Genomic DNA, 71,786 nt, shown 5'->3' with positions numbered 1-71,786 from the left:
TCCCAGGAGGAGGGGTGTAAGGGCTTGAGGTATAGTACAGGAAGGAATTCCTAAGTCCGCCTTCCTGGGTTCTCCAAGGGGTTTTGCACTTGGGTGGTGGCAGCATCTACCAATCCAAGGTCAGAGAAAAACTGTAACCTTGGGAGTATAATACAAGCCTGGAGTGGCCAGTATTAATTTTTAGAGTCCTTGCGGGCCCCCACTTTCTGCACTCGAAGTGCCAGAGTGGGGACTCAGCCTTGACCGTCAGTATGTACAGCTTTCCTCTGGGTATCCACGCCGTTACTTATCACCTTATTATCTTCTAGGTGTCTGCAAATTGATTCCTTAATTATTTGCTCCATTGTCTTTCATGACTCCTGCAGATAACCTTGGTGTAGTGTTGATTTTCTATAAGGGCAGAACTGAGGCAGGCAGAACTGAAGCAGTCAGTTGTGTTTGCAACATACTTTGACCAAGGAATGGTCGTTTCTGTTGGCCAGTAGATGAACACATGTGGGCAAAGAGTCAGAAGAAGGTGAATTTCACTGAGTTTTACTGGTGCAAAGAAATCCAAAATCTCAGGGTGAAACTGATCTAGTTTTGCCCCATTGCCCGAAATCTTGTCAGCTCATCTCCAGCACTGCAAAGTGAGTGCAAAGTTGGTGTCAAGGAGCAGAGCTGGTTGAATGTACACCTCTCACAAGGTTGACATAAAAAACTGCTTCTGAGACGGATGCTACATGCTACGTGTCACTGGAGGTCCCATCAGAGGAGAAGAGAAGAATTTCCTGGAAAAAGGAGAATTATTCGAAAAAAGGGGCTGCTGACTCCATAATGATGTTTCAGCAGAGTCTCTGTTGGAGAGTTTATGATTCAAAATGCTCTCAAATGACATGTCAGAGATATATTGGGTTAACCATTCAGCCTTACGCCTGGTCTACACTACGAGTTTAGGTCGACTTTAGCAGCATTAAATCGAATTAAGCTTGGACACGTTCACACGACGAAGCCCTTTCTTTCGACTTAAAGGGCCCTTTAAACTGGTTTCTTTACACCACCTTCGACAAGGGGATTAGCGATAAAATTGGCCTTTGCGGGTCGGAATTGGGGTAGTGTGGACGGAATTCGACGTTATTGGCCTCCGGGAGCTATCCCACAGTGCTTCATTGTGACCGCTCTGGACAGCACTCTCAACTCAGATGCACTGACCAGGTAGACAGGAAAAGACCCGCGAACGTTTGAATTTCATTTCCTGTTTGCCCAGCGTGGAGAGCACAGGTAACCACGCATAGCTCATCAGCACAGGTAACCGTGATGGAGTCCCAGGATCGCAAAAGAGCTCCAGCATGGACCAAACAGGAGGTACGGGATCTGCTCGCCATATGGGGAGATGAATCAGTGCTAGCTGAACTCCGTAGCAGTAAAAGAAATGGCAAAGTATTAGAAAAGGTCTCGAAGGCCATGAAGGACCGAGGCCATAACAGGGACACACAGCAGTGCCGCGTGAAAATTAAGGAGCTACGGCAAGCCTACCACAAAGCCAGAGAAGCAAATGGAAGGTCCGGGGCAGAGCCACAAACTTGCCGCTTCTACGTGGAGCTGCATGCCATTCTAGGGGGTGCAGCCACCACTACCCCAACCGTGTGCTATGACTCCCTCACTGGAGAAACACACAGGGAAGAGGGTTCGGGGAACGAGGAAAATCAGGATGGAGGTAGCTCACAGCAGCAAGGAAGCGGAGAAACCGGTTTCCCCAACAGCCAGGATATGTTTGTCACCCTGGACCTGGAACCAGTAACCCCCGAACTCACCCAAGACCCTGAGGGCACACAGGGGACCTCTGGTGAGTGTACCTTTGTAAATATTACACATGGTTTAAAAGCAAGCGTGTTTAATGATTAATGATTAATTTGCCCTGGCAATCACGGCCAGTACAGCTACTGGAAAAGCCTGTTAACGTGTATGGGGATGGAGCGGAAATCCTCCAGGGACATCTCCAGAAAGCTCTCCCTCATGTACTCCCAAAGCACGTAGTCTGGAATCATTGCATAACAAAGCATGGCAGCGTATGGTCCCAGTGTTTGCTGGCATGGAGACAACATCCATTCCTTATCTCTCTTTGTTATCCTCAGGAGAGTGATATCATTCACGGTCACCTGGTTGAAATGGGGTGATTTTATTAAGGGGACATTCAGAGGTGCCCGTTCCTGATCTTCTGAACGGAAATGTTTCCCGCTGTTAGCCATGCGGTGGGGGGAGGGGTGAAGTGATCATCCCAGAGAATTGGGTGTGTGTGTGGGGGGGTGGTTTAGTTGGGTTTGTGCTGCATGTTAACCCTGAAACCGCAGCCTCTCCTTTTACATTGAAAACCCATTTTAAATGGCCAACCCAATTCATCCTTGATATGGGAAATGAGGGCGCTGCTGTTTGAAACCATTCCCACATGTTAAGAAGGTTAAAAAAGCCAAAAGACTGTGGCTTACCATGGCTGCCTGCAAGCCGAAATCTGTTGCCTGGCACTGCGTGAGTGATCTCTCATACCAAACCGGCAGGCCCTCACTATAAGAGGAAAAATGCGACCTTGTAACGAAAGAGTGTACCCATTGTTCTCTAAAATGTGTCTTTTTTAACCACCTCTCCCTTCTCCTCCACCAGCTGCAAATGTTTCTCCTTCACAGAGGCTAATGAACATTAGAAAGAGAAAACGGAGGACACGGGATGATATGTTCACGGAACTCCAGATGTCCTCCCACGCTGATAGAGCACAGCAGAATGCGTGGAGGCAGTCAATGTCAGACATGAGAAAAGCACAATATGAACGAGAGGAGAGGTGGCGGGCTGAATCGCGGGATGAACAGAGCAAGTGGCGGGCTGAAGATGATAGGTGGCGTCAGCTTGCAGACAGAAGGCAAGAGTCAATGCTCCGTCTGCTGGAGCATCAAACTGATATGCTCCAGCGTATGGTTGAGCTGCAGGAAAGGCAGCAGGAGCAGAGACCGCCACTACAGCCCCTGTGTAACCAACAGCCCTCCTTCCCAAGTTCCATAGCCTCCTCACCCAGACGCCCAAGAACACGGTGGGGGGGCCTCCGGCCACCCAGTCACTCCACCCCAGATGATTGCCCAAGCATCAGAAGGCTGGCCTTCAATAAGAGTTAAAGTTTTAAAATGCAGTGTGTCCTTTTCCATCCCTCCTCCCCCACCCATCCCAGGCTACCTTGGCAATTATCCCCCTACTTGTGTGAGGAATTAATAAAGAATACATGAATGTGAAATAACAATGACTTTATTGCCTCTGCAAGCGGTGCTCGAAATGGGGAGGGGAGAGTGGGGTGGTTGGTTTACAGGGAAGTAGAGTGAACCGGGTGGGGGGGGGCGGAGGGTTCATCAAGGAGAAACAAACAGAAGTTTCACACCGTAGCCTGGCCAGTCACAAAACTCGTTTTCAAAGCTTCTCTGATGCGCACCGCGCCCTGCTGTGCTCCTCTAACCGCCCTGGTGTCTGGCTGCGCATAATCAGCAGCCAGGAGAGTTGCCTCAACCTCCCACCGTGCCATAAATGTCTCCCCCTTACTCTCACAGATATTGTGGAGCTCACAGCAAGCAGCAATAACAATGGGGATATTCTTTTCGCTGAGGTCTGAGCGAGTCAGTAAGCTGCGCCAGCGCGCTTTTAAACATTCAAATGCACATTCCACCACCATTCAGCACTTGCTCAGCCTGTAGTTGAACAGGTCCTGACTCCTGTCCAGGCTGCCTGTGTATGGCTTCATGAGCCATGGCATTAAGGGGTAGGCTGGGTCCCCAAGGATCACGATAGGCATTTCAACATCCCCAACGGTTACTTTCTGGTCCGGGAAGAAAGTCCCTTCCTCCAGCTTTCGAAACAGAGCAGAGTGCCTGAAGACGCGAGCACCATGTACCTTTCCTAGCCATCCCACGTTGATGTTGGTGAAACGTCCCTTGTGATCCACCAGGGCTTGCAGCAGCATTGAAAAGTACCCCTTGCGGTTTATGTACTCGGTGGCTTGGTGCTCCGGTGCCAAGATAGGGATATGGGTTCCGTCTATAGCTCCACCACAGTTTGGGAATCCCATCTCAGCAAAACCATCCACTATTGCCTGCACGTTGCCCAGAGTCACTACCCTTGATATCACAAGGTCTTTCATTGCCCTGGCAAATTGGATCACAGCAGCCCCCACAGTAGATTTGCCCACTCCAAATTGATTCACGACTGACCGGTAGCTGTCTGGCGTTGCAAGCTTCCACAGGGCTATCGCCACTCGCTTCTCAACTGTGAGGGCTGCTCTCATCTTGGTATTCTGGCTCTTCAGGGCAGGGGAAAGCAAGTCACAAAGTTCCATGAATGTGCCCTTACGCATGCGAAAGTTTCGCAGCCACTGGGAATCGTCCCACACCTGCAGCACGATGCGGTCCCACCAGTCTGTGCTTGTTTCCTGGGCCCAGAATTGGCATTCCACGGCATGAACCTGCCCCAGTGACACCATGATTTCCACATTGCTGGGGCCTGTGCCTTTTAAGAGGTCTATGTCCGTGTCAATTTCCTCATCACTCTCGACGCCGCGCTGCAATCGCCTCCTCAGCTGGTCCGGGTTTCGCCTTGGCATGTCCTGGCTCTGCATATACTCCAGGACAATGCGTGTGGTGTTCATAGTGCTCATAATTGCCGTGGTGATCTGAGCGGGCTCCATGATCCCAGTGCTAGCTATGGCGCCTGGTCTGAAAAAAGGCACAAAACTAGTATCTGACGGACCAGGAGAAGGAGGGAGGGCCGAGTGACGACATGACGTACAGGTACAGGGAATTAAAATCAAGAAAGGTGGCTGTGCATCAGGGAGAAACACAAACAACTGTCACACAGAATGGTCCCCCCCAAAGATTAAACTGAAAACCCTGGGTTTAGCAGGCCGTTGATTTCACGGAGGGAGGGGAAGCAAATGACTACAGAACAAATCTATTTTTTACATCTTAAGACGACGGTGCAGCATGACTGATAGCCCTCGGCATCTTCTGGGTGCTTGGCAGTTAGTGTACTAAGACTGATAGCCACATTTTTCCTGTATGATGATGATGGCCTTCAGGCCTATTGCACGATCTGCTGCTCAGGGAAGACTCTGCTAATGTGCGATGATCCAACTTGTAATTGGACGGTTACCGGTCGTAATACACCATCTACTGCCAAAAGGCAAGGGGCTGGTGCAATGCAGCCCTACGGCTGCCAGCCCCACAGCTGCCTGCACCCAGATCGCCGATGAAGGCTACCAGTCATGCTGCACCGTCTACCGCCAAAAGGCAGTTAGCTGCTGCTGCTGTGTAGCAATGCAGTCCCACGTCTGCCGGCACCCAGATGACATATGGTGACAATGAGCTGAGCGGGCTCCATGCTTGCCGTGGTATGTTGTCTGCACAGGTAACCCAGGTAAAAAGGCGTGAATCTATTGTCTGCTGTTGCTCTGACGGAGGGGGAGGGGCCTGACGACATGTACCCAGAACCTCCCGCGACACTGTTTTGCATCATTCGGGCATTGGGATCTCAACCCAGAATTCCAATGGGCGGCGGAGACTGCGGGAACTGTGGGATAGCTACCCATAGTGCAATGCTCCGGAAGTCGACGCTAGCCTCGGTACTGTGGACGTGGTCCGTTGACTAGAGCACTTAGAGCATTTTATGTGGGGACACGCACAATCGGCTGTATACAACCAATTTCTATAAAACCGGCTTGTATTAATTCGACCTAATTTCGTAGTGTAGACATACCCTTAGTCTCTGGAGGAGCAGTAGTAATGGAAATGAGATTTGATTTGGTCTCAGGGCTCCAGATAAAGCACCCATAACAAATCGTCAGGTGAGTAAAGTTTTCCCAGCATTCGTCTGTATGAGTAATCCCTGCAGAAACACCCAAACCCTGGGGAAGGCAAGATCCATAGAACGGGGAGGGTGATTTGAGACGTGCCCGTTGGAAAGGACTTTCTAGAGAAGAGCCAAGCTTTCAAAGTGCTCTAGAAGCAAAGGCATCTTGTCCTGAAAGTTTCTCTGCCATTCAAGCAATTCGGACTAGAGTTAAGTTTACTTTTTTAAAACAGGTAATGCAACGTGGAACTGCACCCCAGTGTGGAAGCCCCTCATAATGCTGTAAACTACTTCAAGGGCTGAATTCTCCTGTCACTCCAGGGCTTCAAAAAGTCAATCTTGAGAAGTGCCTGATGCTGTTAGCTCTTCAGGGACGAATTTTGTCCAGGGCAATGTTTAAAGAAGGAGGGAGCAACAAGGAGAACCAGAAGACAGCTATTATGATGCATCAGAGTTTTTAATGCGAGTGACATTTGCAGTACACAGTTACAGGAAAAATACTAGAGCAGAACGAACATATTTTCAGTTTTTGAGGAAGGGCTACGACCGATCACCCACCTCAATGTGATGTATTTCATACACAATGTTTTTGTTTTTTGTTGCAGATGTAGAGGTTGACAAGTCCCCTCTGCAACCATTTTAAGCGACTTTTATTACCCCAGTCGGTGAGAAGTGAGACAAAGCAAAACAGAAGCAGAGGACTACGCAGCTTCTCAATCAAAAATCTGCCACAGAGAAGGTCAAAGCGAGACGCTAAAGATAGGTATTGATGGGAAGGATAGAACAGATAGGGTCCAATTCTTCTTCACAGGACGATTTCTTTTTCCCACTCTCAAGGGACATAAAATAATACTAAATGTAGCGGATGCCTGTCTTAAGGCAACATATTTCCTTTAAACTGTGGAGTTAGTCTAAACAGCCTGCGTGTAATTCAGAATGGGTCCATATGTGAATAAAAGAATCAGCACTTGGCTGGTAAAGCCTTGGCAGAAAGAATCACAAAGTGTAACAGTAGAAATGCAGCATGGCTATCAGACCAAGGTGCTGCGCACACACAGCTCCCACTGAGTTCAACTGGAGCCATGTTTGCACAGCACTTCTGAAAGTCATGCCCAAAAGATCAGGCGTGAATCTGTATCTTGCTGTTCATTTCCTGGTTCTTCCTGGTTCAACAAATATTCCTGATACGTTTAACATGGCCCACAGTTTCCACTGAGGTACCTATGGCAAGATAGCCCGGAACCACACAATCCCCCATAACCATAACCGCCCAGGTAACCACCTAATCCCCCATAACCGTAATGGCCGCCATAACCACCGTATCCCCCTAAACCGTACAATCCTCCGTAAAGGCCTCCATAGCCGAATCCCCCATGACCGAATGAGCCCCCGAAACTGGGTCCGACCACAGGTGCTCCTAGGGCTCCCACGCCACTGTGCTGAGGGAAATTGCTCATAATTGGTCCTGGGAGGGTTACGACAACCGGTGAGGGTCTGATCACCACTTCGGAGTCCTGGCACTGCCTAACGCACGGCTCGTTGCAGGTGCCAGTGACTGGACTGGGTCGGGCCACCCCACATTCTGGATAGCACAGGCTGGAGAAAGTCATCTTTCTGGGATGGAGGTAAACCTGAAAGACACAACAGGAACCAGAGTAAAGAGAAGGTACAAGGGCTGGTGGAAGGAAGGTTTCAAAACTCGGTGCGGCCCAAGAGAGAAAGGAAGAGTGGACTTAGTTCATGTCCATGTCTTTCTTTCTATAGGCTCTTTCTACACCTCTTGTCCACTTGCATTAAACTTCGTTTTCAACCGGCGCCCTTGAGCCCCTCTCAATGGCTTTGTCTGAAAAACAGCAACTGGAATACGTGTAAGTATTTCTATGCTGAACATCTGGGATTCTGTGTCCATTTTAAACATTTCTCAAAGAGAACATGACTGGCATCATGGTAATCACTTCCTTTCATTTGAGGATTTAACCTCTGCATGCAAATCAGTTGAGTCTGGTATTACAGTAAAAAGCCACAGAGAGTCCTGTGGCACCTTTAAGACTAACAGATGTATTGGAGCATAAGCTTTCGTGAGTAAAAAAAGTTTGCGTCTGACGAAGTGGGTATTCACCCACAAAAGCTTATGCTCCGATACATCTGTTAGTCTTAAAGGTGCCACAGGACTCTGTTGCTTTTTACAGATCCAGACTAACACGGCTACCCCTCTGATACTTGATATTACAGTGTAGTTCTTTGATTTTCCAAAGCTTGTGAGTCAACAATACCTGCTGATGAATACACAGAAAACTGTACTTGTCGCCAAAGAAATCACTAAGGACAAGCTTTTCAGCTGGGGTTCAGGTGCACTGACTTCCATGGAGCGACACTAAATTCCATCATTTGAGGAAATGCACCTTCAATGGGTAATTCTGCTGAAAAGAGCATAAGAATTGCTAGACTGGACCTCAGCACTTGTCAGCTTAATCCAGTCTCCTGTCTCCAATAGTGAGTAGTAAGAACTGCATCAGAAGAAAGTAAAAGACCACCGAATTGGTCCTTTCTGGACTAACCTTTCTTCCTAATACGGCTAAGTGAAAATGGCTAAATGACTTTCTAAAGTTTTGACTTTCTAAAGTTACTGAAAAGATTTCAATACCCTAAATCTATTTCCAATTAATAGGAAATATTTTTCTCAATTGCATATGTTGCTCCTAAAATAAATCATGAAGCCACAAGCTCCTGTAACTGAATAACTACACAAGATAATTATGGAAGAACACCCTGATCCCTAATAAATATCACAGTGAGTACATATAAGACTTAGTCTTCCATGAAAATAACCCCTACTGTCACATTTCTAGAGTTCGAAAGCGATTGATTTGAATTGGACTTACCAAGTTCAATGAGGAGATGAAGTCCGGAGAAGTATTTAGAAGAGGCCTGAGTGGTGAGTGCTTTTATACGGTCCGTAGGACTGCCTGGAGGATCTGTGATGCTGTTTATGGAGGCGGTTGTAATTAGGTACCAAACAAACTTGATTGTCTTGCAAAATCCTCCTTTGATTCAGCTGTTTTCCTCAGGGGTTGTGATTATTAGGTTAAGCGGCATCAAGTGAGTGCGATGAAAGGAATCCAGTATGGTCCTTTCCATTCATGCTGGCCATGGTTCAGGGCATTGGGCAGTTCATTCTAACCCTGCAAGGAAGGAGGCAGCCATTTTTCTGCATTCTCAATGGGTCAGACCCAATTCACTTTGAAGTTAATGGGAATCATTCCATTGCCCACCAGCCTATTTCTTGTCAAGGCCTTAAGTCTGAAATTCACCCTTTGGCGGGGGGTGGTACAATGCCTATGAACAACTTTAGTCCAATTTTAAACTTTCACACTGAGTCTTAACATGCTCTCAAGTGCAGTATGGGCTTTTGTGATGGCCCAGGGGTGAATCTTACCCTATGGTAATACTTGTCCTAACATTGGACCTCCACTTGGGTCACCAATGCCGTCTCAAAGGGCTGCCTAGAGCAGATTTGCTCATGGGTCAATGGGAGGGACGGTGGAGAGTGAAAGGAAGCAGTGCTCTTTTATGTCAGGATCTCTCCATCCACGAGCAGCCAAGAAAAGGACGTCTTGTGAGACAAGGCAGCTGACTGAGCCCAGCAACAAGCCGAGGAGAGATGAAAATCACCTTCTTGAGGAAGGAGGAGATGGCTGTGGGATGAGATTTGACATAAACTGTGACCAGCCATAGGGCATGTTGCAAAAAACATTCCTGCCAGAACCAGCATGTTCTGTAAAGTGTAACGGATACCCGCAAGGGTGGGTTCCATGTCTGGGGAATGAGGCAGAGGAGTCTTCCTTTGATTATGAGGCCCTGAACCTCTGTGAAGTTGAAGCAACTTTGTTGATTTACACCGAAGGGGCACCTTCATTTTCCAGTTAAAATATTTTAAAAAATACCAAATGCAAAACTACATTCAAATGAAAATGAAACAGCCCAAGATTGTGTGGCTTTAAATTATGACGTGCTTAACAGAAGGACATGGGAGCTTGGCCTCCATTCTGTTTAAAGTGACTCTGTTACTCAGCACAGAGATGTCTAATCCCAACAACAATCTATTCACATTCCAAGACTAGAACCCTTTGCACGTGTGAAACACCAGTGAGCGTTTGTGAGGGGCTTTGAAATCTGGAGTTCTGAGGACCCTGAAGAACTTCCAGCCCCAACCCCCTGACTCTCTAGGATTGAGAGTAGTAGAAACTGAGGGATATAGAGATGACCTGGGGGTCAGTGGCACGAACAGAAGTAGAACCGAATACTTCTGACTCCTCCTACCACAGGCAGGGCTGTCACTAGGGAGGGATGAGCAGGTCAGTCGCTGAGGGCGTAGAGCTACTGGGGCACAAAAATGAGGCAGGTCAAGTGTAGTGGCCTTCCCTGTCCCGCAGGATCGGGCCCAGGAGTGTCCAGATGGAGCCCAGGGTGCTCAGAGCCCTCCTGCCCACAAGGATCACGGGCCCAGGGGCCCAGGCAATGGCAGGTCCCGGGCACTAGAACGCTAATTGGGGGTCAGGCAGGCAGGGTGCTGAGCGCTGCTTGGCTCCTAGTGAGCGTGCTCATTGCTCAGTAACATCTGCTGAAGCTGCTGCGCTTGCTGGCAATTAAAAAAGTGAAAGGGGCAAATTGGGGGGGATGGGCACTGTCTGAGAAGGGGGCGGTAAGTGACTGCATGGGGGCAGGGGGATCAAACAGCTGGAGGCAGGGGCAGAAGGGGGCCAAGGAGCAAAATTGGAGCGGGGGGGCAGGTAGGAGCCAGGATTCAGCCCAGGGGTGAGGGGCTGCCAGAGGGTGGCAGAGGGCAAAGCCCAGGCACAGGGCAGGGCAGAGGGGGTCACAGATACCCCCATGGGATGAGCCGCCTGCCATGTTAGGGGGTGCGGGCCGTCGGCCTTCCAGGCTTAGCAGGTAGTGTTCAGACAGGAGAAATGAAGCAGTCCTGGCCGTCTTAGTCAGCACTCAGCGGGGGTACAGCACGCCCTGCTCCCCGCTTTAGCTCTGTGTTCCTGTTACTGGGACCTCCTCTTACTTGTTGCTGCTCCAGCCTGATTGAATCCTTATGACAGAGAACAGACTAAGGAGCCTCCCTCCGACCCACTGGGATAACGCTCCATTAACTGGCCAGCGAGGTGCACTGACACATCAGGGAACTGACACCTTCAGCACAGCCTGGCCCGTGATGCTGGACACACCCAGGCTTTTCTTGTAAAAGCCCTCTAATTCTGGGCTAGGGACAATTTTCAGTTGTGCCAAGTCAGCTAAAAATACAGGCCATTGACTGTCCAGGTGAAGAGACCATTGGGGAAATCTGCATTGGGTGTCGAGCTGGATTGGGGCTGCCGGTGGGGTGTACACCGGCAAAGACGCATGTCCACTGTGACCTTTGCTTGTAGCATTCAGGGCTGGGACCAGCCCGTCTGTTCCTGACACCCTTCGCTATGTCCATCTAGCCAACATAATTAGGACATTACCGGAGTTGCACACTGAAGCACAGCATAATCCCATTTCGCAATCACCACAGTCAGGTACCTTCTTCTGTCTGCACACTTTGGTGTGAGAGGCCTCACCTGGCCAGAGGTCAAATGTCATCGAACCAGGGGGTTGTAAGGCACCGCAAGGGCATCTAGTCTAGCCCCCTGCCAAGATGCAGGATGCCTCTTATCGCCTGTCACAACATAGCTTCCGCCAGGCTGCTAGAATCCGTCACCTTGAAAGGGGCATAATCGCAATGTGCTTGGCAGGATTCAGCAGGGGAAATGATCGGGTAGAAGCCAACCATAATATTGTACCAGGGAGCAAACAGTAATCCCTACTCTTCTTAGAACCATGAAATCACAATGCAAAAGGCAAAGCCCAGAAATCTTACAACCTACCCCCGCAAAATGCCTGTGTCCCTCTTATAAAGGCCACAGAAAGAATGGCTTCTGCTTATACAGACTCAGATGCTATGCTGGTAATTTAATTGCTAGATAATCCACCTCTGCAGTAAATTCAGTCTGCGTTTACTCCCGAGTCCCTTTTCTGTTGTGATGTGTCATTGAGAGAGGTGGCTGTTTATTCTCGCCAGAGTTTCCCTGAGGGGCAACGTAAAACCAACCATCAGAATTAGTTTTTTATAAACAGAAATGCAATTTTATGCCTTTCTGAATATGTTCCATGCCATAAAGTCATTGCGCTATCCATATTTCTAAGATGATTATTTTCAGTCTATGGGTTTTTTCAGTACCTATGAATGAGTTTACTTAAAGGTTATAGAGGAGGACACTATAGGGATGTTAAAGGATTGTGCAAAAGTTAATGTGGCATCTAAAAGAATCAGACAGTAGTTTTTATTGTCTAGCTATTGGACCAATACACCAAAACATATACATTATCATTCAGGCTAAGATTATGTCACAGAGACCATGGAATCCATGAGTTCCAGAGACCTCCATGATACTTTCCGCTTCAGGCCAAGCGTGGGGATCAGAGCTCTCAGCTACCGTGGGTAGTGAAGGGACCTCGCAGCTCCCAGCCGTGGGACCTCTGGCTCCTACAGTGGGCAGCAGGGAGCCCTCCACAGCTCTAAGCCACTGAATGTTGGGTTGGGACCCTGGAACTCCTTGTCACCGCAGGTGGCGGGGTACCCCAGATCTCCCATCCACTGTGGGAATCTGGAGGATACCGGAGACATAGCAGCAGTGGGTGCTGGAACTCCCAGCCATTTGCCCATTTTTTCAGTTATTTTTAGTAAAAGTCAGGCACTGGTCACGGGTTTCCGTGAGTCTTTGTTCATTGCCCGTGACCTGTCCCTGACTTTTACTAAAATTAACTGTGACCAAACCTTTATTATCATTAGTCAGTAATACCCTATCTCAAATCATCTGAAAAAAACTGGTAGGGGGCACAAATATGTTTGTTCAGCCAGAGTCCTAAAATGCCCAGTTATAGCTCTGACCACAGGCTGAGTTGTAAAGTTGTTCCCTGTCACACCATGTTACAAGACAAGGCTAGTACCACGTCTGGTTACCAAATGTTTGCATCCTTGGATCTAAGCATCAAAAATAAAAAGCTGGCTAATACTGTGATCGACTTTCACTGTCCTTATATGTGAGGATAATGTTTCTCCAAAGGAATTACTAGTCTGTCTATTTCTGTCTTTTCCAAGAGTGCGATAGCATTGGAAATCTCAGGATATAATTCAAGTCACCAAGTGCCCCGTGTGTATTCTTTTGTCTTTCTTTGGAAACACCTCTCTCTAATGGGTCAGAGTAACCCAATGACAATGAATTCCTTCAGGTTTGTAAAACAAGGTACAGGGTAGGTTCTCTCTTTAACATGGCCTTCTTTATACACAAGGATAATCATGGTCCAAAGGAATGACCCATGTGTACATTTCAAGCTTGTTCATCTGGAGAATAGGAATAAAAATCTCAATACGGAATTCAAACTGGACAGTTTTTGGTACCAGACAATTTAAATCTGTTCCAGTGTAAATACCTGCCATTGAGCCAACTCCTTCCTACAAAGAGAGTTAAAATGCTTTACAAGACTCTTGTCAAAGAGGTATAATTATTACTTTCATGGTGGATTCTCTGAGGTTTCCACTGATCTAAGCACTTTAAAGCACTTTACAATCATTCATCAAGTTTAATATGGCCAAAGAGGTGTATTATTATAGTAGTAATAACTTTTTCCTGGGATTTGATGCTCCAATATTGAAGATTAGATTCACTTTAAAAATGCATGTCAAGGTCTCACGTGTGAGTCCAGTGCTCAGTTCATGATTCCTAGCCTCTGAATTTCTTTGCATTTTCCTTTTATATATATTAGGGCTGTCAAGCGATTAAAAATTAATCATGCTGCTAATAACAGAAAACTATTTATTTACATTGTTTGGATGTTTTCTATATTTTCAAATATATTCATTTCAGTTACAGAATACAAAATGTACAGTGCTCATTTTATATTTATTTTTTATTACAAATATTTGTAGTGTAAAAAAAACAAAAAGAATTATTATTTTTCAATTTCCCCATTGTAAGTACTGTAGTGAAATCTCTTTATCGTGAAAGTTGAACTTACAAATATAGAATTATGTGCAAAAAATAACTGCATTGAGAAATAAAACAATGTAAATCTTTAGAGCTTACAAGTCCACTCAGTCCTACTTCTTGTTCAGTCAATCGCTCAGACAAACAAGTTTGTTTACATTTGCAGCAGATAATGTTGCTTGCTTCTTGTTTACAATGTCACTGGAATGTAAGAACGGGCGTTCACATGGAACTCTTGTAGCCAGCGTCACAAGATATTTATGTGCCAAAGTAAAATTAATATATCTGAAAATATAGAAAAACATCCAAAATATTTAATAAATTTCACTTGGTATGAAATTGCCTAATAGTGCGATTAAAACTGTGATTAATCATGATTAATTTTTTTAATTGCGATTTATTTTTTTTAAGTTAAACATGTGAGTTAACTGCAATTAATTGACAGCCCAAGGATATATTTGAAAGTTGACGGGTAGATGCTGTACCAGTGCAAAAGAGGACAGTTCCATCAACTTCAAATTGAAGGAAGGCACTTTACCCAACCTGGCTGAGAGAGTATCACTGAAGTCTATGGAACTGTATTGATGTACACAAGCTCACCATCCTTTTGTCAATGGAGGTGGCTGTGGCATTCAGTCACTGGGGCGCGCCCCTGGGTAATTTTTCTGCTCCCACCCGGCTAGGGCTGTGGGAGGCAGAGACAGAGAGACAAGCTTGTTAGAGGGTACCAAAAATATTATTGTGAGAACCCTTGAATCTTAATCCAAAATATGGGTGCATCTAATCCCAGAAAAAAAATCTGCTATCAAAATAATACAGCCCTGTGCACACACCCAACTCTAATGAGCTGGGAGGGGTTGCAAGCACTTCAGAGGATAGGATTAAAATTCAAAATGATCTGGACAAATTGGAGAAATGGTCTGAAGTAAATAGGATGAAATTCAATAAGGACATATGCAGAGTACACCACTTAGGAATTATATATATATTAAAGGAGATATCCTAACTCCTGGAACTGGAAGGGTCCTTGAAAGGTCATTGAGTCCAGCCCCCTGCCTTCACTAGCAGGATCAAGTACTAATTTTGCCCCAGATCCCCTTAAGGATTGAACTCATAACCCTGGGTTTAGCAGGCCAATGCTCAAACCACTGAGCTACCCCACCCCCTTCCCCCAGGAAGAAACAATCAGTTGCACAAATACAAAATGGGAAATGACTGCTTACGAAGGAGTACTGCGGAAAGGGATCTGGGAGTCATAGTGGACCACAAGCTAAATATGAGTCAACAGTGTAACGCTGTTGCAAAAAAATCGAACATCATTCTGGGATGTATTAGCAAGAGTGTTGTAAGGAAGACACAAGAAGTAATTCTTCTGCTCTGTTCAACTCCGATTAGACCTCAACTGCAGTATTGTGTCCAGTTCTGGGCAGCACATTTCAGGAAAGATGGGGAGAAATTGGAGAAAGTCCAGAGAAGAGCAACAAAAAGGATTAAAAGTCTAGAACACATGACCTATGAGGGAAGATTAAAAAAATTGGGTTTGTTTAGTCTGGAAAAGAGTAGATTGAGAGGGGACATGAGAATAATTGTTAAGTATGTAAAAGGTTGTTACAAGGAGGAGGAAGAAAAATTATTCTCCTTAACCTTTGAGGATAGGAGAAGTGGCAATGGCCTTAAATTAGAGCAAGGGAGGTTTAGGTTGGACATTAGGAAAAACTCCCTAACCATCAGGGTGTTTAAGCACTGGAATAAATTGCCTCGGGAGGTAAAGGAAAGGAAACACTTGATCTGTTTCCGGTCTGTGGACGACTCTACTGGAAAAGGACTAGCAGAATTGTCTATGAATGTTTTGAATGAGAATAAAACAAAGCTTCAGCTGAATTTAAGAGCTTTCTTATTGCCTTGTGGCTGCCATTTGCTCAACCTGGTTGTGTCAGATGCAGCATCATCTGGCTATTTCAGATGCAGCATCATATCTCTTGGGCGTACTGCAAAGGATATATTTCCTCTTTTCAGCATCAGCTATCAGGTGGAAGATCCTCACGGACAATGTTACAAATCTGACCGTGAAGCCGCTAAGTGACACTTGCTGGGAGAGCTGCATTCATTGCGTAAGGACAGTGAGGTACCAAGTCACTGAGTTTTATGACACCTGATGGAATTGGCGCAGTTGAGTAAAGCCAAGGCCGGAATCCGATATGAGGTGCAAAGCCTGGCAAACTAGATAACTGACTTCAAATTTCTGGTCTCAGTTGTGGTTTGGCACAATATCCTCTTCCAAGTAAATGCTGTAAGCTAGGCATTATAAACTCAGTCGATGGATATCATGACCGCTACTACTTGGATGAGAAGCTGGTTTGATTTCATTGTGGCCTATAGTGACAACAGATTTGAAGAGGCCCTCACTGTTGCCAAAGAAATGGCAGAAAATTTAGGAGCTGAGCCTGTCTTCAAGGAAACTCGTATTCATTGGAAGAAGAGACAGTTTGTTTATGAGGGCAGAGATGAGGTGATGGGAAGCTCGAAGAAAAAATCAAGAGGGAGTTTTTTTGCTTGCTCATTGATACTGCTTGAGTGTTCACCGAAGAAAGGTTCAGACAAATGAAGCACAGTGAAAAGATCTGGGGGTTTTGTATGACTTCAATAAGGTGCTAAGGGACAGGAAAAGACTCTTGAACAATTGTATGGATCTTCAATGAACGCTGACGCATAGGAAATATTTGGAATAAAGTCCTCTCTGTCGAATTGGACAACATCCATCACATTTTGCCACATGGGAAGCACTCTCCACTCCAAGTTCTCCAATTCATTCATGATGCAGGGCTGAAGGACACTTTCCTAATGTGTGGACAGCTTGAGGATTCTGCTCACACTGCCGGGCACAATCCCAAGTGACGAGTGCAATTTTTCAAAGCTCCAGCTCATTAAAACATATCTTCTGTCGACGATGGCCGATGAGAGACTGACATTGCTTGCTGTTTTATCCCCCAAAGATGCCATTGGCCAGTCTTTGGATCTCTCTGGTGCTGTGCTTCAGTTTGCAAGGGCAAAGGTGAGAAAATGAACTTTGGAACTAAAGGAACACGGTACCATTCTAAGGCTGTCACCTACGGTAACTCTAGTTAATACTGGTCTATCCAGGGTACACAGTTCAATTTCTTGATGTTACTATATTTCAGTTATTCTTAAAATAAAAAAAAAATCTATAAGCTTAGAGGATATTATTTTCTTTATTTGCTTATACATGGCATGAATAAATATATATTTACAGATCCTAACATACAAATATATCGTCTTATGTGACAGGGATAAATCCTGCATGCAAATCATACATCAAAGTCATGAAATGGGCTTCAAATTAAATAAAAAATAAGGTATTCAAAAGTTTAACAAGTGGAGGAGGGAACACCGAAGAGACTTCTCACCTGGGGCACCATTTGGCCTAGGGTTGTCCCTGTGTGCATGTCACACCATGTGGAGTTAGGAACAAATTAGGGTTGTCAAGCAATTAAAAAAATTAATCATGATTAATTGCACTGTAAAACAATAATAGAATACCATTTCTTTAAATATTTTTGTATGTTTTCTACATTTCCAAATAGATTGATTTCAATTACAACATCAAATACAAAGTGTACAGTGCTCACTAATTATTATTATTTTTGTTTATAAATATTTGCACTCTAAAAAGAAACAAAAGAAATAACATTTTTCAGTTCACCTAACACAAGTACTGTGGTACAATCTCTTGATCATGAGAGTTGAACTTACAAATGTGGAATTAGGTGCAAAAAAACACCTACATTCAGAAATAAAACAATGTAACCTTTAGAGCCTAAAAGTCCACTCAGTCCTACTTCTTGTTCAGCCAATCGCTCCGACAAACAAGTTTGTTTACATTTGCAGGTGATAATGCTGTCCGCTTCTTATTTACAATATCACCTGAAAGTGAAAACAGGTGTTCACGTGGCACCATTGTAGCCGGTGTCACAAGATATTTATGTGCTGGATGCACTAAAGATTCATATGTCCCTTCATACTTCAACTGCCATTCCAGAGGACATGCGTCCATGCTGATAACAGGTTCTCTTTGATATCCATCCAAAGCAGTGCAGACTGAACCAAGTTCTTTAGAAAGCTCACATTGGTACCTTCTTTGTGTTTACATCAATTGAAGGAGTTATCAAAGTTTGGTTTGTAACTAATTAAGCCTTCAGGAACAAAGGGACTCTCAAGTCCTCCAGGCAGTCTAAAAAAGTTTATTAAAACACTCATGACTAAGGCGTCTTCTAAGCATGTTAATTTATTCTCCTTTGTGAACTGGAGACGTCCTATTCAACTTGCTTTCTCTATAACCATTCCGATGATGTGTTAGAGATCCTTTTAATTAATACTGAATCTTGCACATACACTTTGTAACTCTTAACAATTGGAATTAGGGTGACCAGATGTCCCGATTTTATAGTGACAGTCCCGATATTTGGTTTTTTTCTTCTATAGACTCATATTACCCCCCAACACCTGTTCCGATTTTTCACACTTGCTATCTGGACAGCGTAAGGGGAATGGATTGGGGTATTTTCATTTCCCCCCACCCATTATCGAGTTGCAGGCGTTGGTTTCTTCATGGCTTAGAAGTTAAGCTCTGCATTTTCAGAGCAAGACATGGAGTTGGGACACTAGAACCTATTGACTTTCGTTTGAACTTGGGCATTCAAATCCCTTAGGGAGCTCTGAAAAATCTCACCCACCCTGGTCCTTCTCGCATGAACAGAGAACAACAATACCCAAAGGCCAAAGGTGCCAACAATTCGATGTTTATTGGGATGAACTTCCAGCAAGCATGATTCCAGTTGCCTTCCTCAGTGTCCCCCTTCCCAGCTCTGACACCACAGAGCCTTGCCTGTGTCCCTGTTCCCATTCCCTGTTTCCATTCCCCCCTTACTTCCCGATTGACTGCAGACTATATAGTAAAACTTGAGTTCTGCTTAGCTATACCTTAACCAATCATATTACTCACATTTAACTAACCAATCCTAACATATTGTAACATGATTATTTAACCAATTATATCCCACCACCTTTTCTTTTCTTTTCTTTTCTTTTCTTTTCTTTTCTTTTCTTTTCTTTTCTTTTCTTTAAATTGGAAGGCCTAGCAAATCTGATCCTTTGAATTCCAATGAGAGCATTTCACACAACAATTCAGACCTGACAGAATTGGACCTGGGATCAATCAGTCACTATTCTCGCTTCTGGACGTAGCTAAGCCAGTCTCTTTCCAAAGGAGCCATTGATTTTATATGCCTAACAGGAGAGGATCCAGGAAGGAATTAGCAGAAACCCATCAAGTTCGGTGTACTCAACATGCGATCAGACATCCTTAACACCGGGAGGAGGGGTAGTGATGGAAATGGGGTTTGGTTTGGTCAGAGGGCTCCAGATAGTGTTGCCAACTGCCCAGTCACACAAACCCTAACACTGTTGTCCCGCCCTTGCCCTTGCCCCTACCCCAAGGCCCCACCGCCAGCCTGCTCCTTCCTTGAGGCCCCACTCCGCTCACTCCATCCCCCCTCCCTCCATCACTCGCTTTCCCTTACCGTCACTCACTTTCACGGGGCTGGGGTAGTGAGTTGGGGTGCGGGAGCAGGTGCGGGCTAAGGGCTGAGGCCGAGCGGATCACAGTGTGGGAGGGGGTTGGGGAAGTGTCCCATGCCGCCGGCTCCACAAGGAGGAATTTTCTCCAATGCGATTTTTCAGCAAGGAGGGAGGAACAAGGAGAACCAGAAGACCGATATTAGGATGCAGCAGAGTTTTTAATGCAATTGAAATTGGCGGCACACAGTTACAGGAACAAATACTAAAGAGCAGAAAGAATGTATTTCCAGTGTTACTAGAAGGGCCACGACCAATCGCAGGCCTCAGTGGGGTGTATTTCTGACAAGATGTTCTCTTTGCTTTGTTGCAGCTGCAGAGGTTGACAAACAAGTCCCCTTTACAACCAAGTTAAGTTTCTTGTTTTACCCCAGTTGGTGGGAAAAGAGACAAAACCAAATAAAAGCAGAGAACTGTGAAACTTCTCCCTATACGTCGGCCGTAGCAAAGGTCAAAGTGAGGCGCTAACGGTATCTATTGATCGAAAGAATAGAACATGTGGGGCCTAATTCTCCTTGACACCAAGCTCTCATTTTCCCCTCTAAAGGGACTTAAACTATTAATAAATGTAAATGATATCCATCTTAAGGTCCCTGTTTCCTTTACACTGCGGGTTAATGTAAACAGCCTGAGTGTAATTCAGAATGAGTCCATATGTGAATAAGAGAAACAGAACATGGTTGGGAAAGCCTTGGCAGAAAGAGTCATAAAGCGTAAAAGTAGAAATGCAGCATGGCTATCAGACCACGGTGCTGCGCACACACAGCTCCCACTGAGTTCAACGGGAGCCATGTTTGCACAGCACTTCTGAAAGCCATGCCCAAAAGATCAGGGGTGAATCTGTATCTTGCTGTTCATTTCCTGGTTCTTTCTTCTTCCACGGATGTTCCTGCTGGGTTTAGCATGGCCCACAGCGTCCACCGAGATACCTACGGCCATATCCCCCATATCCCCATAATCCCCCGTAACCATAAAGACCTGGGTAACCGCAGTATCCCCCATGGCCCCATAATCCCCCATAACCGTAATGGCCGCCGTAGCCACCGTATCCCCCTAAACCGTACAATCCTCCGTAAAGGCCTCCATAGCCGAATCCCCCATGACCGAATGAGCCCCCGAAACCAGGTCCAACCACAGGTGCTCCTACGGCTCCCACTCCACTGTGCTGAGGGAAATTGCTGAGAATAGGTCCTGGGAGGGTCACGACCACCGGTGAGGGTCTGATCACCACTTCAGAGTCAGGGCACTGCCTAACGCACGGCTCGTTGCAGGTGCCAGTGACTGGACAGGGCCGGGCCACCCCACATTCTGGATAGCACAGGCTGGAGAAAGTCATCTTTCTGGGATGGAGGTAAACCTGAAAACACACAACAGGGACTAGAGTAAAGGGAAGGTACACGGGCCGGGGCAAGAAAGGTTTCATCTCGATTACAATTGTAGTGAGGTCTGCATGGAGCCTGAGAGAGTCGGGGGGAGTAAACTTAGTCTCTATGTGTGTGGCCATGTATTTGTTCCTATTTTCTCTTTCTAAGCTTCTTCTCCACTCACACTAAACTTCCCTCCCAACTGGCCCCTTTGAGCTCCTATCAATAACATTGTCTGAAAAACATCATGGTCATCACTTCCTTTTGTTTGGGGATTTAAGTTCTGCATGCAAACCAGTTGAGTCCAGTGTCAGAGTGTGGTTCATTGGTTTGCCAAAACTAGGGAGTCATCAATACTTGCTGATGAATAAACAGAAAACTTTACTTTTCTCCATAGAAATCACTAAGGACAAGCGCCTTAGCTGGGATAAAATGGGTTCAGGACCACTGACTTCCATGGAGCGACACTAAATTACACCGTCTGAGGAGAAGCACTTTCAATGGGTATTTCTGCTCAGAAGAACATAGCAATTGCTAGATTGGAGCACACCACTTGTCAGCTTCATCCATTTTCGTGTCTCCAGTAGTGAGGAGTAACAGCTGCTTGAGAATAAAGTAGAAGACCACTGAACTGGCCCTTTCTCTACTAACCTGGGAAAATGTATTCATAATTCAGATAAGTGAAATGTGGTTAGGTGACTTTCTGCAGCTACTGAAAAGATTTAGCAAAGAGTCCGGTGGCACGTTGTAGACTAACAGATGTATAGGAGCATGAACTTTCGTGGCTGAATACCCACTTCTCCGGATGAAAAGATTTAAATGCCCTAATTCTTTTTCCAGATAATAGAAAATATGTTTCCCATGAATCCACCAGTGCCTGCAACTAAATAACTACACAAGTTCATTATGGAAGAGCATAAATCCCTCATAAAAAATCACAATGAGTAAAAGCAAGAATCAGTCTTAAATGAAAATAAACCTACTGTCACATCTCTAGAGTTCAAAAGCGACTGAGTCTAATTCGACTTACTGAGTTCACCAAGGAGATGACGTCCGGAGAAGTGATTAGAAAAGCCTTGAGTCTTGAGCACTTTTATACAGTTCCTAGGACTGCCTAGAGGATCTGCGACATTGTTTGTGGTGGAGGTGCTAATTAGTTGCCAAACAAACTTGATTGCCTTGCTGTGTCTTCCTTTGGATGAAGCTGTTTTCCTCAGGGGTTTTGATTATTGGGCCAATCTCAGCCTCAGAGGGCGTGATATGCACGTTGCACCCTTCATCTTTCTTTCATCTTAACTTCTACGGGTCAACTGCATTCCTCATGTCATTCCACTGCCTTTTTTTGTGGCTGCAATGAATGTCAAGGTGATTCTGAACCACATCGGTAGCACAACTGGCTCTGATGGAAGGAACACAGTTTGGTTCTTTCAATTCATACTGGTCGTTCATTGTAAACCTGCTAGGAAGGAGTTAGCCATTTTTTCTGCATTCTCATCTCCATCCCCACTGGGTCAGATCCAATTCCTTTTGAAGTCAATGAGAATCTTTCCATTTCCTCCAGCATGTTTCCTGTCAGGACCTGAAATTTGAAATTCACCTGTTGGCAGGGATATGGTAAAATGCCCTATGAATAATTTTAATCCCACTTTAAACTTTCAAACTGGATCTTAGCAGGGACCTTAGTTTGATGGCTGTTTGTCCAAAGGTGAATTTCTCCCACTGGTGAGTAAAACCTAATATTGGACATCGACTTGTGTCACTAATGTTGTCACAAAGGGCTGCCTAGGACAGATTTGCTCACGGGTCAAAGTAGGGATGGTGGTGAGTGAAAAGATTCAATCCTCTTTTGTAGGTAAGGTTTAAGTTAAGTTTTGGAATCTGTACTCCATCAGAAACCATCTCTCCATCCATGAGCAGGCAAGAGTCTGAAATCTTGTAAGACAATGCAGCTGACTGAGCCCCGCGAGAAGCTGAGGAGAAATGAAAATAACTCATTCTTGGGGAAGGAGGAGATGGCTGTGTGATGAGATTTGACATAAAGTCGGACTAACCATAGGGCATATTGCAGAAAACATTCCTGCCTGAAACAAAAAATGTTCTTTAGAATGTAAAAGATATCCCCAAGAGTGGGTTCCATATCCAGGGAAAAGGGCAGAAGGATCTTCCTTTAATCTTACGCAATGGTAATGAATTCTTCCAAGTTAGTGAAACAAGGCTCAGGGTAGGTTATCTCTGTAATATTGCCAAAGGAATTACAAGTGTGTACATTTCAAGCTTGTTTATGTGTCGTGTAAGAATAAAAATCTTAATACTGAATTCAAATGGAAAAAATGTTGGGTTAAGACAATGTAAGTCTGATCAAGTGTAAATACCCACCACTGAGGCGAAATCTTCAAACAAAGGGAATTAAAGTGCATGGCAAGACTCTAGGTGGTTGATTGTTGTTCACTCTGACATGAGAAGATGTTTCACCCCAAAGTTCCCCAAAAAACCATGAAAACAAAATGTAAAAAATCCAGAATGAGCCTCTCTAAGAGTTACTCTCAGGTTAGTGATTTATTTGGAAGCCATCTAATGTAATGTATTGGAGGGGTGGGCATGTTAGACGATGCATCTGAAGAAGTGGGTCTTTTTACCCAGGAGGGCTTATGTGCAGAAAAATCTGTTAATCTTTAAGGTGTTACCTGACTCCTCATGAGGTTCAGGAGATACAGGTTAGTGTTCGGCATGAGTAGTCCCAACTATTGGGGTTCATTTTTGACTCTGCCAATCGTTCCCTGTCTGACCTTCACCTAAATGTGCCTCTGCTTACAGGTATAATTGTAATATGCAGGGTGGATCATCTGAAGCGTCCTCTGATCTAAGCATTTCAAAGCACTTCACAAACACACATCATGTTTTATTTGACCAAAGAGGTGTATTATTATAATAGTAGAAACTTTTTACTAGAATTAGATGTTCCAATATTGAAGATTAGCTTCACTTTAAAAATGCATGTCAAGGTCTCAGATGTCACTCTAGTGCTCAGTTCATGAGTGCCAGCCTCTGAAATGGGGGCTCTTTGATTTTCATTCAAATGAACCTTTGCATTTCCTGTTTATATCTATTTTAAAATTGAAGGGTAGGTGCTGAACCAGTGGAAAGGAGAACAGTTCCATCAACTTCAAATTGAAGGAAGGCACTTTACCCAACCTGGGTGAGAGAAAACCTTTCTGAACCTCCACCCAGAGCTGCTCAGATCTAATATACAGGGAAATCAATGGGAAACATCAGCTATTGCATCTCCACTCATGAGCTGCCAAGAGAACTGTGTCTTGTGAGAGACTTCAGCTAATAAAGAAAAGGAAAAAGCACAAGACTGACAGAGTTAAGGAGAACTTCTTCAACTGTAGGATTGCTGTGGGATGAGACTGGATTAATTGCAGGTCTGATCAACCTAAGGCATTCTGTAAGCCCCTTCTGCGCCAAAGTTTTTCATCCAGAATTAGAATGATTTAAAGTGCAAAATTTACCCTCACCAGAACTTTTCTAACCTGAACAGCATAAAATGCCGTCCCTCAATTGTAGGGCAGAGAATATCACTGAAGTCTGTGGAACTGGACTGATGTACACTAGCTGAGGACCCTTTACAGAGCAGAGTTTGTTAATCCAAGGGAAATGCAAAGCTTTTTTGAATGAAAATCCAAACAGCCCCAAATAAGGAGTGAGGTTGTGCTTTGCTCAGGGAAAGGCATTTCTTTGGCTTTTAGTGTTTCCTATCCCCCTCCTGCTCTAGACTGGTTGCTTGACCTTATGTCAGGAGAGGAGTTTGAGGCAGGACTGTCCTTCAAGTGTACACTCCTATATTACACTCCCACCATATGCAGCAACACATTAGCTCTATCTCTACCCCCCGCCATCTGCTTGTGGGCAGAAGTAACACACAGTGTCTTTGTTCTTTGCTGACATGTATTGGTAAGAATATAAAAAATATCAATAAGCAAATGAGCAAAAAAGACCCAAAAGTCTATCTCAGGCAAATATACAGGCCTGAATACAACATTATCATCACTATCACACTAACACTCCTGAATAACTCTTACCAAGGGCAGTGAGATGTGCCACCTTGGTGTTTGCACTGGTGCCTCCAGCATTGATGAGCACCATGCACCATTCAGCCTCTTCAGGGGCTCTGGGTAGTGCCTCTGGATAGACGTGGTGCCAGTGTGCATGGCACCAGAGGCAGCTCTTGTCGGTGGAGGCGGCTGAGGCATTTGGTCATTGGATGTGTGACGTAGCAGTGTGACGTGTGACTCCATATGTTTTATAGAAATATGTTATGAGTGTGAATATGAGGTAACTGGAATATGCTTTATGCAAAAGGTCTCTTGTAAGGTATCATAACAAAGGTTATATCCTACTGAATATATTCCTCATATTTGTATGCATGTATCATTCTTGTATCTGAAACTAGAAATGTGAAGTATAACTCTGAGGTCCTATTGTAATTGTGCAATGGGTGGACCATTGATGGTGGTTTAGAATCTTGATGGCTCCCATGGACTAGGACAATTGTTTGTAAATGGTTTATATACCTGCAAACCTTCCTGTGTATGTTTGGGCCAAACCAGGAAGAATGGAGACTGGGGTCGTACAGTGACATATGACCATTTGACATGCTACTGGAATCCATCTTAATCCTTGTACTTTTGCATTGATGAGGCAGGGGTGGGGACAAGCACAGACAAGATTCCTGCCTTGTGCCAAAGCTGTAAAAGGGGGTGGAGCAGGACAAAAGGGCTGCCAATCATGAGAAAACCCCTGCTTATCACCTGAGTTGTCTGCTGGATCTAACAAAGACTGTACCAGGGGAAAGGATTGAGCCCAGACTAGGAAGGACTCTAGTCTGTGAAGGAAGCTTATTGGAAGATCTTTGAGGGTTAGATATTATCTGTAATCAATTTCTTAATGCATTAGGCTTAGGCTTGCATATTTTGCTTTGTGACTTACTTTATTCTGGCAGTTATTACTTGAAGCCACTTAAATCCTACTTGGTATATTTAATAAATCACTTTTGTTTATTAATAAACCCAGAATAAGGGATTAATACCTGGGGGAGCAAACAGCTGTGCATATCTTTTTATCAGTGTTATAGAGGGCGGAGAATTTATGAATTTACCCTGTGTAAGCTTTATACAGAGTAAATTGGATTTATTTGGGGTTTGGATCCCATTGGGAGCTGGGTGTCTGGGTCCTGGAGAAAGTTAATCTGCTGAGCTGTTTTCAGTTAAATCTGCAGCTTTGGGGGCATGGACCAGACCCTGGGTCTGGGTTGCAGCAGGCTAGCATCTCTGGCTCAACAAGACAGGGCTCTGGAAGTCCCAAGCTGACAGGGAAAATGGGATCAAAGGTAATTTCAGCACATCAGGTGACAATCCCAAGGTGGTCTCTGTGACCAAACCCATCACAGGATGTTCTCCTGGTCATCTGCTCTGCTTGCATGTGGCTGGGGAACGGGGAGCCTGGGACTCTGCAGGTGATCAGATGATTCCTGGAGTGGGCTCTCGCTGAGGACCTGGGGGAGGCAGGGACAGAGAGACAGTTTTCTCAGAGCAGCCATCAGCAGACTCTTATTAAAGAGAGGGAAAAGGAGAAAGGTAAAGACAAGTGCAAAGTACTTCACTTAAGAAAAAAAATTAAATGCACATGAGACGCTGTCTGGAGAGACTCATGACCATGAGTGCTGTCCTCATTGTAGACTGTCAAAAAGCAGGGCAGAGACCCTAGCTGGTGGTATGCTCTATAATTGGATTTCACCAGTACCAAGTGTGAGCTTCCAAACAGTCCCCTCAGACACTCCAGTCTATCATGTCTGCCAGGCAAGCTGGACTGTGTGTTACATGGTGGTGACTTCCAGCAAAAATCAAGAAAATAGTCACATTCTATCTAGTTCCACACTCACCCAGGTTGGATTGCATCCAAGATCTCACACCAAAAACAACACTGATAATCAATTCTACAGTAAACTAACTAAAAAGTTTGCTAACTAAGAAAAAGGAATGAGAGTTATTGAGATGTTAAAGCAGATAAAAATATATGTGCAGGTTAGTCACAGTCTAGAATTCCTAAAGATAGCAGAGATTTGGGAAACGGGCAGTTTCTCAAAAGTCCTTTTGTGCTACCCAGAGTAACTCCTCTTCTCATTCGGTTATTCTGCCTGTGAGAATCCAACCAGTCCAGAGATGAAGAATTTTTCCTTCAGTCCATACTTATAGTTTCTTCTCACAGAAACGAAGCTGAGAGACTGACTTCTGATGTGGGCTCTTTCTCTGAGGGCAGAGAGAGGGATGCATATAAAGTCTTTGTTCAGCACACACAATGACCACTTGCCTTCAAATACACAAGAATTTGCACTTTGCTGTTCCGACTTGCATCTGAAGAAGTGAGGTTCTTACCCACGAAAGCTTATGCTCCCAATACTTCTGTTAGTCTCAAAGGTGCCACAGGACCCTCTGTTGCTTTTTACAGATTCAGACTAACACGGCTACCCCTCTGACACTTTCCTGTTAAATTTCTTTATTTGCATTATATATAATGTAAATGCTTGCTATTACATTCTAACTGGGTACAGGTAAGTGAAAACAATGCATGCACCATCCCATTAGTTGTCAGGACGTTTAAACACCAAATACATTCCTTACGTTTAACAATCACTTTCATTTATACTTATACACAAGTGAATTGGCCTGGCTTCCAGCTGTGAGTTTGTCAGTTCTCAGCTGACACTTGGTTTACCAGCATCACGGCACAACTACACAATGGGGAATAACTGGCTAGGGGTAGTATGGCTGAAAAGGATCTTGGGTTCCTAAATCTTAGGCTGAGTTCACTGGAGTCTCAGTTAAAGTCTCTGATCACTACATCTACACAGTCTGCTGAGTCAAAAGCAACATCTTCCCTCCACTTGTTTTCAGGAATCTTCCATTGGAATCCAGGCAGACTCTTCCTCCTCCTCCGCTGAAATCACTGTTAGCCAGTCGGATAACTGATTAACCAACCACCCCATTAAGTATATAGATTTTTAAAAACCCAACTCTGTTACAAGAAAATGCAAAACTGTAATAGCAAAACATAAATGTCTCTTCCCCACGATCACATTCACAGAAAAGTTGGTGACTTACACTCGTTGAAACAATTTAATTAAAACTGTTTGGCTAAAATCAAAAAAATTCAAAGTGAACAATTAAAATAAAATAAATTACTGTTCCCTCCCATTTTCCCCTGTAAATAACATTCCCCAGGCTTCCCTGTTGGAGGGTTGTAACAATTAGCTTATGTTGTGATCCACTTTCACCATGCGTTCTTTATTCGGGAGGATAATACTTCTCCAAAAGAATGACAAGTTTGTTGATTTCTATCTATTCCATAAAAAGCAAGAGAGAGTCCTGTGGCACCTTAAAGACTAACAGATGTATTGGAGTATAAGCTTTCGTGCGTCTGACCAAGTGGGTATTCACCCATGAAAGCTTATGTTCCAATACATCTGTTAGTCTTTAAGGTGCCACAGGACTCTCTGTTGCTTTTTACAGATCCAGACTAACACGGCTACCCCTCTGATATCTTGTCCATGAGTGTGGTAGAACTGTAAATCTCAAGACATATTTCAAACTTCAAAAGCTTGCTTTAACTCACACCACCCGTTGCAATGAAAGCCACCAGGTGCACTGTGTGCACTGCTTTATCTTTCCTTGGAAACACATCTCTCTAACGGGTCACAGTAACCCTGTGGTAAGTAATTTTCTCAGGTTTGTGAAACGAGGTACAGGGTAGGTTCTCTCTTTAACGTTGCCTTCTTTATACATGAACATAATCATGGTTCCAAGGAATTACCAGTGTGTACCGTTAAACTTTACAGTGTTTACAGTTAAAGCTTGTTCATGTGCATTGTAGGAATAAAAATCTCAATATAGAATTCAAATGGGAAAAACTTTGGTACAAGAAAATTTATACCATTAAGGCAATACCTTCAGATAAAGGGAGTTGAAGTGCGTGGAGGCACTCGATGGTTGATCATTGTTCTCACTTAGATCAGAAGATCTTTCACCCAGAAGTTCCCCAGAAAATCATCAAAACAACAATAAAAAAATATATCCAGAATGAGCCTCTCTAAGAGTTCCTCTCCGGTCAGTGACATATTTGGAAGCCATGAATGGTAGGAATCCAGTAGGGTTCAGGAGATACAGATTAGTGTTTGGCATGAGTAGTCCAAACTAATGGGGTTCATTTCTGACTCTGCCAATCACTCTGTCTGACCTTCACCTCCGGTATCTCCGTCTCAAACAGGTATAATTATATCTCTCAATGTGAATTGTCTGAGGCTTCCTCTGATCTAAGCATTTCAAAGTACTTCACAAATGTTCATCAAGTTTTATATGGCCAAAGAGGTGTATTATTATAATAGTAATAACTTTTTATTGTGATGAGATGTTCCAATAGTGAAGATTAAATTCACTTGAAAAACACATGTCAAGGTCTCAGATGTCATTCCTGTAATCAGTTTGTGATTCCTAGCCTTCGAAACTGGGGCTCTTTCATTTTCATTCTATATACCTTTGCATTTCCCTTTTATATATATTTTAAAGTTTAAGGTTAGATGCTGAGCCAGTGTAAAAGAGCACAGTTCCATCAACTTCAGACTGAATGAAGGCACTTCAACCAGCCCATGTTACAGAAATCCTTGTTTGGAGTGTATCTTTCTGTGCGTACTGTAGCCAATGAATTTAGTTTATTGTTCATTTATTGTGTGTTATGTCATATATAATCTTATGTTGACTAGAGTTATATTGTAGGATTATAGAAGTATAAGATTGATTAGTAGTTAGAAGAGATAATTATGTATTAGCTATCAAAGTAATTAGAGCTGAAACACAAGGCCTACAGCCTGAGACCTGTAAGATTTTAGCTTAGCCATACTGGGACATAAAGTTAATTAATGCTGATATAAGTAAGTGACCCAAGGATAACCCGATGTGCTAAGAATACAGGAAAAGACGTACCAAGTGCTAATATTGCTGGAAGATTAATTTTAAATCATAAAAATACTGTAAAGGAGCATCTGTTTCCAACATGTGCCTTAACCATAGGATACAGATCCTGCATCAGTGCTAATGAGAATAAAGAGAACCTAGAAAACCTATCGAAACCAGGGTCCCTTAAGTTTCATGGGGACATCAGACCAATAAGGAAAAAGAGGGTTGACACATTTATGGAAATGCACAGAACGCAGGTATAGATAGAATCACATTATAAAAGAGAGTGCCCAGAGCAGGAATATTGAGCTTCCTTTGGGAAGCTCCAGCAGGAACCATCCCTCTACTGATGATCAATCCAGAAGAGACGCTATTGTTAAGGATGTGAGCACAGCTAGATTGGTAACTTGTGCATAGAATTTCTATATGCTTGATAATCATAACCTAAATTGCAACTTTACTAAAACTTGTAAAACAGACTAGACCTTGTACTTGTGAATGTCTGTGTGGTCACTACCCTTGGTCTTTATTCAAGTTTCAGAGTAACAGCCGTGTTAGTCTGTATCCGCAAAAAGAAGAACAGGAGTACTTGTGGCACCTTAGAGACTAACAAATTTATTAGAGCATAAGCTTTCGTGGACTAGTGGGCTGTAGTCCACGAAAGCTTATGCTCTAATAAATTTGTTAGTCTCTAAGGTGCCACAAGTACTCCTGTTCTTCTTTTTTCTTGGTCTTTATGTGTTCCCAGAGACTCTAACTCTGAAACAAGTAGTAGAAGTGACTTTCACTCTGTTAAGCTTGAAACTGTATCTGCAGAGCCGAACCCACAGTGGGGTAATACCACATAACAAAATTCACTTTAAATAACATAAAAGGCTACAGTACTCTGCATCTCCTCCCCCAGCTGCTCAGATCCAGTGTACAGTGAAATCAATGGGAAACATCAGCTACTGCATCTCCACCCATGAGCAGCCGAGAGAACTGGGTCTTGTGGGAGATGTCAGCTAATGAAGAAAAGGAAGAAGCACAAGACAGACCTAGGGCATTCTGCAAGCCCCTTCTCCGACAAAGCTTTTCAGCCATAATTTGAATGATTTTAAGGTGGAAAACACACCGCCAACAGGATTTCTTCTAACCCGAGCAGTATAAAATGCCGTCCCTCAATTGTAGGGCACAGACCATCATTGAAGTTTATGGAACTGTTCTGATGTACACTGGCTCAGCCTCCTTCACAAAGCGATGTTTGTTAAGGAAAGGGAAATGCAAAGCTTTTTTTGAATTCAGGTCAAACAGCCCCAAATTCAGAGGTTAGGAATCATGAACTGATGACTGGCATGACGTCAGAAACCTTAACATGCATTTGTGAAGTTCATCTCATCCAGCATTTCTCACATGCGGCCACCACTGGGTTTTTTTGTAGCCACGACAGCCTCCAAAGCGTGGATCAAGATTTGATGGGTGGGGGCAAAGAAGTGTCTCCTCCCTGCCACGCCCAGATGTTGCTCCCGAATAGCTGTTATCGAAGGGCAGTGAGATGCGCCGCTTTGGTGTTTGTGCTGGTGCCGCCAGCATTCATCAGCACCCTGCAGCCTCCTCGGGGGCTGTGGGCAGTGCCTCTGGAGACACATGGGGCCAGTGTGCGTGGCATTTAGTCGTTGAGTGTTCTGCTGCGCACCTTTCCCGCTCCCTCCTGGCCAGGGCCCAGGGAGCCTGGGACTCTGCAGGTGACCAGATGGTTCCTGGGGCAGGTTCTCGTTGAAGGGCCGGGGAGGCAGGGACAGAGAGATGGTTTTGTCAGAGCAGCCATCAGCAAGAGTTGGTGGCTGCACTCTGAGACCACCAACATTTTTGTTGTGAGAATCACTGCCCTAAACATACCTCGCTGGTAATACATGACTAGAACTGGGTCCATGGAAAGTTTACATTAATACAGATTTCCCTGTAGCTTAGCTAGAGTGGTAAATGCACCAATTACTTATGTGAGCCAGAGGTTCGTTTGGGGTATTACTTCTAGCACTGGCAGGGCCGGCTCTAGGCACCAGCAAAGCAAGCAGTTGCTTGGGGCAGGAAATTTGCAGGGGCGCAAGAATCCAGCCTGGGAGCTGAGAACCAACAGGGGGCCCTGGGAGCTGTAGTTCCTTGGTTAGCTCCCTGCCTATAGAGCCAGCCCTGGAGCAGGGAAAGAACTACGTTTCCCAGCATTCCCTCGGCCACTAACAACAGGAAAGGGAGAGGGAAGGAGTGTAGAACTGAAACCTCATGCTGCAGCTTGCTGTGTATGGTAGGGACAGAGCCAGCTCTACGGTTTTTGCCGCCCCCCACCCCAGCCCTGGGCTCCCCCTGTCCACACCCCCTGCTGCCCCAGCCCTGGGCTCTTCTCCCCCCACCTGCACCTCCTGCCACCCCAGCCCTGGGCTCTCCCCCCACCTGCATCTCCTGCCACCCCAGCCCTGGGCTCTTCTCCCCCCCCACCCACACCTCCTGCCGCCCCAGCCCTGGGCTCTCCCCCCACCTGCATCTCCTGCCACCCCAGCCCTGGGCTCTTCTCCCCCCCCACCCACACCTCCTGCCGCCCCAGCCCTGGGCTCCCCCTGTCCACACCCCCTGCTGCCCCAGCCCTGGGCTCTTCTCCCCCCACCTGCATCTCCTGCCACCCCAGCCCTGGGCTCTTCTCCCCCCCACACCCGCACCTCCTGCCACCCCAGCCCTGGGCTCTCCCCCCACCCGCACCTCCTGCTGCCCCAGCCCTGGGCTCTTCTCCCCCCACCTGCACCTCCTGCCGCCCCAGCCCTGGGCTCTTCTCCCCCCACCTGCATCTCCTGCCACCCCAGCTCTGAGTTCTCCCCCCACCTGCATCTCCTGCCACCCCAGCCCAGGGCTCTCCCCCCACCCACACCTCCTGCCTCCCCAGCCCAGGGCTCTCCCCCCACCCGCACCTCCTGCCGCCCCAGCCCTGGGCTCTTCTCCCCCCACCCGCACCTTCTGCCGCCCCAGCCCTGGGCTCTTCTCCCCCCACCCGCACCTCCTGCCACCCCAGCCCTGGGCTCTCCCCCCACCCGCACCTCCTGCCGCCCCAGCCCTGAGCTCTCCCCCCACCCGCACCTCCTGCCACCCCAGCCCTGGGCTCTTCTCCCCCCCCCACCCGCACCTTCTGCCGCCCCAGCCCTGGGTTCTCCCCCCACCTGCACCTCCTGCCGCCCCAGCCCTGGGCTCTTCTCCCCCCCCCACCTGCACCTCCTGCCGCCCCAGCCCTGGGTTCTCCCCCCACCCGCACCTCCTGCCGCCCCAGCCCTGGGTTCTCCCCCCACCTGCACCCCCTGCTGCCCCAGCCCTGGGCTCTTCTCCCCCCCCACCCGCACCTCCTGCCGCCCCAGCCCTGGGCTCTTCTCCCCCCCCCACCCGCACCTCCTGCCGCCCCAGTCCTGGGCTCTTCTCCCCCCCCACCCGCACCTCCTGCTGCCCCAGCCCTGGCCCCCACCCACACCCCCTGCCGCCCCAGCCCTGGGCTCTTCTCTCCCCCCCGGCACCCGCACCCCCTGCCGTCCCAGCTCTGGCCTCCACCTGTACCTCCTGCCGCTCCAGCCTGGGCTGTTCCGCCCCCCGGCACCCGCACCTCCTGCCGCCCCAGCCCTGGGCTCTCCCCCACCCGCATCCCCTGCTGCCCCAGCCCTGGGCTCTTCTCCCCCCCCACAACCCGCATCTCCTGCCAGCCCAGCCCTGGGCTCTTCTCTCCCCCCACCCGCACCTCCTGCTGCCCCAGCCCTGGGCTCTTCTCTCCCCCCACCCGCACCTCCTGCCACCCCAGCCCTGGGCTCTTCTCCCCCCCCCACCCGCACCTCCTGCTGCCCCAGCCCTGGCCCCCACCCACACCCCCTGCCGCCCCAGCCCTGGGCTCTTCTCTCCCCCCCGGCACCCGCACCCCCTGCCGTCCCAGCTCTGGCCCCCACCTGTACCTCCTGCCGCTCCAGCCTGGGCTGTTCCGCCCCCCGGCACCCGCACCTCCTGCCGCCCCAGCCCTGGGCTCTCCCCCAACCCGCATCTCCTGCCAGCCCAGCCCTGGGCTCTCCCCCACCCGCATCCCCTGCTGCCCCAGCCCTGGGCTCTTCTCCCCCCCCCAACCCGCATCTCCTGCCAGCCCAGCCCTGGGCTCTTCTCTCCCCCCACCCGCACCTCCTGCTGCCCCAGCCCTGGGCTCTTCTCTCCCCCCACCCGCACCTCCTGCCACCCCAGCCCTGGGCTCTCCCCGCACCTGCACCTCCTGCCGCCCCAGCCCTGGCCCCCACCCACACCCCCTGCCGCCCCAGCCCTGGGCTCTTCTCTCCCCCCCGGCACCCGCACCCCCTGCCGTCCCAGCCCTGGGTTCTCCCCCCACCCGCACCTCCTGCCGCCCCAGCCCTGGCCTCCACCCACACCCCCTGCCGCCCCAGCCCTGGGCTCTCCTCCAAAGAAAGAATTGGGTGGACTAAATGGACATTGAACCTCTCTATCTGAAGCCTAGCAAGGCAGGTACGTGGATCCCACTAGAATTTAACATGAAAAGTAAGGGAGGGGAGGCTGTACTAGACTGGGCAACTTTAGATACAGTACCAGGCACATAGGAGGATTTCCACTTCTGAGCCATGGAAGCAGAAATTGACTTTTCCTCTCCAGATTTAGCTAATATTCAGAAAGGGAATTTAGCACCTGCCTTCCAGATTTGAACAACTCAAAATTCAGGAGTGCTCCAGATCAATTTGGGCAGCTGTTACTTCATTTCCCCCAAATCAAATATACTGATCCACTGTAACTTGCTGTAGGAAAAGTAGAATAAATTGAGCAAGAAATGCTTCCCAGTGGTTATTAGGACTGGAATTGCTATTTTCAACAGCCATTGCTTTTTATTATTAATTATTATTATTTATTAAGTTTTAGTTTTATTTGTTTAAAAGGAAGACAGTGATATTGCATTGGCAAATTCCCCATAGAAACAAAGTATGGAACAAAAGAATAATAAAGGCACCTCAACTTTTCCTCATTTATGGAGGACAGTCTTATAATATGCATCCAGATATCCTTCAATCACACAAGCTGAAAATTGTTCCACTTTACTGCAGTTCTGTAACCATATGGGAACCAATCCTGTCTGTGTTCTGTGCACATCCAAAATTCCTGCTGAATGACCCGCCCTGGGAGCGAGTTACCAGTGACCCAGGGCTGGGGTGGCAGGAGGGTGCAGTGGGGGAGGCAGCCAAAATTTTTTTTGCTTGGGGCAGCCAAAAACCTAGAGCCGGCCCTGCTCACTGGTCATGGGCTCACAGCTGTATTGTGAAAGAGACAGGCTTGGCTGGCTCAGCCAGACTCTTATTAACCAGAGGGCAAAAGGAGAAAGGTAAAGACAAATGCACCGGACTTCACTTAGGAAAAAAATCCAATGCACGTGAGATGCTGTCTGGAGAGACTCATGACTATGAGTGCTGTCCTCAGGGCAGACCGTGAAAAAGCAGGGCGGAAACCCTAGCTGGTGCTATGTTCTATAATTAGATTTCACCAGCCCAGTACCAAGTGTGAACTTCCAAAGCGCGCCAATAGTTTTATAATGGAGTCACAGAAAATCCCCTTTGACACTGTAGCCTATCTTGCCTCCCATGCAAGCGGGACTATGATGTCATTGGAATAACAGAGACTTGGTGGGATAACTCACATGGCTGGAGTACTGTCAAGGATGGATATAAACTGTTCAGGAAGGACAGGCAGGGCAGAAAAGGTGGGGGAGTTGCCCTGTATGTAAGAGAGGAGTATGACTGCTCAGAGCTCCGGTATGAAACTGCAGTAAAACCTGAGAGTCTCTGGATTAACTTTAGAAGTGTGAGCAACGAGGGTAATGTCGTGGTGGGAGTCTACTGCTGTAGACCACCAGACCAGGGAGATGAGGTGGACGAGGCTTTCTTCCGGCAACTAGCAGAAGTTACTAGATCGCGGGCCCTGGTTCTCTTGGGAGACTTTAATCACCCTGATATCTGCTGGGAGACCAATACAGCGGTGCACAGACAATCCAGGAGGTTTTTGGAAAGTGTAGGGGACAATTCCCTGGTGCAAGTGCTGGAGGAACCAACTAGGGGCAGAGCTCTTCTCGACCTGTTGCTCACAAACTAGGAAGAATTAGTAGGGAAAGCAAAAGTGGATGGGAACCTGGGAGGCAGTGAGCATGAGATGGTAGAGTTCAGGATCCTGACACAAGGAATAAAGGAAGAGCAGCAGTATACAGACCCTGGACTTCAAAAAAGCAGACTTTGACTCCCTCAGGGAAGTACTTCATATATGAAAAATATCCAATGCACATGAGATGCTGTCTGGAGAGACTCATGACCATGAGCGCTGTCCATAGGGCAGGCTGTGAAAAAGCAGGGCAGGGACCCTATCTGGTGCTATGCTGTATAATTAGATTTCTCCAACCCAGTACCAAGTGTGAACTTACAAAGTACTACAATAGTTGCATAATAGAGTCACAGGAAGTCCCCTTAGACACTGCAGTCTATCTAACTTCCCAGGCAAGCTGGACTGTGTGATAAATGATGGTGACTTCCAGCAAAATTCACAAAATAGTCACGTTACACCCAGTTCCACACTCACCCAGGTCGATTTGCATCCCAGATCTCCCACCAAAGACTAGACTGATAATCAATTCTACGGTAAACTAACTAAAGTTTACTAGCTAAGAAAAAAGAATGAGAGCTACTGAGGTGTTAAAGCAAATAAAATATATATGTACAGGATAGTCAAAGTCTATAACTCCTAAAGGTTGCAGAGATATGGGAAACTGGCAGTTTCCCAAAAGTCTTTTAGGGCTACCCAGAGTAACTCTTCTTCTCATTCCATTATTCTGCCTGTGAGAATCCAACCAGTGCAGAGATGAAGACTTTTTCCTTGTGTCCATACTTCTAGTTTCTTATCACAGAAAAAAAGCTGACAGGGTCACTACCGATGTGGGCTCTTTCTCTGATGGCAGAGAGGGGGATGCATTTCAAGTCTGATCAACCCACACAATGACCACTTGCCTTCAAATATAAGAGAATTCCCACCTTCCAGTTAAATTTCTTCATTTGCATTACAAAAGGCTTCTTTCTCATTGGATGGGTTATTTAGTTACAGGGATATGTACAATGTAAATGTTTGCTATTACATTCCAACTGGGTACAGGTAAGTGAAAACAAAGCATGCACCATCCCATTAGTTGTCAGGATGTTTAAACACCAAATTAATTCTTATACATTTAACAATCACTTTCGTTTATGCTTATACACAAGTGAATTGGCCTGGCTTCCAGCTGTGAGTTTGTCAGTTCTCAGCTGGCACTTGGCTTACCAGAGCTGGCACTTGGCTTACCAGCGTCACAGCCCAACTACAAAATGAGGAATAACTGGCTAGGTGGTAGTATTGCTGAAAAGGATCTTGGGTTCCCAAAAGCTGAGGTTGAGTTCACCGGAGTCTCAGTTAAACTCTCTGATCACTAAATCTACAGTCTGCTGAGTCAAAAGCAACATCTTCCCTCCACTTGTTTGCAGGAATCTTTGGTTGGAATCCAGGCAGACTCTTCCTCCTCCTCCACTGAAATCACTGCTAGCCAGTCAGAGAACTGATTAACCAACCACCCCAACTCTGTTACGAGAAAATGCAAAACGGAGACTAGCAAAACATAAATGTCTCTTCCCCACGATCACATTTACAGGAAAGTTGGTGACTCACACTCGTTTAGACAATTTAATTAAAACAGTTTGGCTAAAAACAAACATTCAAAGTGTACAATTAAAATAAAAGAAATTACTTTTCCCTCCCAGTTTCCCCTGTAATTAACATTCCCCAGGCTTCCCTGCTGGAGGTTGTAACAATGTCACTGACCTGTCCCCCCTCCCAGAGCCAGCACCCCACACCTCCTCCTGCACCCCAACCCCCTGCCCCAGGCTCAACCCCCACTGTGAACCCCTCAGCCCCAGACCAGAGCCCGCACCCTTCCCAAATCCCAACCCCAGCCTGGTGAAAGTGAGTGAGGGTGGGGGAACAACGGGGGAGGGGGATGGAGTGAGCGGGCCTGGGCTTTGGGGAAGGGGTTGCCCTTAAATTCAAAATGTGATCTTCGGCATAAAAAGGTTGGAGATCACTGGGTTAGATATTAGGAAAAAACTAACTCTACAGGTAGTTAAGATGTGGAATAGTGGCTACAGCTTTATTCACCATTTTTAGCAGATTAGTTTTTCCCCAGACTAATCTTGACAGACTGAGGTGCAAATTCCATGTCTGTAGTGTTTCAAAAGTCATGGGAATGATGTGGAGGAAAGCAGATAAAGGCTGCTCCCTATCACCCACAAACTAATGGATTCGCAGAAAGATTTAATGGAACTTTAAAAGCTATGCTAAGAACGTACGTCACCAGGCATGAGGATGATTGGGACGTTTTACTTCATTATTTGTTCAATGCAGACAGAAGTGTTCCCACAGAATCTACTGGCTTTGCCCCTTTTGATCTCCTGTCCGGGAAGCAGGTTAGGGGAGCCTTAGATTTGATTGGAGGCTCTGGGGAGGGCAGTACTGAGGAAAGAGGACAGCCTGTAGGGGAGTATGTCACTCGTATTAAGGAGAATTGACAGGTAATGAGGAAATGAGGGAAACTGACCCTTGAAAAAAGTCGAGGAACTAAAGACGTTTGGTATGATCGGTGCACCGGAGAAAAGTCGTTTGACACGGCTGATTTGGTGTTAGTGCTGACCCCAGTGATGGGGGGAAAAAGGCAGGATGATTGGGAAGGACCGTTTAAGGAGGTTGAAGGGGCGAATGCCATCACATCTGATGTAAGGAAGCCCAGCAGCAGAGGAACGGTGCAAACTGTGCACATCAATAGATTAAAACTTACTCTGAAAGGGAGACGGCAGTAAATTTGATTTGTTGTGCTGATGAAGAAACCTTCTGTGTCCCTTGAATGGATTTGGTCAGGGAGAGCAGGGCAGGGAATCCCCTGGAAAGCACCGAGGATAGGCAATAGCGTAGCTGGGGGGGTGCAGGGGAAGTAGCTGCTTCCCCTCAGCACATTTTCCAAAAGTGGCACCTTAGTTAGGGGTTACCATGGCGCCAGCGGGCGCGGCCCACGCTCTGCTCTGAAGCTTGCCCTGCCGGGCCGGCAGAGTGAGGGCAGTGGCAACAGTGAAGTTTCCTGGGCATGCTCAGTTCGTGTGAGCATACTCAGTACACCCAAAGTCACCCAAAGTAGGGAATTGGGAGCAGGAGCTGTTTGTGTCCTTACCCTGGCACTGGGCTCCTGCAGCCGGGGGGGGGGGGGGCGGCACGGCCGGAGGAGCCATGGGGGGGGGGTGTGGCATGGCACTGCCAGAGGAGCCATGGGGGGGGCGGCATGGCCAGAGGAGCGAGGGGGGCACAGCATGGCAGCCTGCATCGCGGCCGGAGGAGCCATGGGGGGGGACCGCGGGGCAGCACAGCACGGCCGGAGGAGCCGGGGGGGGGGGGGGCGCGGTGCAGCCGAAGGAGCCAGCCAATGGTGGGGGCACGGAGCGGTCGAAGGAGCGAAGGGGGCGTGAACAGAGGAGGAGCCAAGGGGGCAAGGCCAGAGGAGGAGCCAAGGGGGGGGGGAGCCTTTCTAATGTTTGCTCCCCCTGCTCTTGGAACCTGGCTACGCCACTGAGTATAGGGAGGGTTTAAATCCCCCCCAAAGCAGGAAACGCCGGCCCTTTCAAAGCACCACAAACAGGTATTTTCCTTGCCAGGTTTAACTGCCAAGATTGCACACGCCCTGCAAACCTCAGGGCCCCACCCTGCTCCTAGCAGAGCATCCCCGGCTGAAGGGGAAATGCAGAAACAAGTTCAGGAGGAGGTGGAAAGCGTGCGTGAAACGGGGGTAATCACTGAGTCAAAAAGCCCCTGGGCATCTCCTATTGTAATGGTACCTAAACAGGACAAAGCCATGAGAGTGTGACAGACCCAGGGCACAGTCTAGACTAGTGAGTAGCTGTGTCACCCTGGCTCTAACCTGGGGTGCCCGGCACACTGCTCTGCTTCTGTAGCCTCCAGTCCTGGACTGCTCACCAACAGGCTCCAGCACGTCAGCCGCTTCCAGCTTGGTCTGTGTGTGATCTGCAGCCAGGCACAGCTCAGCTCTTACCAGCCTTGTTCATACTGCAGGGTGACGCCAACACAGCCCCAGTCTTATATTTCCCCACAGAAATGGATGTCCTGTACTGCTGAGCCCTCTCGTGGACAATACAAGCTTAATGTGCAGCAGGAGAGATTTAGGTGAGATATTAGGACAAATCTGCTAGCTATAAGGATACTTGAGTATTGGAACAAACTTCCAAGGGAAACCCTACCAAACCACCCTCCTTTGGTACAGCTACACAGGACTGAAGGTCCAACTCCAGACTGATGCCCTGGAGCACAGAGCTGCAGGAATATGAAATGGAAATTGTCCATACTAAAGGCAAAGAAAAGGTGGTGGCAGATGCACTGTCTGGGCAAGAGGGTTCCAAGCTGATGTATATGGATTAGCCAGTGGAGAGTCAACAGAGTCAGGGTAAGGGGTGAGGTGTGACCCAGGACCCTCAGCAGGCACAGAGTTGCATGGCATTTTACAGGGATATCCTGGGTCTGAGGCATACAGGTTAAGTTTACAAAGGGTGGCATGTGAGGGCTCTGCCCAGAGCCAAGAGCCCGCTGGTCATCATAATTGTTGTGAAGCGTACAGACAGATAATGTTTAGTTATCTGATAATTACACAGATACTTATGTATCTGTACTGGAAATCATGTGCTTAAGGTCTGGGAGTTAAGGCAGGTCTCAAAAAAAGATGAACATGCTCCTGTCAGGCAGGAGGGAAGAGACCTGTCTCTCTCTCACTCTCAAGTTGGTCTTGTGTGTATTGGGTATTGTCCGCTTCACAAAGGAGGCTTCTCCACAGACGGAGCCGAATTCTAATCAAGAGCTTGTGAAATCATCAAGAAAGAGGCACACAGGGGAAAAAAACAACCAACCAGCAGGGCAGCACCCTGTTAATGAGTAAAGACAATGGAGCATTGGAGCATCCCTGGGGGGCAGAGGTTTCCTCTCCCTCACCCTGCACCTTCACGGAGGAGACAAGCTGATAGAGTGGTTTCCCTCATGAAAAACGGAGCACAGCTAGGCCTGGCTGCAAAACACTGCAAGGACTTTGGGTGAGCGTTAGTTAAATACGTCCAGGTTTTAAAATGCGGGTTCTGCTTTTATTTTATATGTAACCATTTGTTTCCAGTATTTCTATTTGCTACCATTTGAATCTGTTTGTTAAATAAACTCTGCTTGTTTTCACTCTAAACATGCCTATGGGCTGTGTGTGAAGCGGTGCCGAGCTCTCAGGTGGAGCTGGTAAGGTGGGCTGGGCTGTTCCTTCGGGAGCAGTGAATCTTGCGAGTGTCCAGTGGAGCAGGGCTGGATGCTCCAGGGAGCCCCTCGGAGGGCTCGGGGGTTGAAGTGTCTTATAGCGAGAGACTAAGGAAACTTGTCCGCTTTAGTTTATCCAAGGGTAGGTTAAGAGGGGACTTGACCATGGTCTACAATTACCTACAGGGGGAAGAGATTTCTGACTGTCGACAGTTCTTTAAGCTGGCAGACAAAGGAGGAACCTGAAGGTAGACAAATTCAGACTAGAAATAAGATGCCATGTTTTACAGTGAGGGTAATTCACCATTGGAACATCTGACCTAGGGACACAGTGGGTCAAACCTGGATGCCTTTCTAAAGGATCTGCACTAGCTTAATCAGGAGTTCTGGGCGTGAGGCAGAAACGACTGCATGAGGTTCCCTAGCGTGTGTTAGGTGGGAGATCAGGCTGGGTCATCAGAACGGTCCCTTCTGGCCTTAATATCTCTGACTCTATGGGGCTGGTGAATTGTGTCCCAGGGAAGGGGTGGGAGTTCGCTCACTTGCGATATTTACAACTTAGACTGAAACAACGCTCCAGACAGAGCTGTCAGCTTACTAACATATGGGCCTATGTTACCCCACTACTTAGTGAGCCAGAGCAGGTTCTCCCTCCCCAGAACCCTCTAGGGTGGTTTGTGCCTCACTTGGAGCTTGTTTTTGTGTTCAATTTCCCTACAGGGATGGGGATGTAGTTATTGTAACCACATCTGGGTATAAATATATAGTGTCTGTAATGAACTAGCTAGTGTGTAAAAAGAACAGGAGTACTTGTGGCACCTTAGAGACTAACAAATTTATTAGAGCATAAGCTTTCGTGGACTACAGCCCACTTCTTCGGATGCATTGTTAGTCTCTAAGGTGCCACAAGGACTCCTGTTCTTTTTGCGGATACAGACTAACACGGCTGCTACTCTGAAACCTAGCTAGTGTGTGACACAGAGAACGATAGAGAGAGCACTGCCCTCTAATGGACAGAATCAGCATTGCACAATGGTGTATGGTGAGCCCATTACAGGGACAGCTCCTGTCACTCAAGTGGGTGGGGTCTGTGTTTTTGGAGCAGGAGGATCCAATTTCTATCTGGAGTGATCTCAGCATGAGCCCAGACCAGGCAGCATATTGCAGTGGGATCCTTCCCCTGACACAAGGAAGACAGAAAAGGTTCAGCAAATGGAAACCAGAGCGGGACAGGGAGTCGCGAATGGGGCTCAGCAGAAGCAACTTGGGGAACACTCAGCTCTGGGCCTCTCATCCCAACGCAGGCAGGGGCCCTCTCTGCACAGCTCCAGGGAGAGCCCAGCTTGTGCTCAGCTCCAGGGATCTGAGCGCCAGAAAGATGTCAACACCGTGGAGGGAACTCAAATAAGAGCAGCTACACTGCTGAGGGGCCGGGGGCCACTGAGTTGTGGGGCGGGGAGGGGGGGAAGCTGAAAGCACTACCCCTGCTGAGGCTGGCTAAGGGACAGCCAAGGGGCAGCAGGAGAACAGGGAGAGGAATCAGCATGATAAAGGGGGTGTGATATGGAGGAGTGGGCTCAAACTGAGCAAAGGGAAATTAGGCCAAGGATCTGGAAAGATGCCCTGGAAGAGAGATGGGTGGGGAGAGGGAACTGGCCAGCCAGGGGACGGGTGGGAAGCCCATTCCTAGACTGAACAAAGCCCTGGACAATAGCTTGTAGCTGATGGTGGCAGCGACCTGTACTCAGAGAGGGACAATCCCAGGGGCTGATGGGGAAACATGAGGGCATAGAGCAGTCTAAATGAGACCCTTCCACCTCCTCACTGGCAGGCAGAAAGCGCTGGGCAAGGATCCAGCAATTGTTAACCAGAGGCCCAGGAGAGAAGCCAAGAGCGAGGGGCATTGGTGGGCTGGGCTGCATTGCATGAGAACCAGTTGCTGCACTAGGTCTCCTAGCACCGAAGGGGACCACGGAGAGGAGAGCGCGGGCGCGTTGGCCACCCCGGTGTCTGCCGCTGTTACTGGATCTCTCCCAGGAGTGAAAGTCAGAACGTGAGGGGGGCCCCCGAGCTACTGGGGCTAGTGCAAATCAGTCTGGTCTGTCGGGGGTGCTGCAGCCAGCCTGACCTCGCCTCACCCCCTTTCCACACACCCCCTGGAGCTCAGCACTCACACAATGGCCTGCTCCGGTTCCTCTGTCTGGCCGCTGCTGAACGGCCCAAAGGAGCCAGGCCCAAGCTCCCCGGGTCTCCCTGGGCCTGAGGAGCTGGGGGCTGACTCGCCAAAAGCGACTGGACAGAGTGTTAAGTCAGCAAAAATTTTCAAATGCACAATTCTTGTCCAGCCCGTCCCTCTCTCTAACGCCCGCGACCAGCTGCTCCCTCTGCTCCTCCGACCATGCTCGCTTAATCCACCACGTCCACAATGAGGGGTGCCAGGTAGTCGGAGTGGCGGATCCCAAAGGTCTGGCCACGCTGCTGGACGTACTGCAGGGAGAGGGAGCAAAACACTGCAGGATCAGTGCATTAGATCTCAGCTCCTCCCCCCAGCACCCGCTGTAACCCTGCAGAGACCCTGACTTCCACGTTATAAACACACACGCCCCCCGCTTCAGATCTCAACGCTCCCCCACAACTACAATCCTGCCTGAGACCTTAGCTCCCCCACTACATGCGCGCGCACACACACAAACACACACACACACACACACTGCATCACCCCCCCACCACACACACACTGTATCACCGCCCTGCACACACACACACTGCATCACCCCCGCAACACACAGTGCAGCACCCCCCACGCACACACACACTGTATCACCCTCCGCACCCACACACACTGCATCATCTCCCCCCACACTGCATCACCCCCCCTCCCACACACACTGTATCACTGCCCCACATACACACTCACTGCATCACCCTCCCCCCTCCCCACTGTTCTCTGCCAGGGAAATCTCTCCATGAGCTCTCCAGTCTCTCCGCCAGCCAACACGTACGCAACACGTCCCTGCCACAACAGCTCTTGTGAGCCTATGTGTGTATGTGTGTGTCCTGGCCCCCTCCTCACCTTCTCCGGGCTGTGTGCCCCAGGCCCTGGTTTCTGCGTGTTATCCCCAGGAAGCATGTTGCGGGCAAGCATGCTGTATTGGGGGGCCCGGGTCTTGAACACGCTGGGGTCCACCACACGATAGTTACAGGGCCCTGGCGTCTGCACACAAGGAGAGCGGAGCTCAGTTGCCAACAGGCCACTCCCAGGGCCCTCCCCCCAAAGTAGGCCGAGCCGCAACCCAGCTGTCATTCTGACCCCCCATACCCCATCACCAGGCATGTCCCCCATCCCGGGCCGGCTCCAGGCACCAGCTTACCAAGCAGGTGCTTGGGGCGGCCACTTCAGAGAGGGGCGGCACGTCCAGCTGTTCGGCGACCATTCGGCGGACGGTCCCTCACTCCTGCTCGGAGCGAAGAACCTTCCGCCGAATTGCTGCCGCAGATCGTGATCGCGGTTTTTTTGTTTGTTTGGCTGCTTGGGGCGGCCAAAACCCTGGAGCCGGCCCTGCCCCCATCCCCCTTTCCTCACCCCCTTCCACCTGAGTACCCCCCCCCAGCTCCGCTGCTGCCTCTCACCTTGCTCAGGTCCTCATAGAAACTGCCGACCAAGCTGCGCCCCAGGAGGGAATAGTTTGGGGCAGAGCTCTTGTTGACGACCTTGGGCCCAATCATTGGGGGGAGCCCGTAGGCGGCAGGCCCTGGGATGGGGGAAGAGGAGGTCAGTAGGGGTCAGAATTGCCATTCAAACACCACTGTGGACAAATCAGAAATCTGACAGGGCAGCTCCGGGGCATGGGCGGAGGGCAGGGCAGGAGTGAGGAGAAACTGTGGAGGGGCAGAGCTCGGGGGGTGAGGGCAGAAGGGAATGGGGTGGGGGAGGGCAGCAGTGAGGTGAGACTGGGGAGGGGCAGGGCTTGGGGGGGGGTGACGGCAGAAGGGAATGGGGTGGGGGAGGGGAGGGCATCAGTGAGGTGAGACTGGGGAGGGGCAGGGCTCGGGGGGGTTTAGGGCAGAAGGGAATGGGGTGGGGGAGGGCAGGAGTGAGGTGAGACAGGGAGGTGTAGCCTATAGGACTAACCTGCTTGCTTGCATCTATCTATCTTTTCTTATAGTTTAAGTATTTGATGTATTGTAATAGGTTTATAAATTTATATTAAGGTAAGTTCAGCTGTAATGCAAAAAACCTAAAGGTCGTATCCTGTATGTTAAGCTAAGGCAAAGTTAGCATATCTATATTAAAACCTTTTACTCAAAAAGTAAAGTTAATCTATACCTTGTTACCTAAATAAATAAGTACCCACGCCTATGTCTATAATCTTTTATCTATATCAATAATCAATATAAAATGGCATAGGGGTTTTTTCAATGTTGTACCCACAAACTTAACAGGTACACCACAAGGAAACTTATGTGCGTATGTACATGTCATCAATACGCACAAACATACTAGCCTATGGGGTAAGCGTACCCTACCATTTTGTGGGTAAAAAGTAAAATTTGGGCATAATTTTTTCCCCCAGCACTTGTGCCTTATAAAAGAGGTAACACACCTCGCTAAAGCACTCCACTCTATCATTCTCATTTCCATTGTATTTCTACTCTCTCTCTATCTATTCTATCTACAATAACTACTACTATTAGTAGGCTATACTTGTTCTTCTCAAACTTTAAGTTTCAAAAAACCGAGGCTAAGCTTGCTTTCCCTAAGTTTTATTTTTAGTTTGTTTATCAGGTTTTAATTTTAATTTTAAGTTAGTCAAGTAAACCCTAATTTAGTTTTAATAGCTCTTAGCATTAGCTTTTCCTAAGCCCTGCATCCCTCACTCAAAAATTAAAAAACCTAAAGTGCAAGGCTGGTCCTGTGTCTCTTACCACCAGGTTTTCAAAAAAGGGTGTAAGTATATTAACCAGAGTTTTGTAGCATATAATACTATATTATCATATGTATCTTTTAAATAGCAGTAATGCAAGTGTAACTTTGTAACTCTAATTACACTGCTCTACAGCCAAACTGCTTCTGAAATAAATGTAGTCAAACTTTACTAATTCTGGGTCACTGAGATCGAAAATGATGCTTAAAATTGTTGATTGGCTCTAGTTTTCAAGATATGCTATTGGGTCAGTATATACGACCCTTGACTTGGGAATGGCGGAGGATAAGTGAGTTATAAAGGGAAGGGATCTCAATTTAAACCAGAAATGACTAAAATACATCTTTGCCTGGATCTATGAATAAATCTATGACTGGGTTTGGACAGTACTTGCTTTTTAGGCAAAACAATGAATGATGCAATCTGAAGCTGGTATTGCATCATACATGATATGAATTGCATGATGTTATTCCTAGAAGTCATGGATGATGCAATCATAACGAAGCTTACATCACTCTGCTGAACAAATTGCCCTATATCAGCTCTAGAAATCATACAGTGTCGTGCTCTCTTATTTCTCAGTGTTTGATTCTGCAAAGGGACACATTTCTGTTTAGCCAAAGTGAGCAGAGATGCCTCGTACTTGTGTGAACAGTGCAGATAACTTCTGCTATGTTTGTGGTGAAGTGGCTTTTGCACCACAAAAGCGCAGTATAACCACTATGGTTAAGAAAGCCTATCACCTTAATTTTGGCTGCAAAATTGGAGATCAGGACAAGAGGTGGGCCCCACACAGATGCTGCAACACTTGTGCAACAAATCTTCGCCAGTGGTTGAACAGGAAAAGGAAATCTATGCCTTTTGCAGTGCCAATGATTTGGAGAGAGCCGACAGATCATACCAGCAATTGTTACTTCTGCATGGTGCCTCCAGTTGGGAAAGGCAGAAGTAGGTGAGACTGGGGAGGGGCAGGGCTCGGGGGGGAGGGCAGAAGGAAACAGGGTGGGATGGGTGGAGGTGTGAGGCGACACTGAAGAGGGGCAGGGGGCGGGGGCGGGGCAATGGTAGCTGTGAGGCTGTGGGAGCACTTCACTCCCATCCTGGGCAAGGCCAGCCCTGCTCTCTCCCATTGCTGTTGCCCGCCCCCTGGCACTCAGGCTTGGCACAGCTGCTGCTCTGCCATGACTCGGTGCAAGGAGTGGCAGCGCCACTTAGGTTCCTTTCCCCTGATTGCCGGGGCCCCCCCGAGATGGGGACCCTGGACTCGATCAGCGGCAGCACCAAAGCCTATGGGACTAAGGAGCCTGCAGGACTGCCTGCTGCTCCTGGAGGGGCAGGAACGGTCTCTACCACGAATCGGCATGAGTCCCTGCTCTGAGAGCCCCATCCACCTGGGCCTTAGTCCTCTGAAACACCCCCTCACAAGCCTCCGCAGCCAGCCTGTCTCCGCTCTCCTAGCAGGGCGAGCTTTGCGCTGGCATCAAGGGCACGGCGTCCAGAGCAAGGGAGTCCCCAGCAGAGAGCTGGGCCTGTGCACGGCTCTGGGAGCAGGGTGACTCGCCCCTTTCCAGTGACGTCAGCGGGGAACCTCCCAACTGACGCCAGACCCTGACCCCCACCCTAAATCCTGGCCTGGCGCTCTGTCACCAAGGGCTTGGATTCTGGTGCGCCCAGCCGGGCGCACAGGGCCCAGGAAGGTAAATACTCTCCTCTGTTATGCGACCCCCGAGCATGCTCTAATAAATGTGTTATTCTCTAAGGTGCCACAAGTACTCCTGTTCTTTTTGAGGATACAAACTAACAAGGCTGCTACCCTGAAAACTTCCCTCTGAGGTGCTGCTAGGTCCCATCCCCAAACCACCAGGGCTGCGAGTGGGATCTCAGTCCCTGTAGCTGTCGAGGACACCCCCCACATATGTGTCGTTCATTGCGCTCCAGCTGGCCCTGGCGAGGGCACTAGGGAGTTGAGTTGCTGCCCCTCAAGTCCAGGTCTCCCCACTGAAAGGTGCATTGGTTCTCACCTCTCTTCCCTTTAGGTCTGGAAGCTGCCCCCTCCCACACTGTCCCCAGGCCGGACGTTCCAGGTGGGGGAAGCTGCTATTAGATGGTTATGATTGCACTGCCCCCCGTGAGCAACCGGGGGAGCGCAGGGCCGTGGGTGGGGAGCGATCATTATCCCTCTGCTGTACCGTTCAGACCCCTGAACCAGGCCCCTCTCCTGGAGGGTATCTCAGTGCAGAAGTGTGCTAGAGAGAAGCTGAGCAGTCGGGGGGCGAGGGGTGATCACAAACAGATCCAGTGCCCGTCCTGCAATAGGCTTGGCAGAATCGTCTCCTCCAGTGGCTCTGGCCTCTGTTCAGCATTCAGTAGCAGTTGCCAGGATCCGGGGTCCGCTCGCACCCCGAACCAGTGGGTTGATCCCCCGCTCACAGTCTCTTGCCACCCTGCCCAGTAGCACCTGCTTTGGCTAAGAGGCTGGAAAAGCAGTGAACTGGCTCTAGGGTCTCTGGGCGTGGAGATGGGCACGTGCTGGAGCCAGGGCTTCCGGGAACGGGAAGGGGAGAATGGGGACAAATCCAGACAAACGTCTGAGCCATTGGGCACTGATTTGCGCCTGGGAACCTCGAGGAGTTTGGCCAGTGGTGCAGTGGAGCGGGGGGAGCAGGAGCTAGGTCAGAGCCCAGCCCCATGGGCTCTCCTACCTGGAGTCTGGTCATTCGCAAACTCCTTCGTACGTGAGGCGAGCGAGTAGATGGGCGCGGAGCGATAGGCCCATTTCCCTGCCTTCTCTGGGGAATATCGACCTGAAACAAAGAGGGAGGATAATATTGGAGCATAGACAGGAAGGGCACGCTCCATACCCCACTGATTGGCACACCGTGGACTGAAGCAGCTGGGAGCTCACAGATAGCCAGCGCTCCAGTCCTATGCCCTACAGCACCCCCTGCTGGCAGAGGCTGAGGCCGGAGTAGCTGGGAGCTGCCCCCACAGCCAGCACTCCTGCCCTGCTCCCCACAGTGCCCCCTGCTGGGAAAGGCCAGGGCTGGAGCAGCTGGGAGCTGCCACACAGCTAGTTCTCCTGTGCTGCTCCCTACAGCACCTCCTTCTGGGAGAGGGTGGGACTAGAGTAACTAAGAGCTCCCCCCCATCTAGCGCTCCTGCCGGGCTCCCTGCACAGTACATGCAAGTCTGCAAATATCAGAAGTGTGTGAAGCCCAGGAAAGAGAGGGATTAGCAAGGAGGATACACAAAGGGGAAGGGGAATCAGGAGGAATGGGATAGAATGAACAAGAAGGGAATTTAGGCTGACGCTCAGGATCAGTCCTTGGCAGTGATATCTATGGGGCAGGTGCCATTGTAAATAAGAAGCGGGCAGCATTATCTCCTGCAAATGTAAACAAACTTGTTTTTCTGAGTGATTGGCTGAAGTAGGACCGAGTGGACTTGTAAGCGCTAAAGTTTTACATTGTTTTTGAATGCTGTTATTTTTTTGTACATAATTCTACATTTGTAAATTCAACTTTCATGATAAAGAGACTGCACTACAGTACTTGTATGAGGTGAATTGAACAATACTATTTCTTTTGTTTTTTTAGAGTACAAATATTTGTAATCAAAAATACATATAAAGAGAGCACTGTACACTTTGTATTCTGTGTGTAATTGAAATCAATATATTTGAAAATGTAGAAAACATCCAAAAATATTTAAATCAGTGGTATTATATTATTGTTTAACAGTGTGATTAATCACATGATTAATCGTGATTAATTTTTTAATCATGCGATTAACTGTGATTAATGTTTTAATCGCTTGACAGCCCTAATCTTTTTCTCTTTAGACGCTATGACCAGAACTGCACACAGTATTCAAGGTGTGAGTGTACTATGGATTTATATAGTGGCACTAGGATATTTTCTGTCTTTTCTGTCCCTTTCCTAATGGTTCCTTATCTTGTTAGCTTTTCTGACTGCCACTGCATATTGAACAGATGTTTTCAGAGAACTCTCCACAGCGACTCCAAGATCTCTATCTTGAGTGGTAACAGCTAATTTAGACCCCATCATTTTGCAAGTATAGTTGGAATCATGTTTTCCAATGTGCATTACTTTGCATTTATCAACATGGAATTTCAATTGCCATTTTGTTGCACAGTTTTGTGAGATCCTTTTGTAACTCTGTCATCAGCTTTGGACTTAACTACCTTGAGTAATTTTGTATCATCTGCAAACTTTCCCACCACACTGTTTACCCCTTTTCCAAATCATCTGTGAATATGCTGAACAGCACAGATCCCAATACAGATCCTTGGGGGACCTCGCTACTTACCTCTCTCCACCATGAAAACTGACCATTTATCCCTACCCTTTGTTTCCTATCTTTTAACCAGTTACTGATCCGTGAGAGAACCTCCCCTTTTATCTGTCTTACTTTGCTTAAGAGCCTTTGGGGTGGGACCTTTTCAAAGGCTTTCTGAAAGTCCAAGTACACTATAGCCACTGGATTACCCTTATCCATATGTTTGTAGGCCCCCTCAGATAACTCTAATAGATTGGAGAGGCATGATTTCCCTTTACCAAAGCTGTGTTGACTCTTCCCCATCAAATCATGTTCATCGCTATGTCTGATCATTCTGTTCTTTACCACAGTTTCAACCAATCTGGCTGCGCTTGAAGTCAGGTTTACCAGCCTATAGTTGCCAGGATTGCCCATGGAAACTTTTTTTAAAAAAATCGGCTTTACAGGGAGCTCCAGGGCCACCCGGGGGGCGGGGCAAGTGGGGCAATGTGCCCCAGGCCCCGGGCCCTGCAGGGGCCTCCATGAGAGTTTTCAGGGCCCCCTACAAGAGTTTTTGGCAGGTCTTCGGTGGCAGGTCCTTCAGTGCCGCCAAACATACCCGGAGCGAAGACCCAGAGCTTCTTCTGCTCTGGGTCTTCGGCGGCAGTTTGGCACCAGGTCCTTCACTCGCTCCGGATCTTCAGCGGCGAGGGTTCCTTCTGCTCTGGGTCTTCGGCGGCAGTTCAGCGGCTGGTCCTTCACTCACTCCGGGACCCACCACCGACGTGCCCCGAAGACCCGGAGCAGAAGGACCCCCGCCGCCGAAGACCTCAGGCCCCCTGAATCCTCTGAGCGGCCTTGGGGAGCTCTATCACTCAGGACAAACACACCTGGATTGTACAGAGCCCTGGAGCATGGACTGGAAGCAACAACCCTGTGCTGATATTTTCCATCACAGACATCAAATCACACACACACACACACACACACACACACATATCAAGCCGCACCCACATAGCTTGGCTATATACAGCAAGTGAGAAGGGGACAGACTGACCTGGCCCGGGGGTCAGGAAGGGCATCAGATCCCTGGGACGGCCATAGATGGAGTAGGCAGGGTTACCATCTTTGCCCTTCATGGTCATCTTGGCTGGCACCATGTACTTGGGCCCCGGGGAGCACTCATCCTGCAGATGGAGGCGGCGGATGCCGAAGCTGTACGCAGGGGCTCGATAGCGGGAGGGGTCGTGAAGGGGGTAACCTGCAACAGAAAGGAGAGATACAGCCAGGGCACAGAGGGCCTGGGCCAGATAGTGAGAGCTCCCAAGCCCAGCCCTGAAGGGAGCGTGGGGCATGGCAGAGCTGTCTCCACACAGGCCACTGGGGCAGGCATGGACCCCAGCCCAGACCTGAGAAGGGCAAGGGGAGGGGAGAGCTCCCTCAGCACAGGTCTTATTGTGCAGGAAAAGCAGCGAGTGGGGGAGAAGTGAGAGATCCCTTGGTGCAAGGGGGCAAGGTGGGGGGTGCCCTTGGGGCGAGCTCGGAGTGGGTGAGCAGCCCCATTCGGCTGCGGGTGGAGAGCGCCCCCAAAGCAGAGCATTGGGCATGTGCATGGAGCTGCCAGCTGGCCCTTGTGTCCCTCTCTCCATGATGCTGGTGGGGAGCCCCGGCCCACCCCTCCTCACAGACCCTGGGGGGGCTCCTATTCCCGCTGGCCTGGCCGGCTCCTCGCTGATGCTCTCTCTCACCTACGTTTGTGGGGAGCCCGTACTTGGGTCCGGGACTGCTGTAGAGAGCAGCGATGGGCCCTCTGGGCCGGTGGGGTCTCCATGTTCCCACCCAGACGTCAGCAGACATGCTGGATTCCCGGTGTTTTCCCACAGCTGGTAAGGAGACAGAGAGCCCCGGTTAGGGAGAGGGCTGGAGAGCAGCAACAGCCCTTTGCCCCCACAGGTGGGAATGGGGCCCCCAAGCCTACTTGATGCCCATCCCTCTGCAATACTCAGGTTGCCCTGTCACACTCCAGTAGGGGGCAGCAGCACACCTACAGCTAATAATGGTCTACTGGTTAGAGCAGGGGACGGGACGTCAGGCAACCTGGGATCTCTTCCCAGCTTTTCCAGCCTCTCTGCATGGCCTTGGGCAGATTGCTTTACCTCAGGGTGCCTCTGTACAATGGGGACATTGTCTTTGGATGGCTGTTTGAGATGCTCGGATGAATGGTTCCCTGCACCAGGATCGTTATTTTTCATCAATCGGAAGAGAGAACTGCTATGGGAATGGCCCCATCACACTTCGGCCGGGGGAGGGCAGCACGCACACAGCTCACCGAGAGAATCAGCTTTAGCCAGAGGACCCAACACACTGTAGCAGGGGCAGCAGCACCCATACTTCAGGAGTCCTGTCCCCCAGGTCCTGACCCCAGGGGCTAGTGCAGAATTGGTGGGCAGACCTGGGATCTCACTAAGGTGACACAATCATCCTTGTCCCACACCTGCGCTCTGCTCTAGCTCAGGAATTCTCCTTTGGAGATGAAGTTTTCTCTGCCGGGTGTCCGGTCCTAAAGAGGAATCGGTTGGGAAGTTGCCGCTGTTCCTGAGTCACTGGGTCTGCAGAAGCAGTCGCTCCGTTGCAGGAGAGATTGCCTGTTGGATTGGAGCACATCAAGGAAGGATCCTACTTTTTCTCTGCCTTTTTTGTCCCCGTTCGAGGCTCTCTGGACTGCTCCTACCATTCCCAGTGGTGCATTAGAGACCACCCCCCTAGGGAGACCTGTGCCGGCACACAGAGGTAAAGGCACTTGTGCAGTGAGATGCCACGCTGGGATACAGCACTAGAGCTCAGCAGCAGGGTGGACTAGCGTGCCTCGTCTCTACTGGGCTACTGCACCCGCTCCGCACCTGACGCTCACATCCAAGGATCACACCGACTATCAGGAAGGTCTAAGGGGACGGACTGCACAAGGAGACAAGATCAGCAAGGCCAATGAGCTCTACCTGCTGGGATTTCCTGAGGCAGAGCCCTAATAAGGTTTGCCCCAAGGAGATCCTGCGTGCTCTCCCTCTCTCTTTTATCCAGTTACTATGACATCAGGGACAACAAACAGATGCTGCCCTTAAGCGGTGGGTGGAGCCAGCTTGGGTCAGCCACAGCTCAAAGGGGAAAGGGTGACTAGAGGCCAATGTCTGGGAGCTCCAGGGCTCCGATTCCGATTCCGGCAGAGGCACGAGGGAGTCCCAGCCCCAGAACGGGCAGAGAACGCACCGTTTTTCAGAGGAACAGCTGCTGCTGACCACACACCATGGCCCCTGCAGTGCTGGCTGATCGCAAGCTGCTGCTGTTGATGCAAACTTTCAGGAGAGGGTGGGGAAGAAAGGGCATGTAGCTAAAGAAGAGGCCTGGGCATCAGGACTCCCAGGTTCTCTCTCTGGTTGTGCCTCTGACTACCCGTCTACGGGCCTCAGTTTCCCAATACGTAAAAAGCAACAGAGGGTCCTGTGGCACCTTTGAGACTAACAGAAGTATGGGGAGCATAAGCTTTCGTGGGTAAGAACCTCACTTCTTCAGATGCAAGTACTATAGAAGTGAGGTTCTTACCCATGAAAGCTTATGCTCCCAATACTTCTGTTAGGCTTAAAGGTGCCACAGGACCCTCTGTTGCTTTTTACAGATTCAGACTAACACGGCTCCCCCTCTGATACCCAATACGTAAAAAGGATAATGATATTGATCCCCGGGGCTAATTCATTCATCTCTGTAAAGCACTCGGAGATCTTTGGCTGGGAGACACTAGAGAGGGAAAAGGCTCACTCTGGTATATGGGTAACGCTGGAAATACAGAGGCAGTGACCGCGAAGGGACGACCCCCAGCAGGAAAGTTACAGGGGCTGGGATCAGCACTGGGGTTGGAGAGATTTGCTCAGTACGCACTGTGTGGAGAGGAGACTCAGAAAGAGCAGCTGCTCCCGCTAGTCCCAGGAGTCCAGAGGCAGAACTGGGGGGCCCTGGGAGATCTGGGGGGGCCAGGCAGGGGTATCCCTGGGAGATCTGGGGGGTATGGGCAGGGAGCTGGGGGCCCTGAAAGATCTGGGCTGCGGGCAGGGAGCTGGGGAGCAGGACAGGGGTGTCCCCAGGAGATCTGAGGGTGCAGGCAGGAAGCTGGGGGCCCCAGGGAATGTGGGGGTTAGGGCAGGGAGCTGGGGCCCCAGGGGACATGGGGGTGCAGGCAGGGAACTGGGGGCCCCAGGAGGATCGGGGGGGTTGGGCAGGGAGCTGGGGATCCCAGAAGACATGGGGGTGCAGGCAGAGATCTGGGGCCCCAGGAGGATTGGGGGGGTGCAGGCAGGGAGCTGGGGCCCCAGGGGATGTGCGGATGCACGCAGGGAGCTGGGGCCCCAGGGGGTTGGGGGAGTGCAGGCAGGGAGCTGGGGGCCTCAAGGGGATCAGGGCATTCGGGCAGGGAGCTGGGGGCCCCAGAGGATGTGGGGGTGCAGGCAGGGAGCTGGGGCCCCAGAGGGATCGGGGGGTGCAGGCAGGGAGATGGGGGCCCCAGGGGGTCGGAGGGTGCAGGCAGGGAGATGGGAGCCGCAGACGGATCGGGGGGTGCAGGCAAGGAGATGGGGGCCCCTGGGGAATCAGGGGGTGCAGGCAGAGAGATGGGGGCCCCAGGGGGTCGGAGGGTGCAGGCAGGGAGATGGGAGCCGCAGGGGGATCGGGGGTTTGGGCAGGGAGATGGGGGCCCCTGGGGGATCAGGGGGTGCAGGCAGGGAGATGGGGGCCCAGAGGATGTAGGGGTGCAGGCAAGGAGCTGGGGCCCCAGAGGGATCAGGGGGTGCAGGCAGGGAGCTGGGGGCCCCAGAGGGATCAGGGGGTGCAGGCAGGGAGATGGGGGCCCCAGAGGGATCAGGGGGTGCAGGCAGGGAGATGGGGGCCCAGAGGATGTAGGGGTGCAGGCAAGGAGCTGGGGCCCCAGAGGGATCGGGGGGTGCAGGCAGGGAGATGGGGGCCCCTGGGGGATCAGGGGGTGCAGGCAGGGAGATGGGGGCCCCAGAGGGATCAGGGGGTGCAGGCAGGGAGGTGGGGGCCGCAGGAGGATCGGGGGTTCGGGCAGGGGTGTCCCCGGGATGGAACGCAGCGCGTCAGCTCACCCCGAACACTGACCTGGACGCGGACCCGAGAGAAGCCTGCGGCGGGGCGCAGCGGACCCGAGGGAAGCCTGCGGGGGAGGGGGGCGGCGGCCGCAGCACTGAGCCGGGAGGCGGCGGGGCTGGGATTAACCCCGCTGCCCCCCCCCCCCCCCATTGTTTACAGCGTCTCCCGGCAACCAGCCCGGTCCGCGCCGCCCCCGCCCGCTGCCTCCCGGCAACGGGGCCGGGCACCCCCGGCAGAGACCTCCCCCCCCCCGCCCGGCCCCCGCGGCCCACGTGGGGGACCCGCCCCCCAGGGATCCTCCCGGGGTCCCCAACAGCCCCCACCCCTTCGGGCTCTCGCTCTCTGCTCCCGCCCTGCTGAGCCCGCCCATCACCCTGGTATCGGCCACCTGGGGTCCCCCCCAGTGCCCAAGCCCAGCTCAGCACGGATCGGGCCCCTGGGCAAGCTGTGGGAGAGCCCCTAGGAAAGGGCTCCAGAGAGGGACTCACAAACAGGAGATCTGGGGCAGGGCTGGAGCCACAAGGCCAGCAGCTAAGCTAGGACTGGGGGCCCCTTGCCCTGCCCCCGTGAGGGGAAGGGGTTGTGCAGGAATCTTGCGGCCACGTGGAAGACAACCCCAGACAGCAACAAGCGGGGGTGGGTGCCGTGCGCCTATGTCGCCTTGTGATCACCATTCCCGCTGCCCGGTAAGGTGGCACACGAGGCGCAGAGTCACCCCTGTGTGCAGGGCAGTCCAAGCCATTGCCCTACAAACCGGAGCTGTGTAAGGCAGCCGCTGGCATGAGGCCACCACAGGTGACGGGCTCCCAGGAATCGGTTGGGCCCAGTCAGACAGCCTAACCCACAGCCGAGGGAAAAGTGCCACTCAAGTGTGGGCGCCAGTGACTGGGGGCCAGGACCGGGACTTCCCCTCCCCAGAGCAGCAGGGCCGTGGAGTTCATAGGACATGAAAAAAAGATGGACCTTAAGGTTGCCAAGTCAAGAAGTCCAAAGGTAGGAAATGCCCCTGGCACCCCAAATTCAGCCCCCTTGTGCAGGCCAAGACAGTGCACTAAGACACAGTCTTTAGTTCCATGATCATCAAATAGTGACTTTCCACAGGACCTCTGCCTCCAGGAGTCCTGCTGTTTTTTCTCCTCGCTCCTACTGGCTCCTCTCCTTTGTCCCCCCCCCCCGACAAACACTGCTACCCTTCCCCATCCCTTGGACCTGCCCCTTTTCCCCTTCTTGTACCTATTCCCCCATCGTGGTCTGGAGTGGCTTATGACTGTGAGTACTGCTGCAGGGCACATAGGTGCTGACTCTGTGAGTGCTTCGGGGCTGAAGCACCCACCAGAAGCCCCGCTATCAGCTCCTCCCCCTCCCCTCACCACCTCCTGCCTGCCAGCAGGCCCCTGTGATCAGCGCCTCCCCCCCCATGCCTCCTGCCCACCACAATTAGCTGTTTCGCGGCTTGCAGGAAGCTGGGGGGAGGAGCGAGCACGTGGCATGTTCGGGGGCGGGGGCAGAACGGGGCATGAAGAGGCAGAGCGGGGGTGGGAAGAGGCTGGGTGCGGGGGTATGGCATCGAGGGGAGGGGTGGAGTGGGGCAGGACCTGGGGAGTCGAGCACCCCCCGGCACAATGAAAGTCAGCGCCTGTGACAGGGCAGATTGTCAAAAACAGGGCAGACACTCCAAACTGGTGGTGTGTTCTATAATTAGATTCACCAAGCCAGTAACAAAGGCAAACTCCTGGACCAGTGTAACAGTTTTACCAGGGAGTCACAGACAGTCCCCTTACACCAGGGGTTAGCACACCACATTTTTAGAGGTGTCAGAATGCGGCCACCAATTCTTGCGGGTGGCTGCTCTGACAATCCTGTGTAAGGAGGGTGGGATATGCATCAGCTGTCTGTGGAGTTCCAGGCGCTCCATGGGAGCGAAGGAGCTGCCAAGGGGAGTGACCAGTGACCAAATGCGACAGCTGCCTCCACTCACAAGAGCTGCCTCCAGCTCCGTACACACCGGCCCTACATATGACCAGAAGCGCTACCCAGAGCCCCCGAGAAGGCTGGGCCGTGCAGGGCGCCAACCGCTGCTGGCAGCGCCTTGGTGCAAACACCAAGGTCGTGCATCTCATTGCCCTTGGTAACATCTATTCAGGAGCAACAGGTGGGCACTTGTCATGGAGTGTGGGGGAGTCAGGGCCCTGCACCCTCACTTCCTGCGATTCACCGGGACTCTCAGCCAGCCAGTAAAACAGAAGGTTTAGATGACAGGAACACAGTCCAAGACAGGTCTTGCAGGGACCACCTCAGTTAGGTCCATCTTGGGGAGCGGGGGGGGCAGGGAGGCCAGAGCCCCATTGGGCCAGAGCCCCATTGGGAGGCCAGAGCCCCATCTGGGCTCCCCTTCATTTTTCCAGCCAGCTCCAAACTGAAACTCCCTCCAGCCATCTCACTCAGCCTCCCCCCGGCTCCTCCCCCACTCTTTGTCCAGTTTCCCAGGCAAAGGTGTCACCTGGCTCCAACCTCCCTCCTGGGTTCTCATGTTACATGCTCAGATATCTTCCCTCAAGGAAAGTCTCCCTCCCCAGTGCAAACAGTCCCAGCAAAACTTCCCTGAAACCTTCCCAGGTCAATGCTCCCCACTCAGTATTCAAAGAACACATTAAGAACGTTTCCACTTCGTCACATCGCTGCAGGGAGGGGCCACTGCTTTCCCCACCCTTTGCCCTCTCCCCCCTTCCCTCCACACTATCCACCCAAGGCAGTCGTGACAGTTCCATAGAATTAAGTGACATTCTGTGCCTTAAAGCTGAGGGAAGGCGTTTAATGCTGCTTGGGTTAGAAGAAATCCTGGTGGGGGTGTATTTTCCACTTCAAAAATCATTCAAATTATGGCTGAAAAGCTTTGTGTAGGAGACGGGTCTTGCAGAATGCACTAGGTTGGTCAGACTTCCAATGAATCCAGTTTCATCCCACAACATTCTGATAATTGAAGAAGTTCTCCTTAACTCTGTCCATCTTGTGCTTCTTCCTTTTCTTTATTATCTGCCGTCTCTCACAAGACCCAGTTCTCTCAGCGGCTCATGGATGGAGATGCAGTACCCAATGCAGGGCCGCCCAGAAGCTTCAGGGGGCCTGAGGCAAAGAAATTTTGGGGGCCCCTTCCATAAAAAAAAGTTGCAATACTATATAATACTATATTCTCGTGGGGGCCCCTGTGGGGCCCAGGGCCTGGAGCAAATTGCCCCACTTGCACACCCCCGCCCCCGGGTGGCCCTGACCTGATGTTTCCCATTGATATCACTGTACATTGAATCTGATCAGACGGGGGTGGAGATGCAGACTCTGCAAAGAAAGATGAACTCCAAACAACGTTTTATCTAACCTGGGCTGGGTAAAGTCCCTTCCTTGAATGTGAAGTTGATGGAACTGTTCCCTTTTACACTGGCTCAGCACCTGCCCTTAAACTTTAAAATATATATAAAAGGGAAATGCAAAGCTACACTGAACAAAAATCAAAAAGCCCCAATTTTGGAGACTAGGCGTAAGGAACTGAGCACTAGAATGACATCTGAGACCCTGACATGCATTTTTACAGTGAATCTAATCTACAATATTGGAAGATCTAATGCCAGTAAAAAGTGATTACTACTATAATAATACACTTCTTTTGGCAGTAAAAAATTTGATGAGTGTTTGTGAAGTGCTTTGAAGTGCTTAGATCAGAGGAAGCCTCAGACAATCCATCCTGCAAGTTACTATTCTACCTGTTTGCCACGGAGGTAAAGGGAGGCACATTCAGGTGAAGGTCAGGCAGGGAGCGATTGGCAGAGTCAGAAATCCCAATAGTTGGGCCTACTTATGCCAAACACTACCTGTATCACCTGAACCCTACTGGACACTTCCAGATATGTCACTAACCTGAGAGTAACTCTTAGAGATGCTCATTTTGGATTTTTTTTCTTTTGGTTTGATAATTTTTGGGGGAACTTTTGGGTGAAACATCTTCTCATCTAAGTGTGTACAATAATCAACCATCAGGAGTCTTGCCATTCACTTTAACTCTCTTTATTTGTAGTTGTTGTCTCAGCGATGGGTATTTACACTGGGCCAGAATTAAATTGTCTTGTTCCAAAAAATTTTCCCGTTTGAATTCTATATTGAAATTTTTATTACTATACTGTAGATGAACAAGCTTGAAATGTACACACTTGTAATTCCTTTGGACAATTATTATCCTCATGCATAAAGAAGAGAGAAGAAACCCTGTACCTTGTTTCACAAACCTGGAAGAATTCATGACCATTGCGTTACTGTGACCCATTAGAGAGACGTGTTTCCAAGGAAATAAAAACCAGTGCATACAGAGCACCTGGTGACTTCATCCCAACAGGTGCTATGATTTAAAGCAAATTTTGTAATTATACATTGAGATTTACAAGGCTACCGCACTCATGGAAAATGGACAGGCTTGTCATTCCTTTGGAGAAGTATTATCCTCACATTTAAAGAAGACACAAATAAAGTGAATCACAGGATTAGTCCGTTTTTATTATCGATGCTGAGATCCAAGGATGCAAATATTTTGTAACCAGACATGTTACTACCCTTGTCTTGTAACACAGTGTAACAGGGATCAACCTAGACCTCAGTCTGAGGTAGGAGCAGTCAGAAGTATTGGGTTATATTTCTGTTTCTACAACTGACCCCCCCCCCCCGTGACCTTCACCTCAACATGCCATTTTTTCTTGCCCTATCAAACATAGTAAGGACGTTAAAGCTGGAAGTTCTTCAGCGTGCTCAGAACTCAAGATTTCAAAGCACCTCACAAACACTCACTGGTGTTTCACACATGCAAAGGATTGAATTCTTAGAATATTAATACATTCTTGTTGGGATTAGATACCTCTGCATTGAGTAATAGAGTCACTTAAAAAAAATGGATGCGAAGGTCTCTCATGTTATACCCTTAATCTGATCGTGATCTAAAGCCACACAATCTGGTGCTATTTAATTTTCATTCAAATATAGTTTTGCATGTGGTATTTTGTGAAACATTTTTATTTGAAAATGCAGGCTCTCTCTTGGTGTAAATCAGCACTGTTGCTTCAACTTCAACGGTATTCAAGGCCTTAAAATTAAAGGAAGATCCTTCTGCCCTCTTCCCTGGATATGGAACCCACTCTTGGGGATATCTTTTACATTCTAAAGAACATTGTGGCTCAGGCAGGAATGTTTTCTGCAATGTGCCCTATGGTTAGTCCGACTTTATGTCAAATCTCATCTCACAGCCATCTCCTCCTGCCCCAAGAATGAGTTATTTTCATTTCTCCTCAGCTTCTTGTAGGGCTCAGTCAGCTGCATTGTCTTACAAGATTTCAGACTCTTGCCTGCTCATGGATGGAGAGATGGTTTCTGATGGAGTACAGATTCCAAAACTTAACTTAAACCTTACCTACAAAAGAGGATTGAATCTTTTCACTCACCACCATCCCTACTTTGACCCGTGAGCAAATCTGTCCTAGGTAGCCCTTTGTGACAACATTAGTGACACAAGTGGAGGTCCAATATTAGGTAAAGTTTTACTCACCATGGGGAGAAATCCACCCCTGGGCAGACGGCCATCACAAAAGCCAATGCTCCATTTAGGTCCCTGCTAAGATCCAGTTTGAAAGTTTAAAGTGGGACTAAAATTGTTCATAGGACACAGACTATCATTGAAGTCTATGGAACTGTTCTGATGTACACTAGCTCAGCATCCTTGTGTCAGTGGAGGCGGCTGCGGTATTCAGTCACCGGGGCACAACCCTGGGTAGGTTTCCCGCTCCCACCCAGCTGGGGCATGGGGAGCTGGAACTTCACAGGTGGCCAGTGAGTTCCCATCCCACATTCCCAGGGCAGGCTCTCGGTGAAGGTGTTGCCGGCCTAGAGAAGGCCCGAGGGGGCAACAGGGTCCGTTGCCCGGTGTGCTTTGCACCAATGAAGACTCCGAGGTGGAGAAACAAAGCAAATTTATTCGAGATCTCTGAATAGGCACTAGGAGACCAGCAGGTCTCAAATCAAGCGCAGCACATACAAATAAATTTCCCTTTTTATACTCTGAGCTGTTTCTGTGTAAGCCTTTGTCTATTTCACCCCTACCCCTTCCTTCCAGACAACAGTTACAGCAGGTACACATTGTGCATGTTAGAAACTTTCCCTTCACCTGCTTATCTTTTGGCCTTGTCAATTCATGCGCACGCAGTCTTTCCCCCTCCTACTTTCCCCCACACTTATCACTACAGCGTTTGTGAGCGAGCAAAACAGCAGCTGTCTGCTAGAAAAGCTGACCATTACATATTCTGCTTTTTAGGCTGTCAGCATTCTAGGCTGGGTAATGTTCACAAGATGGAGTCACTGTGGCTCACCTAGACCCAGAGCAGAAGAGCTTCATCGGCACTTCTGGCCTTCCACTCCCCTGAGTTACCTGGTAGCTATGTCTAGTGACACCAACAAAGGGCTCTGGGAGGCAGGGACAGAGAGACGAGTTTGTCAGTGGGCACCAATAATGTTGTTGTGAGAACCCTTGAATCTTAATCCAAAATTTTGAGAGGTCTTTGTAACTCTTAGGTTCTTCTATTTATAACATTTCTTTCATTAATGCTTGGGATTTCCAGTCTATTAAAAAAAATATCACACAGAACATGGCTGGGCTAGCAGGTGCTTTGGTTTATAAACCTTAGCAAATCAGAAGTGTTTTCTTTTTTTATCAAAACCAAACACTAAACACAACCTCCTCCTCTGGTTTTCATAGATTCATAGATTCTAGGACTGGAAGGGACCTCGAGAGGTCATCGAGTCCAGTCCTCTTCCCGCATGGCAGGACCAAATACTGTCTAGACCATCCCTGATAGACATTTATCTAATCTACTCTTAAATATCTCCAGAGACGGAGATTCCACAACCTCCTAGGCAATTTGTTCCAGTGTTTAACCACCCTGACAGTTAGGAACTTTTTCCTAATGTCCAACCTAGACCTCCCTTGCTGCAGTTTAAGACCATTGCTTCTCGTTCTATCCTTAGAGGCTAAGGTGAACAAGTTTTCTCCCTCAAAGTATCAAATGCCTTACTACAGTGTAGGTATACCACATCCACACCTTCTCCCTTATCCACAAGACTCGTTATCCTATCGAAGAAAGCTATCAGATTGGTTTGACATGATTTGTTCTTTACAAATCCATGCTGGCTGTTCCCTATCACCTTACCACCTTCCAAGTGTTTGCAGATGATTTCCTTAATCATTTCCTGGCGGGGAGGGATAGCTCAGTGGTTTGAGCATTGGCCTGCTAAACCCAGGGTTGTGAGTTCAATCCTTGAGGGGGCCACTTGGGAATCTGGGGCAAAATCAGTACTTGGTCCTGCTAGTGAAGGCAGGGGGCTGGACTCAATGACCTTTCAAGGTCCCTTCCAGTTCTAGGAGATGGGATATCTCCATTATTTATTTAATTACTTGCTCTATTATCTTCCCTGGCACAGAAGTTAAACTAACTGGTCTGTAGTTTCCTGGGTTGTTTTTATTTCCCTTTTTATAGATGGGCACTATATTTGCCCTCTTCCAGTCTTCTGGAATCTCTCCCGTCTCCCATGATTTTCCAAAGATAATAGCTAGAGGCTCAGATACCTCCTCTATTAGCTCCTTGAGTATTCTAGGATGCATTTAATCAGGCCCTGGTGACTTGCAGGCATCTAACTTTTCTAAGTGATTTTTAACTTGTTCTTTTTTTATTTTATCTGCTAAACCTACCCCCTTCCCATTAGCATTCACTATGTTAGGCATTCCTTCAGACTTCTCGGTGAAGACCGAAACAAAGAAGTCATTAAGCATCTCTGCCATTTCCAAGTTTCCTGTTACTGTTTCTCCCTCTTCACTAAGCAGTGGGCCTGCCCTGTCTTTGGTCTTCCTCTTGCTTCTAATGTATTGATAAAAAGTCTTCTTGTTTCTCTTTATTCCTGTAGCTAGTTTGAGCTCATTTTGTGCCTTTGCCTTTCTAATCTTGCCCCTGCATTCCTGTGTTGTTTGCCTATATTCATCCTTTGTAATCTGTCCTAGTTTCCATTTTTTATATGACTCCTTTTTATTTTTTAGATCATGCAAGATCTCGTGGTTAAGCCAAGGTGGTCTTTTGCCACATTTTCTATCTTTCCTAACCAGCAGAATAGCTTGCTTTTGGGCCCTTAATAGCGTCCCTTTGAAAAACTGCCAACTCTCCTCAGTTGTTTTTCCCCTCAGTCTTGATTCCCATGGGACCTTACCTATCAGCTCTCTGAGCTTACCAAAATCCGCCTTCCTGAAATCCATTGTCTCTATTTTGCTGTTCTTCCTTCTACCCTTCCTTAGAACTGCGAACTCTATGATTTCATGATCACTTTCACCCAGGCTGCCTTCTACTTTCACATTCTCAACGAGTTCCTCCCTATTTGTTAAAATCAAGTCTAGAACAGCTTCCCCCCTAGTAGCTTTTTCAACCTTCTGAAATAAAAAGTTGTCTGCAATGCAGTCCAAGAATTTTTTGGATAGTCTGTGCCCCGCTGTGTTATTTTCCCAACATATATCCGGATAGTTGAAGTCCCCCATCACCACCAAATCTTGGGCTTTGGATGATTTTGTTAGTTGCTTAAAAAAAGCCTCATCCACCTCTTCCACCTGGTTAGGTGGCCTGTAGTAGACTCCTAGCATGACATCACCCTTGTTTTTTACCCCTTTTAGCCTAACCCAGAGACTCTCAACACTTCCATCTCCTACGTCCATCTCCACCTCAGTCCAAGTGTGTACATTTTTAATATATAAGGCAACACCTCCTCCCTTTTTCCCCTGTCTATCCTTCCTGAGCAAGTTGTACCCCTCCACACCAACATTCCAATCATGTGTATTATCCCACCAAGTTTCAGTGATGCCAACAATGTCATAATTGTATTTATTTATTAGCACTTCCAGTTCTTCCTGCTTATTACCCATACTTCTTGCATTTGTATATAGATCTAAGATACTGGTTTGATCTTTCCTCCAGTTTTGTCCTGACCCTCCTTTCTCTCTGCCAATATAGCCCACACTCCCTCTCATTTCCGACCCATCTCTCAGGTCTCCATGTTCCCCACTTACCTGTGGGCTTTGCTCACCTGTCCCCATCGAACCTAGTTTAAAGTCCCCATCGAACCTGGTGTAAATCTGTGTTGTTTCACTGGAGCTACACTAAGTTAGACCAGATGAAGATCTGCATCTTCTTCTCATTCTTTGCCCTTCTATGATCATGAACTGGTCAGCAGCAATCTCCACTCCTTGCTCAAATGACACGACCAAAAGTTGATTTCACAAGTATGTTACAAACACACCTCTTCTTTTCTTTTCTTTAAATTGGAAGGCCTAGCAAATCTGATCCTTTGAATTCCAGTGAGAGCATTTTACACAAGAATTCAGACCTAACAGAATTGGACCTGGGATAAATCAGACACTCTTTCAATGATCTGAGGGGTAGCCGTGTTAGTCTGGATCTGTAAAAAGCGACAAAGACTCCTGTGGCATCTTCTAGACCAACAGATGTATTGGAGCATAAGCTTTTATGGGTGAATACTCACTTCATCAGATGCATGATCTCTCTTCTGGATGCAGCTAAGCCAACCTCTTTCCAAAGGAGCCATTGATTTTATATGCCTAACAGGAGAGACTCCAAGCCCAATTTTCTGAAGTGTTGAGTACTCAAAACTCTGAAGCAAACCAGAGCAGTTCATGCTCAACATTTATTTATAACAGGCTACTAGGTTTGCTGAATTGTGCACTGGAGGTATCCAAACCTGGAGGACGTTTTTGGCCAAATGATGTCAAAGCATTTGGTGATACAAAAAGATAATGAATGGAAGAGCAATTAAACTAGAAGACCAGTAGTATGAGGTAGTATATGTTTGAATTTGGAATGAAGGGGAGGCAAAAATTGGAAAGGAAACAGAGTAGCAAGACTAGATTTCCATGGTTTCATGAAGGGCCCTGTCCTATCACCAGCTCCAAACAGATGTATTTCTCACACAGTTCTCTTACTTCTTTATTGCAGTTGCAGAGTTTGACAATCAAGTTTGTCTGCCACCATTTTTAATTACTTGTTTCACCCTGGTCAGTCTTAACTAAAGCAAAGCACAATAAAAGCGAAAGTTGAAAAACTCCATTATGCAGCTTCTGTTAGAAAGTCAAAAGGCAGAAAGGGTCCGTATTCATGGATAGGAGTTCACCTAGCATCATTCTCATTGACACTAAAGTCTTTTGACAGTGCTCTGGCATGGGAAAGAGGCATTCAAGTTAATGTAGATGTAGGCAACATACACCTTACATTCCCGGCTCCATTTGCACTTTGCAGAGTGGTGTAAAAACCCATTGTGTAGTTGAGAATCAGGCTCACTGTCTTGTTAATAGAGGAAGCCCAGAGCCAGGAAGGAATTAGAAGAAACCCATCAAGTTCAATGTACTCAACACTTCTCAAATCCAGGAATATGCGATCAGACATGAATCTGTATCTTGCCGTTCGTTTCCTGCTTCTTCCTTTTCCCATGGATATGCCTGCTGGGTTTAACGTGGCCCACAGTTTCCATTAACATAAAAATGGCCCCTCACCATCCCCTCAAACACTGTATTCCCCTATAACCATATGGTCCCGGTGATCATAGAGCCCGTGCTAACTGTATGGGCCCCCATAACCCTGTAATCTCCCATAATCGCAGGGACCCCCATAACCATAGCATCCGCCATAACGTTATTAGCCTCTATCACCACATGAGCCTCCATCAGCACCTCTGATATCACCTGCTCCTGAGGATCCCGCTATGCTTTCCTGAGGGAAAGAGCTGAGAATTGGTCCTGGGTAGGTTACGACAGCCAGTGGGGGTTGGATAAGCGCTGTGGAGTCAGGGCACTGCCTTATGTCTGGCTTGTTGCAGCTGTCACACATGCTTTGTGGCCTGTCACTGCACACATGAAGCAAAACATCTCTCTGCCATGGAGATAAATTTGAAACACAGAGCAGGCAAGAAAGAAAGAAAGAAAGAAAGAAAGAAAGAAAGAAAGAAAGAAAGAAAGAACCCAAGGGACTCCTTATTGGCCTTTTCCAGTATAGTCGTCCACAGACCGGACACAGATAAACAGAAGTGTTTTCTTTTTTTATCAAAACCAAACACTAAACACAACCTCTTCCCCTGGTGTAAATATGTGTTGTTTCACGGGAGCTACATTAAGTTAGACCAGACGAGGATCTGCACCTAGAATTACTTCTGCACACGAAAACATAGCAGTTGCCAGCCTGGAAGAGAAGAGTGGCCCATCTAATGTAGTATCCTGTCACAATGAGTGTCATTCAACAGCCGCTTCAGAAGAAAGCAGAAGAACAATGAATTAGTCCTTTATGGAATAAAAACAGGGAATTTCAGAGATTTTTCAGAGCTCTCTAAGGGATTTGAATGCCCAAGTTCCAAATAAAATCAATTGAATCTAGTGTCCCAACTCCATGTCTTGCTCTGAAAATCCAGAGCTTAACTTCTAAACCATGAAGAAACCAACACCTGCAACTCGATAATGGGAAAAAAGTTAAAATACCCCAATCCATTCCCATTGTTAGGAGTTACAAAGTGTATGTTCAAGATTCAGTACTAAATTAAAAGGATCACTAACACATTATCTGAATGGTTATAGAGAAGGCAGGTTGAATAGAACGTCTCCAGTTCACATAGAAGAATAAGTTAACGTGGTTAGAAGACCCCATAGTCGTTAGTGTTTTAATAAACCTTTTTAGACTGCCTGGAGGACTTGAGAGTCCCTTTGTTCCTGAAGGCCTAATTAGCTACAAACCCAACTTTGATAACTCCTTCAACTGATATAATTTTTTTCTCTGTTTTTGATGAGTAATTTTTTCTGGGGTTGTTGAATAATCACAGTAAAATCATGAGATAAACTGAAAAAAATTAATCACGATTAAAAAAATAATCGCAGTTTTAATCACACTGTTAAACAATATAATAGCAATGGAAATTTATTACATATTTTGGATGTTTTTCTACATTTCAAATATATTGATTTCTATGACATCACAGAATACAATATTATTTTTATTACAAATATTTGCACTGTAAAAATGGAAAACAAAAGAAATTGTATTTTTCAATTCACCTCATACAAGTGCTATAGTGGAATCCCTTTATCTTGCGACGCTGGTAACAACAATGCCATGTGAACGCCTGTTCTCACTTTCAGGTGATATTGTAAACAAGAAGCAGGCAGCGTTATCTCCTGCAAATGTAAACAAACTTGTCTGTCTGAGGAATTGGCTGAACTAGAAGTAGGACTGAGTGGATTTGTAGTCTCTAAAGTTTTACATGGTTTGATTTCTGAATGCAGTTATTTTTTGCACATTATTCTACATTTGTAAGTTCAACTCTCATGATAAAGAGATTGCACCACAGTATTTGTGTTAGGTGAACTGAAAAATACTATTTCTATTGATTACAACCTCACCGGCTCATTCACCTGCACGTCCACCAATGTTATATATGCCATCATATGCCAGCAATGCCCCTCTGCTACGTACATTGGCCAAACTGGACATTCACTACGCAAGAGGATAAATGGACACAAGTCAGATATCAGGAATGGCAATATAGAAAAACCTGTAGGAGAACAATTCAACCTCCCTGGCCACACAATAGCAGATGTAAAGGTAACCATCTTACAGCAAAAAAACTTCAGGACCAGACTCCAAAGAGAAACTGCTAAGCTCCAGTTCATTTGCAAATTTGACACCATCAGATCAGGATTAAACAAAGACAGTGAATGGCTTTCCAACTACAGAAGCAGTTTCTCCTCCCTTGGTGTTCACACCTCAACTGCTAGAAGAGGGCCTCATCCTCCCTGATTGAACTAACCTCATTATCTCCATACTGATTTATACCTGCCTCTGGAGATTTCTATTACTTGCATCTGAAGAAGTGAGGTTCTTACCCACGAAAGCTTATGCTCCCAATACTTCTGTTAGTCTTAAAGGTACCACAGGACCCTCTGTTGCTTTTTATATTCTTAGTTTTGATTAGTATTTCACTCTAAAACTGATAAAAGAAATAGTATTTTCAATTCACCTCATACAAGTACTGTAGTACAATCCCTTTATCGTTAAAGTGCAAGTTACACATCTTGATTTTTTTTGTTACGTATTGCCCTCAAAAACAAAACAATGTAAAACGTTAGAGCCTACAAGTCCTACTTCTTGTTCAGCCAGTTGCGAAAACAAACAAGTTTTGTTTACATTTAGGGAACATACTGCTGTCTGCTTATTATTTACAATGTCACCTGAAAGTGAGAACAGGTGTTCGCATGGCACTTTTGTAGCCAACATTGTAAGGTATCTACGTGCCAGATATGCTAAACATGCATATGCCGCTTCATGCTTCGGCCCCCCATTCCAGAGGACATGCTTCCATGCTGATGATACTCGTTAAAAAAATAATGTCTTAATTAAATTTGTGACTGAACTCTTTGGGGGAGAATTGTATGTATCCTGCTCTGTTTTACCCTCATTCTGCCATATATTTCATGCTCTAGCAGTCTCAGATGATGACCAGCATATGTTGTTTGTTTTTAGAACAATTTCCCTGCAGATTTGACAAAACGCACAGAAGGTACCAATGTGAGATTTCTAAAGATAGCTACGGCACTGGACCCAAGGTTTAAAAATCGGAAGTGCCTTTCAAAATCTGAGAGGAATGAGGTGTGGGGCATGCTTTCACAAGTGTTTATACAGCAACACTCGAATGTGAAAACTACAGACTCAAATCTCCAAAAAGAAAATCAACCTTCTCCTGGTGGCTTCTGGATCAGATGATGAAAACGAACATGCGTCAGTCCGCACTGCTTTGGATTGTTATCAAGCAGAACCCGTCATCCGCATGGATGCATGTCCTCTGGAATGGTGGTTGAAACATGAAGCAACATATGAATCTTTAGACATTTGGCACATAAATATCTTGTGACGCTGGCCACAACAGTGCCATGTGAACGCCCGTTCTTTCTTTTAGGTGACATTGCAAACAAGAAGCGAGCAACATTATCACCTGCAAATGTAAACAAACTTGTTTGTCTGAGCGATTGGCTGAACAAGAAGTAGGATGAGTGGACTTGTAAGCTCTAAAGATTTACATTGTTTTATTTCTCAATGCAGTTATTTTTTGCATATAATTCTATATTTGTAAGTTCAACTTTCACGATAAAGAGATTTCACTACAGTACTTACAATGGGGAAATTGAAAAATAATAATTCTTTTTGTTTTTTTACACTGCAAATATTTGTAATCAAAAATAAATATAAACTGAGCACTGTACATTTTGTATTCTCTGTTGTAATTGAAATGAATATATTTGAAAATATAGAAAACATCCAAAAAATGTAAATAAATAGTTTTCTATTATTAGCAGCATGATTAATTTTTAATCGCTTGACAGCCCTTATATATATAAAAGGAAAATGCAAAGAATTTCAGAGGCTGGGAATCATGAACTGAGCACTGGACTGACACATGAGACCTTGACATGCATTTTTAAAGTGAATCTAATCTTCAGTATTGGAGCATCTAATCCCAGGAAAAAGTTATTACTACTATAATAATTCACCTCTTTGGCCATATTAAACTTGATGAATGATTGTAAAGTGCTTTAAAGTGCTTAGATCAGTGGAAGCCTCAGAGAATCCACCATGAAAGTTATAATTATACCTGTTTGACAACAAGGTAAACGGAGGCACATTCAGGTGAAGATCACACAGGGAGTGTTTCGCAGGGTCAGAAATAAATCCCAATAGTTGGGATTACTCATGCAAAACACTAACGTGTATCTCCTAAACCCTCCTGGACACTTATATTTCATGGCTTCAAAATGCATCACTAATGGGAGAGTAACTCTTACATAGGCCCTTCTGCATTTTTGTTCTGTTGATTTTTTGCAGAACTTTTTGGGTGAAACATCTTCTCATCTCAGTGAGAACAATGATCAACCATCGAGAGAATTGTAATGCATTTTAACTCTCTTTATATGAAGGAGTTGGCTCAATGGCAGGTATTTACACTGGAACAGATTTAAATTGTCTGGTACCAAAAATTGTCCAGTTTGAATTCCATGTTGAGATTTTTATTCCTATTCTGCAGATGAACATGCTTGAAATGTACACACTGGTACAATCCTTTAACATTACTATAGTGTCCTCCTCTATAAACTTTAAGTAAACTCATTCATAGGAAACTGAAAATAATCATCTTAGAAATATGGATAGCGCAATGACTTTATGGCATGGAACATATTCAGAAAGGCATAAAATTGTATTTCTGTTTATAAAAAACTAATTCTGATGGTTGGTTTTACGTTGCCCCTCAGGGAGACTCTGGCGAGAATAAACAGCCACCTCTCTCAATGACACATCACAAAAGAAAAGGGACTCCGGAGTAAACGCAGACTGAATTTACTGCAGAGGTGGATTATCTAGCAATTAAATTACCAGCATAGCATCTGAGTCTGTATAAGCAGAAGCCATTCTTTCTGTGGCCTTTATAAGAGGGACACAGGCATTTTGCGGGGGTAGGTTGTAAGATTTCTGGGCTTTGCCTTTTGCATTGTGATTTTATGGTTCTAAGAAGAGTAGGGATTACTGTTTGCTCCCTGGTACAATATTATGGTTGGCTTCTACCTGATCATTTCCCCTGCTGAATCCTGCCAAGCAAATTGCGATTATGCCCCTTTCAAGGTGACGGATTCTAGCAGCCTGGCGGAAGCTATGTTGTGACAGCTGATAAGAGGCATCCTGCATCTTGGCAGGGGGCTAGACTAGATGCCCTTGCGGTGCTTACAACCCCCTGGTTCGATGACATTTGACCTCTGGCCAGGTGAGGCCTCTCACACCAAAGTGTGCAGACAGAAGAAGATACCTGACTGTGGTGATTGCGAAATGGGATTATGCTGTGCTTCAGTGTGCAACTATGGTAATGTCCTAATTATGTTGGTTAGATGGACATAGCGAAGGGTGTCAGGAACAGACGGGCTGGTCACAG

The 71,786-nt window shown here is 47.9% G+C and overlaps 1 protein-coding gene across 4 annotated transcripts; it reads right to left on the bottom strand.

Annotated features, from left to right (window-relative positions):
* Positions 1-41,084: 41,084 nt before the first annotated feature.
* Positions 41,085-55,785, bottom strand: ODF3B (outer dense fiber of sperm tails 3B). 4 transcript variants are annotated; one of them, XM_054008682.1, is made up of 8 exons: positions 55,710-55,783; positions 53,044-53,194; positions 52,298-52,432; positions 51,607-51,810; positions 48,974-49,075; positions 44,977-45,098; positions 44,420-44,560; positions 41,085-43,833 (listed from the first exon to the last, which is right to left on the bottom strand). In XM_054008682.1, the coding sequence occupies exons 3-8, from the start codon at positions 52,404-52,406 to the stop codon at positions 43,753-43,755; spliced, it is 759 nt and encodes a 252-aa protein (XP_053864657.1). In that variant the 5' UTR covers positions 52,407-52,432; positions 53,044-53,194; positions 55,710-55,783; the 3' UTR covers positions 41,085-43,752. The 4 variants fall into 4 exon arrangements, with proteins under 4 accessions (XP_053864657.1, XP_053864810.1, XP_053864898.1 ...); XM_054008835.1 differs by having other exon boundaries at positions 52,302-52,432; XM_054008923.1 differs by lacking the exon at positions 53,044-53,194 and having other exon boundaries at positions 52,302-52,432; positions 55,710-55,785.
* Positions 55,786-71,786: the final 16,001 nt, after the last annotated feature.

The sequence above is a fragment of the Malaclemys terrapin genome, chromosome 1, assembly GCF_027887155.1.
Source record: "Malaclemys terrapin pileata isolate rMalTer1 chromosome 1, rMalTer1.hap1, whole genome shotgun sequence".
NCBI classification, from domain to species: Eukaryota; Metazoa; Chordata; order Testudines; family Emydidae; genus Malaclemys; species Malaclemys terrapin.
The sequence above is the reverse complement of the archived record's forward strand: the minus strand, read 5'-3'. Positions and strand labels throughout refer to the sequence as shown.

Bases quoted from the DNA above. Each gene is read 5' to 3' on its own strand.
- ODF3B (XM_054008682.1), bottom strand. From the start codon at position 52,406: ATGTCTGCTGACGTCTGGGTGGGAACATGGAGACCCCACCGGCCCAGA. The intron at 51,811-52,297 runs GTGAGAGAGAGC...TTTCTGTTGCAG, and splicing joins CGGGCTCCCCACAAACGTAG to GTTACCCCCTTCACGACCCC. The intron at 44,561-44,976 runs GTGAGAGGCAGC...CCTTGTGTGCAG, and splicing joins TCTATGAGGACCTGAGCAAG to ACGCCAGGGCCCTGTAACTA.